Source organism: Bos indicus x Bos taurus, chromosome 15, assembly GCF_003369695.1.
Source record: "Bos indicus x Bos taurus breed Angus x Brahman F1 hybrid chromosome 15, Bos_hybrid_MaternalHap_v2.0, whole genome shotgun sequence".
Lineage (NCBI taxonomy): Eukaryota > Metazoa > Chordata > Mammalia > Artiodactyla > Bovidae > Bos > Bos indicus x Bos taurus.
The window spans coordinates 33,449,071-33,521,159 of record NC_040090.1 but is presented as its reverse complement, the minus strand read 5'-3'; the positions used below and the strand labels follow the sequence as shown (position 1 = coordinate 33,521,159).

The following is a 72,089-nucleotide window of genomic DNA, read 5'->3' as shown; positions in this document are numbered from 1 at the left end:
ACCAGGCTTCTCTGTCCATGGGATTTTCCAGGTAAGAGTAGTGGAGTGGGTTGCCATTTCATTTAATTAGTCTTGTGACAGTAAAACTCTAAATACTCTTAAATATTTCCTTGTATAACAAGTAAAAAAATTATACTCAAACCCAGTTATGCAAACTGTCATTTCCTTCAATTTTTTCTCCCTGAATAATCCATCCATAATGGGGTTTAGAGTAAAAATAAAGTTATATAAGAAATTGGAATTGATTTTTAAAATCCTTAATTTAGTCTGATACAATTCTAAGAACTTTGCTTTCTGCATAAGGGTGGTGTCATCTGCATATCTGAGGTTTTTGATATTTCTCCCACAATCTTTATTCCAACTTGTGCTTCATCCAGTCCAGAATTTTGCATGATGTACTCTGCATATAAGTTAAATAAGCAGGGTGACAATATACAGCCTTGAGGTACTGCCTTCCCAGTTTGGAACCAGTCTGTTGTTCCATGTTAAGTTCTAAGTCTTGCTTCTTGACCTGCATATAGATTTCACAAGAGGCAGGTCAAGTGGTCTGGTATTCCCATCTCTTTCAGAATTTTCCACAGTTTGTTGTGATCCACACAGTCAAAGGCTTTGGTATAGTCAGTAAAGCAGAAGTAGACGTTTTCCTGGAACTCTCTTGCTTTTTTGATGATCCAGAGGAGGTTGGCAATTTGATCTCTGGTTCCTCTGCCTTTTCTAAATCTAGCTTGAGTATCTGGAAGTTCTCTGTTCACAAACTGTTGAAGCCTGGCTTGGAGAATTATGAGCATTATGTTGCTAGCATGTGAGATGAGTGCAATTGTGCAGTCATTTCAACATTCTTTGGCATTGCCTTTCTTTGTGGTAAATAGATTTTATTTATTGTGTAAAATAAATATTTTCCACAAAAATATAAAAAAATATTTATCACAGCACTGTTTATAATAGCCAGGACATGGAAGCAACCTAGATGTCCATCAACAGATGAATGGATAAGAAAGCAGTGGTACATATACACAATGAAGTATTACTCAGCCATTAAAAAGAATACATTTGAATCAGTTCTAATGAGGTGGATGAAACTGGAGCCTATTATACAGAGTGAAGTAAGCCAGAAGGAAAAACACCAATACAGTATACTAACGCATATATATGGAATTTAGAAAGATGGTAACAATAGCCCTGTATACGAGACAGCAAAAGAGACACTGAGGTATAGAACAGTCTTTTGGACTCTGTGGGAGAAGGAGAGGGTGGGATGATTTCGGACAATGGCATTGAAATATGTATAATATCATATATGAAACGAGTCGCCAGTCCAGGTTCGATGCACAATACTGGATGCTTGGGGCTGGTGCACTGGGACGACCCAGAGGGATGGTATGGGGAGGGAGGAGGGTTCAGGATGGGGAATACATGTATACCTGTGGCGGATTCATTTCGATATTTGGCAAAACAAATACAATATTGTAAAGTTTAAAAATAAAATAAAATTTTAAAAAAAGAAAAATAATTCGTGAGACTAGATCACATCCTGGACATAAATCTAGCCTTGGTAAATTCAAAAAAACTGAAATCCTTTCAAGCATCTTTTCTGACCACAATGCAGTAAAATTACAGGAGAAAAACTATTAAAAATTCCAACATATGGAGGCTGAACAACACGCTGCTGAATAACCAACAAATCACAGAAGAAATCAAAAAAGAAATCAAAATTTGCATAGAAACGAATGAAAATGAAAACACAACAACCCAAAACCTGTGGGACACGGTAAAAGCAGTCCTAAGGCGAAAGTTCATAGCAATACAGGCACACCTCAAGAAACAAGAAAAAAGTCAAATAAATAACCTAACTCTACACCTAAAGCAACTAGAAAAGGAAGAAATGAAGAACCCCAGGGTTAGTAGAAGGAAAGAAATCTTAAAAATTAGGGCAGAAATAAATGCAAAAGACTAGGGGAGGAGCCAAGATGGTGGAGGAGTAGGACAGGGAGAACACTTTCTCCCCCACAAATCCATCAAAAGAGCATTTAAACGTCGAGTAAATCCCACAAAACAACTTCTGAATGCTGGCAGAGGACATCAGGCACCCAGAAAAGCAACCCAACTCTTTGAAAGGAGAGAGAAGAAACACAGCTCCACCCGCCAGAACACCGACACAAGCTTCCCTAACCAGGAAACCTTGACAAGCCACCTGTACAAACCCACACACAGCGAGGAAATGCCACAGTAAAGAGAACTCCACAAACTGCCAGAATACAGAAAGGACACCCCAAACTCAGCAATTTAAACAAGATGAAGAGACAGAGGAATACCCAGCAGATAAAGGAACATGATAAATACCCACCAAACCAAACCAAAGAGGAAGAGATAGGGAATCTACCTGATAAAGAATTCCGAATAATGATAGTGAAATTGATCCAAAATCTTGAAATTAAAATGGAATCACAGATAAATAGCCTGGAGACAAGGATTGAGAAGATGCAAGAAAGGTTTAACAAGGACCTAGAAGAAATAAAAAAGAGTCAATATATAATGAATAATGCAATAAGTGAAATTAAAAACACTCTGGAGGCAACAAATAGTAGAATAACAGAGGCAGAAGACAGGATTAGTGAATTAGAAGATAGAATGGTAGAAATAAGTGAATCAGAGAGGATAAAAGAAAAATGAATTAAAAGAAATGAGGACAATCTCAGAGACCTCCAGGACAATATTAAATGCTACAACATCCGAATCATAGGGGTTCCAGAAGAAGAAGACAAAAAGAAAGACCATGAGAAAATACTTGAGGAGATAATAGTTGAAAACTTCCCTAAAAGGGGGAAGGAAATAATCACCCAAGTCCAAGAAACCCAGAGAGTCCCAAACAGGATAAACCCAAGGCGAAACACCCCAAGACACATATTAATCAGATTAACAAAGATCAAACACAAAGAACAAATATTAAAAGCAGCAAGGGAAAAACAACAAATAACACACAAGGGAATTCCCATAAGGATAACAGCTGATCTTTCAATAGAAACTCTTCAAGCCAGGAGGGAATGGCAAGACATACTTAAAATGATGAAAGAAAATAACCTACAGCCCAGATTATTGTACCCAGCAAGGATCTCATTCAAGTATGAAGAAGAAATCAAAACCTTTTCAGACAAGCAAAAGCTGAGAGAATTCTGCACCACCAAACCAGCTCTCCAACAAATAATAAAGGATATTCTCTAGACAGGAAACACAAAAACGGTGTATAAATTCAAACCCAAAACAATAAAGTAAATGGCAACGAGATCATACTTATCAGTAATTACCTTAAACGTAAATGGGTTGTATGCCCCAACCAAAAGACAAAGACTGGCTGAATGGATACAAAAACAAGACCCCTACATATGTTGTCTACAAGAGACCCACCTCAAAACAGGGGACACACCCAGACTGAAAGTGAAGGGCTGGAAAAAGATTTTCCATGCAAATAGGGACCAAAAGAAAGCAAGAGTAGCAATATTCATATCAGATAAAATAGACTTTAAAACCAAGGCTGTGAAAAGAGACAAAGAAGGTCATTACACAATGATCAAAGGGTCAATCCAAGAAGAAGATATAACAATTATAAATATATATGCACCCAACACGGGAGCACCGCAATATGTAAGACAAATGCTAACAAGTATGAAAGGAGAAATTAACAATAACACAATAATAGTGGGAGACTTTAATACCCCACTCACACCTATGGATAGATCAACTAAACAGAAAATTAACAAGGAAACACAAACTTTAAACGATACAATAGACCAGTTAGACCTAATTGATATCTATAGGACATTTCATCCCAAAACAATGAATTTCACCTTTTTCTCAAGCGCACATGGAACCTTCTCCAGGATAGATCACATCCTGGGCCATAAAGCTAGCCTTGGTAAGTTCAAAAAAATAGAAATCATTCCAAGCATCTTTTCTGACCACAATGCAGTAAGGTTAGATCTCAATTACAGGAGAAAAACTATTAAAAATTCCAACATATGAAGGCTGAACAACACGCTGCTGAATAACCAACAAATCACAGAAGAAATCAAAAAAAATCAAAATTTGCATAGAAACGAATGAAAATGAAAACACAACAACCCAAAACCTGTGGGACACGGTAAAAGCAGTCCTAAGGGGAAAGTTCATAGCAATACAGGCACACCTCAAGAAACAAGAAAAAAGTCAAATAAATAACCTAACTCTACACCTAAAGCAACTAGAAAAGGAAGAAATGAAGAACCCCAGGGTTAGTAGAAGGAAAGAAATCTTAAAAATTAGAGCAGAAATAAATGCAAAAGAAACAAAAAAGACCATAGCAAAAATCAACAAAACCAAAAGCTGGTTCTTTGAAAGGATAAATAAAATTGACAAACCATTAGCCAGACTCATCAAGAAACAAAGGGAGAAAAATCAAATCAATAAAATTAGAAACGAAAATGGAGAGGTCACAACAGACAACACAGAAATACAAAGCATCATAAGAGACTACTATCAACAATTATATGCCAATAAAATGGACAACGTGGAAGAAATGGACAAATTCTTAGAAAAGTACAACTTTCCAAAACTGGACCAGGAAGAAATAGAAAATCTTAACAGACCCATCACAAGCACGGAAATTGAAACTGTAATCAAAAATCTTCCAGCAAACAAAAGCCCCGGTCCAGACGGCTTCACAGCTGAATTCTACCAAAAATTTAGAGAAGAGCTAACACCTATCCTGCTCAAGCTCTTCCAGAAAATTGCAGAGGAAGGTAAACTTCCAAACTCATTCTATGAGGCCGCCATCACCCTAATACCAAAACCTGACAAAGATCCCACAAAAAAAGAAAACTACAGGCCAATATCACGGATGAACATAGATGCAAAAATCCTTAACAAAATTCTAGCAATCAGAATCCAACAACACATTAAAAAGATCATACACCATGACCAAGTGGGCTTTATCCCAGGGATGCAAGGATTCTTCAATATCCGCAAATCAATCAATGTAATACACCACATTAACAAATTGAAAAATAAAAACCATATGATTATCTCAATAGATGCAGAGAAAGCCTTTGACAAAATTCAACACCCATTTATGATAAAAACTCTCCAGAAAGCAGGAATAGAAGGAACATACCTCAACATAATAAAAGCTATATATGACAAACCCACAGCAAACATTATCCTCAATGGCGAAAAATTGAAAGCATTTCCTCTAAAGTCAGGAACAAGACGAGGGTGCCCACTTTCACCATTACTATTCAACATAGTTTTGGAAGTTTTGGCCACAGCAATCAGAGAAGAAAAAGAAATAAAAGAAATCCAGATTGGAAAAGAAGAAGTAAAACTCTCACTGTTTGCAGATGACATGATCCTCTACATAGAAAACCCTAAAGACTCCACCAGAAAATTACTAGAACTAATCAATGACTATAGTAAAGTTGCAGGATATAAAATCAAGACACAGAAATCCCTTGCATTCCTATACACTAATAATGAGAAAACTGAAAGAGAAATTAAGGAAACAATTCCATTCACCATTGCAACGGAAAGAATAAAACACTTAGGAATATATCTACCTAAAGAAACTAAAGACCTATACATAGAAAACTATAATACACTGATGAAAGAAATCAAAGAGGACACTAATAGATGGAGAAATATACCATGTTCATGGATTGGAAGAATCAATATAGTGAAAATGAGTATACTACCCAAAGCAATTTATAGATTCAATGCAATCCCTATCAAGCTACCAATGATATTCTTCACAGAGCTAGAACAAATAATTTCACAATTTGTATGGAAATACAAAAAACCTTGAATAGCCAAAGCGATCTTGAGAAAGAAGAATGGAACTGGAGGAATCAACCTGCCTGACTTCAGGCTCAACTACAAAGCCACAGTTACCAAGACAGTATGGTACTGGCACAAAGACAGAAATATAGATCAATGGAACAAAATAGAAAGCCCAGAGATAAATCCACGCACACATGGACACCTTATCTTTGACAAAAGAGGCAAGAATATACAATGGATTAAAGACAATCTCTTTAACAAGTGGTGCTGGGAAATCTGGTCAACCACTTGTAAAAGAATGAAACTAGAACACTTTCTAATATCATACACAAAAATAAACTCAAAATGGATTAAAGATCTAAATGTAAGACCAGAAACTATAAAACTCCTAGAGGAGAACACAGGCAAAACACTCTCCGACATACATCACAGCAGGATCCTCTATGACCCACCTCCCAGAATATTGGAAATAAAAGCAAAAATAAACAAATGGGACCTAATTAACCTTAAAAGCTTCTGCACATCAAAGGAAACTATTAGCAAGGTGAAAAGACAGCCTTCAGAATGGGAGAAAATAATAGCAAATGAAGCAACGGACAAATAACTAATCTCAAAAATATACAAGCAATTCCTACAGCTCAACTCCAGAAAAATAAATGACCCAATCAAAAAATGGGCCAAAGAACTAAATAGACATTTCTCCAAAGAAGACATACAGATGGCTAACAAACACATGAAAAGATGCTCAACATCACTCATTATCAGAGAAATGCAAATCAAAACCACTATGAGGTACCATTTCACACCAGTCAGAATAGCTGCAATCCAGAAGTCTACAAATAATAAATGCTGGAGAGGGTGTGGAGAAAAGGGAACCCTCTTACACTGTTGGTGGGAATGCACACTAGTACAGCCACTATGGAGAACATTGTGGAGATTCCTTAAAAAACTGGAAATAGAACTGCCTTATGATCCAGCAATCCCACTGCTGGGCATACACACTGAGGAAACCAGAAGGGAAAGAGACACATGTACCCCAATGTTCATCGCAGCACTGTTTATAATAGCCAGGACATGGAAGCAACCTAGATGTCCATCAGCAGATGAATGGATAAGAAAGCAGTGGTACATATACACAATGGAGTATTACTCAGCCATTAAAAAGAATACATTTGAATCAGTTCTAATGAGGTGGATTAAACTGGAGTGAAGTAAGAGTGAAGTACAGAGTGAAGTAACCAGAAAGAAAAACATCAATACAGTATACTAATGCATATATATAGAATTTAGAAAGATGGTAACAATAACCCTGTGTACGAGACAGCAAAAGAGACACTGATGTATAGAACAGTCTTTTGGACTCTGTGGGAGAGGGTGGGATGATTTGGGAGAATGGCATTGAAATATGTATAATATCATATATGAAACGAGTCGCCAGTCCAGATTCGATGCACGATACTGGATGCTTGGGGCTGGTGCACTGGGACGACCCAAAGGGATGGTGTGGGGAGGGAGGAAGGAGGAGGGTTCAGGATGGGGAACACATGTATACCTGTGGCGGATTCATTTTGATATACGGCAAAACCAATACAATATTGTAAAGTTAAAAAAATAAAATTAAATTTAAAAAAATGAAAAACAATTTGTGGCAAATAAATTTTATTTCATGGCAAATAGATGGAGAAACAATGAATAGAGTGAGAAACTTTATTTTGGGGGGCTCCAAAATCACTGCAGATGGTGACTACAGCCATGAAATTAAAAGATGCTTACTCCTTTAAAGAAAAGCTATATGCACCTAGACAGCATATTGAAAAGCATAGACATTGGTTTGCCAACAAAGGTCCATCTAGTCAAAGCTATGTTTTTTTCCAAGAGTTATGTATGGATGTGAGAGTTGGACTATAAAGAAAGCTGAGTGCCGAAGAATTGATGCTTTTGGACTGTGGTGTTGGAGAATACTTTTGAGAGTCCCTTGGACTGCAAGGAGTTCCAACCAGTCCATCCTAAAGGAAATCAGTCCTGAATATTCATTGGAAGGACTGATGCTAAAGCTGAAACTCCAATACTTTGACCACCTGATGCAAAGAACTGACTCAGTTGAAAAGACCCTGATGCTGGGAAGATTGAAGGTGGGAGAAGGGGACGACAGAGGATGAGATGGTTGGATGGCATCACCGACATGATGGACATGACTTTGAGCAAGCTCCGGGAGTTGGTGATGGACAGGGAAGCCTGGCATCCTGCAGTCCATGGGGTCACAGAGTCAGACATGACTGAGCGACTGAACTGAATTTTAAGAACTCTCAGAAGTTTTATCAACTTACCTTACATTACATTTAAAACTTCAGTAGGGTATATGTGGGTTAGAAGACTACCACTATAGCAATCACATAGGAGAGGACTGTCTCCTGCTTCCTTGTTTCTTGGCTGTCCTCAATCCCAGATTCCTCTTGTGCTATAATTCTTATAAATCTTCACCTGGGGCCTGTTGTACCTGACCACCTCCTTCTAGAGTCTTTGCAATCTTAGTGGATCATCAGTACCAGTCACACCCCGACACAATCCTGGCAGGGTCTGTCCACTCTATCATGCTTATGCCTTTGTCTAGCTATAGAATCCTCAGCAAACTGGACAGAGTGGCTTACTGGCTTACTCTCTTTAAGCCAACATATTTATTCTGCTTGTGCCCCAGGAATGCTTAGAATCCACTTTCATACCACTTGGAGCCTTGAGAGTGAGAGGCATGGTTTCAACTAATGTTCTTCCTCTTGCCAGGCACAGAGGGTCTTTGTGCATAATCTCATCTGAGACCAGGAAGATAAACCTGTTCTGCCAGATCAGATACCCTTATTATCAATCTTTTGTCATCTTTTTGTCTCAAAGATTTTGAATTTTTAAAAACCAAGAGTTTTGTGTCCTGTTAAGGGGTAACATAGGAAGCCCTGGTTACTCCATATATCCTTCTGTGACTAGATTCTAGAATCAAGAATTCTAGAATTGAATTTGGGAAATGATTCTTTAGATTTCAAAAGAAAGGCCTAAGATCTGAGGGATCTATAGTTCTGGAAATACTGTCAGACCAATGCAAATCTTCTATTTTAGGGAATAGTATTGTTTATTTTATACTTCTGCCTTCAACAAGGAAAACTGACTATTGATTCAAATGGAAAAAACACCAGCAAAATATAAAATTTATGTTACAATTGAGAGTCAGATAAAAATCTTGGCAGGAGACTCCTCTTTTTTGAGGAATACTTTGTGGTTTAATCCTGATTTGTTAAAGAAAGTTGGATAGGTTTGAGAGTAATTGAGGTGAGACAGTCAAAGGTACAAAAGCCTCTATGTTATGTAGGCAGATTACTTGGACAGATTGTTGCTCAGCCCCTCAGTCGTGTCCTATTCTTTGAGACCCACTGGACTGAGGCACGCTAGGCTTCTCCATCCCTCACCATCTCCTGGAGTTTGCCCAGGTTCATGTTCATAGAATAGGAGATGCCATCCAGCCATCTCATCCTCTGTCGTCCACTTCTCCTCTTGCCTTCAATCTTTGCCAGCATCAGGGTCTTTTCCAATGAGTCAGCTCTTAACATCAGTTGGGCAAAGTATTGGAGTTTCAGCACCAGCCCTCCCAATGAATATTCAGGACTGATTTCCTTTAAGGTTGACTAGTTTGATCTCCTTGCTGTCGGAGGGACTCAAGAGTCTTCTCCAACACTACAGTTCAATAGCATCAGTTTTTCAGCTCTCAGCTATACTTATGGTCAAACTCTACATCCTTACATGGCTACAGGAAAAACCAAAGCTTGGATTATGAGGACCTTTGTTGGCAAAGTAATGTCTGCTTTCTAATATGCTGCCTACGTTTGTCATAGCTTCTCTTCCAAGAAGCAAGTATCTTTTAATTTCATGGCCGCAAGTCGCCATCTGCAGTGATTTTGGAGCCCAAGAAAATAACTCACTGTTTCCATTGTTTCCACATCTGTCTGCCAAGAGGTGATGGGACCTGCAATGGAACTAATGTCATGATGATGCCATGATCTTAGTTTTTTGAATGTTGAGTTTTAAGCCAGCTTTTTCACTCTCCTCTTTCATATTCATCAAGAGTCTCCAGTTCCTCCTCACTTTCTGCCATTAGGGTGGTGTCTTGATATTTCTCCTGGCAATTTTGATTCCAGCTTGTGCTTCATCCAGCCCAACATTTCACATGATGGATTCTGCATACAAGTTAAATAAGAAGGGTGACAAAATACAGCCTTGACATACTCCTTTCCCCATTTTGAACCAGTCCATTGTCCCACAATACAATGAGAAAGTCTAGAATTCACTTCAAGAAAATTAGAGATACCAAGGGAACTTTTCATGCAAAGACAGGCACAATAAAGAACAGAAATGGTAGAGACCTAACAGAAGCAGAAGATGTTAAGAAGAGGTGGCAAGAATACACAGAAGAACTGCACAAAAAAATCTCTTCATGACCCAGATAACCACGATGATGTGATCACTCACCTAGAACCATACATTCTGGAATGGAAAGTCAAGTGGACTTTAGGAAGCATCACTATGAACAAAGCTAGTGGAGGTGATGGAATTCCAGTTGAGCTATTTCAAATCCTAAAAGATGGTGCTGTGTAAGTGTTGCACTCAGTATTGAAAGTGTTGCACTCAGTTTTGAAAACTCAGCAGTGGCCAGAGGACTGACTGGAAAAGGTCAGTTTTCATTTCAATCCCAAAGAAAGGCAATGCCAAAGAATGCTCAAACTACCACACAATTGCACTCATCTCACACACTAGCAATATATACTCAAATTTCACTAAGCCAGGCTTCAGCAGTATGTGAACTGTGAACTTCCAGATATTCCAGCTGGATTTAGTAAAGCCAGAGGAACCAGAGATCAAATTTCCAACATCTGTTAGATCATCAAAAAAAGCAAGAGAGTTCCAGAAAAACATCTACTTCTGCTTTATTGACTATGGCAAAGCCTTTGACTGTGTGGATCATAACAAACTGTGGAAAATTCTTAAAGAGATGGGACCACCAGACCACCTCACCTGCCTCCTGAGAAATCTGTATGTAGGTCAAATAGGAACAGTTAGATCTGGACATGAACAACAGACTGGTTCCAAATTGGGAAAGGAGTATGTCAAGGCTGTATATTGTCACCCTGCTTATTTAACTTACATGCAGAGTATATCATGCGAAATGCCAGGCTGGATGAAGCACAAGCTGGAATCAAGATTGCTGGGAAAAATATCAAAAACCTCAGATATGCAGATGACACCACCCTTATGGCAGAAAGTGAAGAACAAAAAAGCCTCTTGCCAAAAGTAAAAGAGGAGAGTGAAAATTTTCGCTTAAAACTCAACATTCAAAAAACTAAGATCACGGCATCTGGCCCCATCACTTCATGGGAAATAGATGGGGAAACAGTGGGAACAGTGACAGACTATTTCCTTGGGCTCCAAAATCACTGCAGATGGTGACTGCAGCCATGAAATTTAAAGATGCTAGCTCCTTGGAAGAAAAGCTGTGCCCAACCTAGACAGCATATTAACAAGCAGAGAGATTACTTTGCCACCAAAGGTTCGTCTCATCAAAGCTATGGTTTTTCCAGTACTCGTGTGTCTATGTGAGAGTTTGACTATAAAGAAATATGAGTGCCAAAGAATTGATGCTTTTGAACTTTGGTGTTGGAGAAGACTCTTGAGAGTCCCTTGGACTGCAAGGAGTTCCAACCAGTCCATACTAAGGGCAGTCAGCCCTGAATATTCATTGGAAGGACTGATGCTGAAGCTGAAACTCCAATACTTTGGCCACCTGGTGCAAAGAACTGACTCAATTAAAAAGACCCTGATTCTGGGAAAGGTTGAAGGCTGGAGGAGAAGGGGACGACAGAGGATGAGATGGTTGGATGGCATCACCAGCTTGATGGGTATGAGTTTGAGTAAGCTCCGGGAGTTTGTGATGGACAGGGAAGCCTGGCATGCTCCAGTCCATGGGTCACAAAGAGTTGTACACAACTAAACTGAATCAAAAGACACAGACTGTCTAAAGAGACCCACTTCAGATCTAGGGACACATACAGACTGAAAGTGATGTGTAAGAAGGTATTCCATGCAAATGGATATCAAAAGAAAGATGGACTAGAATTCTTGTATCAGGTAAAATAGACTTTAAAATAAGGCTGTTTCAAGAGACAAAGTAGAACAGGACATAATGAGGAAGGGATAAGTAAGAAGAAAATATAACAATTATACATATGCATTGAACATAGGAGCACCTCAATATATAAGGCAGATACTAACAGCCACAAAGGAGAAATTGACAATAACACAATTGACAATAGTGTTTAAGACAGAAAAAAGTCAAAAAGAAAACATCCCCTAAATGACGTATTACACCATTGGACTTAATTGATCTTTATAGGGCATTCCATCCGAAAGCAGTGGACTACAATTTCTTCTCAAGTACACATGGGACATGCTTCAGGATAGGTCACATGGTCTGCCACAAAGTCAGCCTCAGGAAATTTAAGACATTTGAATTCAAGCATCTTTTCTCAGTACAACACTAAGATTAGAAATCAACAAGAAAAAAACACTATAAAAAATTAATACATTGTGGCTAAACAATGTTTCTAAATAACTAAGGAAATCAAAAGATACCTGGAGAGAAAGGAGAATGAAAACAATCCAAAATCTATGAGACACAGCAAAAGCAGTGTCTCACAGGGCATATACCTGAAGAAAACTATAATTCAGAATACACCCTAATGATCACTGCAGCACTATTTACAATAGCCAGGGCACAGAAGCAACCCAAATGTCCATCAACAACAGAATAAAGAAAATGTGGCACATATATACAATTGGATATTATTTAGCCATATAAAGGAATAAAACTACTATGCCATTTTCAGAGATGTGGATGGACCTGAAGACTGTCATATAGAGTGAAGTCAGAAGGAAAAATATCATATAGTATTGCTTATATGTGTAATCTAGGAAAATGATACAGAAGAATGTATTTGCAAAACAGAAATAGAGACACAGATGTGGAGAACAAACCCATGGATACCAGCGGAGGAAGGAGAAGTGTGAGGATTTGAGGGACTGGGATTGACATAAACACACTGCTGCTGCTGCTGCTGCTGCTAAGTCGCTTCAGTCGTGTCCGACTCTGTGAGACCACATAGACGGCAGCCCACCAGGCTCCTCCGTCCCTGGGATTCTCCAGGCAAGAACACTGGAGTGGGTTGCCATTTCCTTCTCCAGTGCATGAAAGTGAAAAGTGAAAGTGAAGTCACTCAGTCGTGTCCGTCTCTTAGCGATCCCATAGACTGCAGCCTACCAGGCTCCTCCATCCATGGGATTTTCCAGGCAAGACATAAACACACTACTATGTATCAAATAGATAACTAATGAGAACCTACCGTATAGTATAGGGAACTTTACTCACTGCTCTGTGGTGACCTAAATGGAAAGGCAGGCAAAAAATGAAGGGGTGTATGTATATGTATAGCTTATTCACTTTGCTGTACAGCAAAAACTAACAACATTGTAGAACTATACTCCAGTAAAAACATTCTATGTTGTACACCTGAAACTAATATACTGCTGTAAATCAACTATACTTGAAAAAAAACAGATAATTGTTGATGAGGATGTGGAGAAGTTGGAAACCCTTATACATTGTTAATGGGGATATAAAATGGCTTACTACTATGGATAACAGCATCTAAAATAATTAAAAATAGAATCACCACAGGACCCAGCAACTTCACCTCTGTATACATACCCAAAAGAACTGAAAGCAGACTCTCAAAGGGATGTTTGTACAGCCATGCCTTTTGTAACATTATACCTAATATGTAAAAGGTAGAAGCAACTCAAGTGTCCATGTATGGATAAAAGAACAAAATGTGGTATATACAAAAATATTTAACCTTAAAAAGAATGGATATTCTGACATGTACTGCAACATGGATGGACACTGAGGACATTATGCTAAAAGAAATAATCTAGTTACAAAAGAAACATACTTGATTCCACTTATATGAGGCATCTAAATTGTCAAATTCATAGACAGAGAATGGGGGTCTCCTGGGGCAGAAAGAAAGAGGAATAAGCATTTACTATTTAATGTATACTGAGTTTCAATTTTTCAAGATGAAAAGAACTCTGGAGATGAGTGTCAATGATTGCACAATATGAATGTATTTAATACTACTGCACTATGCACTTCAAAATGGTAAAGTGGAAGTGAAAATGTTAGTTGCTCAGCCGTGTCTGACTCTTTGCAACCCCATGGACTGTAAGGATTCTACAGGCAAGAATACTGGAGTGGGTTTGCCATTTCCTTCTCCAGGGGGTCTTCCAGACCCAGGGTTCAAACCTGGGTCTCTCATTGCAGGCAGATTCTTTACTGTTTGAGCCACCAGGGAAGTCTCAAATGATTAAGAAACTAAATTTTTGGTTATGTGTGTTTTTCCACAGTTTAAAAAAAAAAAGGAATTCTAACATATATCCTTATGAGAAGAGGAAATTTGGGCATGGGCACACTCAGAAGAACACACTGTGAAGGTAGAGCGAGAAAAATGCCAAGTAAAAGGTAAGAATAAAGCTCCAAGATACCAACCCTACCAGCACCTTAACTCGGCCTTTTAGCCTCCAGAATTGTGAAGCCACTGTTTCTCTTTTTTAACCCACTCAGTGTATGGTACTTTGTGCTTCCCAGATGCCGCTAGTGGTAAAGAACACATTTGCCAATGCAGGAGATGCAGGTTCAATCCTTGGGTAGGGAGCATTCTGTGGAGGAAGAAATGGCACCCTACTCTAGTATTTTTGCCTGGAAAATTCTAAGGACAGAGGACCCTGGTGGGCTATAGTCCATGAAGTCACAAAGAATTGGACAAAATTGAAGCGAATTAACATGCATACACTCACACGAACGGTATTTTATTATACCAGCCCAGCAAACTAGTACACCATCATACAATATCTTCCACAAAAGCATATTTGCACTTTTACCCTGTGATCCCATTGTTTCTTAAGAGAATATGCATGTGTGTGTGCTTAGTCATTCCGTCCTGCCTGACTCTTTGTGACCCCTTAGACTTTAGCCTGCTAGGCTCCTCTGTCCATGGAATTTTCTAACAAGAATACTGGGACAGGTTGTTATTTCCAACTCCAAGGGATTTTCTCCACCCAGGGATCCAACCCACATCTCCTGTGTCTCCTGTATTGCAGGTAGGTTCTTAGACTACCGTTTAGGAAATATACATATATGTCTATCTCTACAAATTTCTTCTTTTTTATCATTGACAAATAAAAAGTCCATGTCAGATGGAATCAGAAATGTTGGAAGGAGTAAAAAAAAGGGGATAGGGGTGTAGCAAGAACCCAGAGACCTACTTAATGCTTTTTTCTATCTTTGCTCTCAATTCTCCTTACCACCAGCCCTGACCCCCCTCCCCGCTGCCTCATACACACACACACACACACAAAGAAATAGTTCCCAGGGTCAAAACTTTTTTTTTTTTTTTTACCATAGTTGAGACAGATGGAAAGCTTAAAAATTACAGTAAATTCTAACAACACATCAACAAACAATGTGTGCATGCTAAATCACTTCAGCCATGTCTGACTCTTTGCAACTCTATGGACTGTAGCCCACCAGGCTCCCCTGTCCATGGGATTGTCCAGGCAAAAATACTAGAGTGGGTTGACATGCCCTCCTCCAGGGAATTGTGCTGACCCAGGGATCGGACCCACATCTCTTAAGTCTCCTGCATTAGGTGGGCTCTTTACTACTAGCTCCACCTGGAAAGCCCAAAAGACAAAGTAACATGCCTGAAAAGAAGCAGTTCCCAAAACAGAGGGCTGCTTATCCTCTTGAGGACTTACACAAGAAGTGTCACAGCCTGTAGGTCATATACATCACCAATGAAGAAGGAATGGCCTTGTTTCCAGGATAAGTCCAATATTACAAGGCTCCCAAAGTCAAGTAATACCTCTAACATCAGAGCAACTGTGATCAGTCACACATAGTAAAAGATAAATTACCTTCTGTATTAACTCATTTGAGTTTGGCATATGAACAAAGCATGAACAAGAAATGTGAGCAGCCTATAAGCAGATGACATTTTACCATCATACACAGAATATGAAATTAGGAAAAAGAAACCTGGTGCAGTGGTCTGGGCCTAGTGATAATATTTCTAGACAACTACAAATTAGGACTTGCCAGCATCCCAAACGAGTGTGCAGAGCTGTGTATCGTCAGTGAAGCAGCAAGAACAGTGCTTGAGTGTAGGACCTAGTGCTACTCAGTGATCCCAAGACTCCTTCCTTCCTGTTGCTTGAGTCAAAAGTCTCGGTGTTATCTTTAAAGCTCTTTTTTCTCAAACCTTCTAATCTTTTAAGAAATCCCATAGGCACTTTTGGAAATAATGTAAAATCTGATTGTTTCTCACCTCATGCAATGTTAGCACCTTGATGAGGAGACAATATAATCTCTGGATTATTGTCATACTCCTCCCTGCTTCTACCCTCACGTTCTTCCTCTGTTCTTATCATAGAAACAAGACACTATCTTTGAGAAATGTATATCATGTCAACTCTCTGCCCAGAACTCTGAATTTTATTCTGAAACAAATTAAGGAACTTTTGCCAAGTCCTTCAGTTCAGTTCAGTCACTCAATCATGTCTGACTCTTTGCAACCCCATGAATCGCAGCATGCCAGGCCTCCCTGTCCGTCACCAACTCCTGGAGTTCACCCAGACTCACGTCCATCGAGTCAGTGATGTCATCCAGCCATCTCATCCTCTGTCGTCCCCTTCTCCTCCTGCCCCCAATCCCTCCCAGCATCAGAGTCTTTTCCAATGAGTCAAATCTTCACATGAGGTGGCCAAAGTACTGGAGTTTCAGCTTTAGCATCATTCCTTCCAAAGAAATCCCAGGGCTGATCTCCTTCAGAATAGAGTGGTTGGATCTCCTTGCAGTCCAAGGGACTCTCAAGAGTCTTCTCCAACACTACAGTTCAAAGGCATCAATTCTTCAGCGCTCAGCTTTCTTCACAGTCCAACTCTCACATTCATACATGACCACTGGAAAAACCATAGCCTTGACTAGACGGACCTTTTTTGGCAAAGTAATGTCTCTGCTTTTCAATATGCTATCTAGGTTGGTCCTTACCTGGTCTAAATTTCTGTGTGATCAAAAAACTCAGCTAGCCAAATATAAGCAAATTAAAAACCAAAAAAGGAGGGAAATAATCCCCCCCCAAAAAAAGTATTGGAGTGAATGAAAGATACATTTGAATTCATTAAATTCATGGGACCAAAAGTAACACTCACTGTTCAAGTCAAGAAAAAGAGAAGGCAGAATAAAATTAAGTAATAGCTTTAAATAGATAAGAAAGTGACTTATCTAGAATTCTGTTCCCAGTGAAAATATCCTTGAGATTAAAGATGACTGAAAGAGTTTTATAAATAATTATTGATGGAATAATGTCAATAATGTCTAACGTGTCACTGCTAGGCCTACACTAAAAGCAAAATAAAAGTTCTTAAGGCAGAAGAAAAATGAATAACATAGCAGCACAGAATTGTGCAGAATGAAGAATATGAGAAAATTTAAACATGTGGATAAATGTGAGTTAATATTGATGCACAAAAGTCAGGAAGACACAAATAGAATACAAAATGGAATTGAGCTAAGATGATCTAGCAATCTCCAACAGTTATATAAGCCACAGTCCCTCCCCACTCATGTTTTTTCATCATTTTCCCCATACTATCAGGCTTTATCCCCTCAGAATGGAGTTAGGGGGAAACATAAGCTACTTTGTTCCCTCAAGCCCTGCCTGCTTTATCTGGCTTTGCCTGGATGTTCTGACCATGGGCTGTAGTCACTCATTTAAGCCTGTATCAACTCAGCCTTGCTGGCCATGTCCTAGATCTATTTCCTGTGAGCATGGTATTCCTAACTTAACAGTGTGTCCTCTGTTCCATCATAGATTTCTCTCAACACTGCTGCTGCTAAGTCACTTCAGTCATGTCCAACTCTGTGCGACCCCATAGATGGCAGCCCACTAGGCTCCTCTGTCCTTGGGATTCTCCCGGCAAGAATACTGGAATGGGTTGCCATTTCCTTCTCCAATGCATGAAAATGAAAAGTGAAAGTAAAGTCTCTCAGTCATGCCCAACTCTTAGTGACCCCATGGACTGCAGCCCACCAGGCTCCTCTGTCCATGGGATTTTCCAGGCAAGAGTACTGGTGTGGGTTTCCATTGCCTTCTCCATCTCTCAACACAAAGGCTTATTTTTCTGTCTTGCTTGCTTTGCTCCTTATGCCACCTTTTGGACTATCTATACTTGGTTAATTTAGACTCCGAATATAAAGGTATTATGTAGGAATTCCACTTTAACATCTCAGGATAACAGACATATCTTTGGAGCTGGAGGTTGTGGGGGTTTTGGGGTCACTGAATAAACTACCCTGAAGGCTAACAATGATGAGAGATAAGTTAGGTCCAGGATAGCTCTATAGGAAGAGGGTGGGTACATTGAGATATATAGCTCTAAGTTACTTTTTTAAAGTATTATGGGGAATTATGACAGGTAATGTTCATGGGGAATCCTGGTAAAAACAGGCTTCCAACTCAGGACTTTGCAAAATAGCAAATATCAAAGTCAGTTGTAGATAGAAAGATCAACCATTTTCAATAGATGTTGGTAATTACTTATTGATAATACTTACAATAGGACTTCTCAAATATATAATTATATCATCCAGGTAAATTAGGATAAATTGAGAATATGATCTCCATTTTAGATAAACAGAATAAGATCAGAGAAATTGCAATTCCAAATTTATAAGCTGAAAATCAATGCCAATATGTAACATATACGCAAAGCAAATACCCAAGAGATGATTTTGGCCTTGACCTGATTCAGCCAGAACTCCTATCAAGTAGGACTTAGTTGCAGTTTATATGTTCTAATGGAGCTCTCTTTCTTAGACATGGGTAAGGTAGGGTAGGGATAAGGGGAGGCATGTGGAAGACCAAGTGCTCTCAGCCTCTGGAGAGCAAGCAATGACCTTTGGGATGTGTGAATTGGCACCACTAAACATGGACAGGACATGGGCTATTGGAAACCCCAGGGATGGAGTAGAGCCCTGGGTCAGGGGAGCCCCATAGTGTCAACCCTCAGAGGAGAGATTAAGAGGCTTCAATAAACCCCTGAGGGCCTTTACCAAGTGCAGCAGTGTCTGCTTCCATATCCTTTCGGGAGAAGATCAGAGGTTTGTCAGGGTAAAGCCAGCTGCTCCTTTCTAAGCTCTCACCTTCTCAGATTTCTCCCACTGGGACTGCATGAAGTTAAAGGACAGAGCCAAGAATTCCACTTCAGACTAAGGGCTGTGGGCAGGGCTAGAACTGCAGAAAACAGGAAAGAGGGAACATAGGTGTGGTGAGTGGGGAAGGATGGGGGCACAGTCAGTTACTTCCCATACCCAGGCCCAATTAGGAGGCTTCTGCATGAATTAGGAGAGAGAAAATGTGGCCTGAACTAAAAAAGATACAGGTAGAAATAAGAAATACATTTCTAATAGGTTCTTCTCCCACAAGCCACATCCTTAAAGGACCTTAGGTGAGTGACTGTGTTCTTATCTCTGGGTCTTAATCTTAAAATCCATCAGTATGATATCTTTTTACAATATAGATATAGATTACAAAGTAGATGTGTAGGGGGAGTGTGTAATTTCCTCGGTTCTGTCTCATCACAACAAAAATTTGAAGCAACAGACCAGCGTTGCTGCTCTCAGACAGACCAGTGTTACAGCTCTGGGATGGACCACTGTTACAGCTCCGTGTTACAACTCAGTTTTATTTAGAAAATAAAGGAAAATATATCCTTGAAGTGTGAGGGCATGCCAACACAAAAGACTTGAAGAGAGAGAAAGAGAGCATCCCAGAGAGAGTGAGAGTGAGCCAGAGAGCCCCAGCCCTTTGGCTCCTCTTTTTATATGTTTTTTCCTCCTCCCCCTGGGCCTCTTATATGTAAACTGGGCTAGCCAGGAGTGCTGTTTGTTCTACCTAAGGTTCCTCACTCTGGTCCTTGAACCTTCCTTTGTTCTATTTTCATGGGCTTTTCCCTTCCTTGTCTTTTAGCCACCGCTATTCTGGACTCCTCTTTCCTATTCTAACTACCTAACAGATGCATGTGACAACTAGTACTTTCTGTTTATGAAAAACCATTTAAGTACTTTTGGGAAAACAAATAAGACAAGTTCTGTTGTCCAGTGACGACACTTTGGCTCTTGAAACTGTATACCCTGGAAAAAAAAACGTTAACTACAAGCAGGTTCCTGCATCCTGAGTATTAGGGAAAGAAGCTTGTCTCCACTCTTTCCCACTCAGATTCTGATTCTGGGAAGGGCATATTCTTGATGAGCTTCAGCAGAAATAAAATTCAGATACTGTTGTAAATCTGCGTTTGGATAAATAAATGGGATTTCTCAGGTGCATTTTTCTTTGAGAAAGGGTGAACAAGCCACAAAGTGATCAGTTATGTTCAGAAAGTGTACAGAATAAGCCAGGAAAATGTAGAGACTCAGATGTAAAGTCGATGTATTTGGTTTTGTGGGGAAATCTATATTTACTGAGTGTAAAGTTGCAATAGGTGCGAGATTGTTAACAATCATTTAGAGAGTGCTTGCTAGGTACGTGGTACTTTTATTGGCACTGAAGATAAACCTGTGAAGAACAAAAATTCCTGCTGTCATAATTTTGTCTCCTACAAAGCTAAGTGCTTGTTCCAGCAGACACGTGGGAATATTAAGATATGCAAAAATACTTTCCAATGAGAAGAGGATGTTATGCTGCTGCATCCAGCCAAGGCTAGTGAGGGGTTCCTTAGATATCTGTCATATGTGATAGAAGTTCTATTATAGAGATTTCAGTTCTTGGTTCTCCACTCTTTATGAATACTTAGTGCTTTGATGATCTCAGCTTCATAGATATTATCTATTTACAGTGATAAGTTTATATCAGCAGCCAAAATCTGTCTTGAACTCTAGACTCATATCTAAATATATCAACAGGTTTATTTAGATTTCTACTTACCTTCTAAAACATTTCTCAGCTTTTCTCCCCCTGCATAGCCTTCTCCATCTCAGTTGAGAGCAGCTTCTTTTTCCAGTTGTTCAAGCCAAATATCTTCATGTCATCTTTGACTCCTTTTTTCTCATGACATGTATTTAATCTATTTTTTTTAATCCCATTGCTTCTTAGCATATATGCTGTCACTTTTGTTTCTTAGCCAACATTCTCCTTCCCTGATTATAGACACCAGAGTCTTTTTTTCTTCTGTTATTACCCTTGCTCATTCATGCTATCCTTATTACAGAAGCTGCATAAAACTTTAAAAATATATTTTTTTTTAATACATCACTTCTCAAAAAAAGTGACAATGAGAGAAATAAGCATTTGCAAAGTTCTGCAAAGGTCTGCAGGGCCCTGTGTGATCTGGCTCTACATATGTGTCCTGTATGGATCTCTCTCACATTCACATCATCTAACCACACTGGCCTTCAGCTGATCCTTGGTCTTTAGCCATATTCTGCCTTAGGGCATTTGTTCTGACTGTTCCCTTCACTTAGAGTTCTTAGCACAAGTGTTAGTTCCCTATATTCTCCATCTTGTGATGCCTGTCCCACTTCCTCTCATCCAACTTTTTGTTTTAGCCATTGCTGGGGCAATTCCTTGACTGCAGGTATGGCCTGAGTGCACTTTACTCAGCTGCACCCTGCCCCTGGGTTTCTCTGGTCCACTGCATGGGGCACCTGAAGGACACTTCTCAAGCTATTCTTGAACCTGTGTGAACCTGGGAGTGTGAAGAAATCAACACCATTTGGGTCAACCCTTGACCTGGTGGTGGGGTGGAAACCAGACCTGGTGGTAGGGTGGAAGCCAGTGGATAAATATACTCATCTTTTGTGTCGGGTAGATGATCCAGAGGTGCCTTCTACATGATTTTTCATGTGGGGTTGGACACACTTGGTCACAGCATTATCCAGCTCAGTGCTGCATTTTTGGATATGCTTCTCAGCTTTTCAGTTTTACTCTTTTCTATTATTTTCTCTACATAAACCACCTTGATGGAATCCCAGTTTCTTTTAAAGAAGCCAGAAACCAATCTCATTTATCTCCTCACCTCAGTTTTTGCATAAATTCCCTTTCTGTTCTATTTAAAATTGCTTACCTCCCCTCTCCTCCAACTTCAGGATTTACTAACCTCATCACCCTGTTTCTTTCACAATAGTGATACCCTCAGTCACTCTGTGATTTGATTATTATGTTCTTTTATTATCCTACTCAAACCTTTAGAAAATTTGTCCTACCAATGGTTATCAGTCTGTTTTGTTCTTGGATTTATCTGTAACCTATTCAGTAAAAATATTGTTCTGGAAGTTTACTGAATATATTTACTGAATGTTCTATGAATATAAAATTGACCACAGTTCAATATTGAGCCCTTAAAGAATTTAATATTTAGAAGTAAGGCAGAAACAGGGGACTGAATGAGAAGCTAGGAAGGTAGGAAATGGTAGTATCATTGTACTCAAGAGAAGAGAGGATTTTAAAAAGGAGAAAGGTAATTCAGATAAAACTTGCTGAGAGGCTGAGTTGCATGAAAGCAAGTTAAGTTACAAGAGCACCATCTGCATAGTGGCCATTGGTGGTGAGTGGGAGCAGTTTCAGGGACAGAATGGGAATGAAATGGTTTATTACCAAATGCTATTTCAAACAGTTGAGACTGAAGCATTTCTAGATATTTCCTGTGATGAGAAGCAGAGATCTGAGTTTATAGGAGAATATAAAATCATGGAAGGGAGAATGTTAACAATTTTTTAACAGAAAACTGTAGTTCTATGGAGGAGGAAAGATAAATGGCAAATAAGATGCTGCAAACACTAAAGGATTTTATGTATAATCCCACCTACCCTCACAACAAGCTCTAGTGAGGTGGAGCATCGCAATTCCCCAGTTACAGAGAAGGAAAACAGATCTGCAGATAAGTGATCAGTGCAAGGCCACACAGCTAGTGTAAGTAGCAGTCATGATTTAATTCAATATCTTCAGATTCTAAATTTTTTCATACCACATGGAAAGAAACTAGCTTATTTTCAACTTGGATATGCTGAATTTTTTGCATCTAAGGTGTTTTAATGGAAGCACTAAAGTCTAGTTATTTAGGACATTGGAATTGGAGAAAGCTAGAACTCAGCTATCTAATACTACTATGGTATCTGAGAGATGAAGTTTCTAAAAATTTAATTTTCTAATATTAAAAGAGAGCAAGTTCTTTCAGTACTTACTTTGTCCAGTATTACGTTAATGTTTTAAATCTATTATCTTATTAATGCTCATAAACTTATTAACTGGACCTAGAAAAGAGTATCTGTGTTGAAACTGAGCCACTCCAATATTTAAGGATTTAAAAAAAAAAAAAGAGAGAGAGAGAGAAAGAAGGAAAGGTTAGATATTGTTAAGAATAAAGTGCTTTTATTTTTTTTAATGGAAATCAGATATCAGTCTTGAAGATAAGAATTCTCCTGTGATGAAAAAACATTAAAAAGAAAAAAGAAAGAATTCTCCTGTGATGAACAGAAGGAGCTGGAAAATGGGTAGAGGGAGAGCCACATGAATATGGAAGTTGATTTGATTTTAAGTGAAGGAGAACAGAAAGAGGTGGTTCATTTTTTTTTTTTTTTTCCAATAAGCTAGAGGCAGGGCTGTATTACAGAGATTTGTGCATATGGAAGGGACCTGGGAGATACATTCTACAGCAGTTGTTTCCAGGAGAATTTTCTGCAGTGATGGAAATATTCTGTATCTGAATGGTCCAATATGGTAACCACTAGTTATATATGCTGCTGCTGCTGCTGCTAAGTCGCTTCAGTCGTGTCTGACTTTCTGCGACCCCATAGATGGCAGCCCACCAGGCTCCACCGTCCCTGGGATTCTCCAGGCAAGAACACTGGAGTGGGTTGCCATTTCCTTCTCCAATGCATGAAAGTGAAAAGTGAAAGCGAAGTCGCTCAGTCGTGTCAGACTCTTCGAGACCCCATGGACCACAGCCTACCAGGCTTCTCCATCCATGGGATTCTCCAGGCAAGAATACTGGAGTGGGTTGCCATTGCCTTCTCCTACTGAGCAGTTAATACGTCAATCACATTAAAACACATTGAGTTTTCAGTTCAGTCACTCAGTCGTGTCCAACTCTTTGCGACCCATGAACTGCAGCACAGCGGGCTTCCCTGTCCATCACCAACTCTTGGAGCTTGCTCAAACTCCTGTCCATCGATTGAGTTTTAATTTTTACAAATTGAAATAGCCGTGTCTGGCTAGTGGCAACCACATCAGATGTAGCAGTACTAGAGAAAATATACAAGTTGTGTGATTAATAGGAGCATTGGAAATTGTATGCATTATTTTATTTACCCAGACACCTAAGTCTGAGATTTATGAACAGAAAATTGGCTTTTATGATTGTGAGTTTAGCTTAATTATGCAGAAAAGGTACCAAGGTTTATTTTAAAGAAAATGAATTGGCTTAAATGTATTTTTACTGCTTTTTATCAGGCTATTTGAGATCACCATGAACACAGAAAACACTAGCTTTTCTCTATTCTTTTATGAAAATGTCTTGTGATATCCATTTTAATGATGTGTAATGTTCTATCTACTAAATGAGATTGAGCTCCTTGAGGGTAGAAATGTGGGTTATACTTCTCCATGTCTATGAGGACTAATACCTGATTTTGTTCAAGGTCCAGCAATGGAAATAAGGGCTAATGCTCCCAGGAAGTTTTACATAGGAGAAGTTACCTTGTAAAAACTGATGAAGGAGAATTTCCAGGAACCATGGCAGCCTCTAATATTACCTCAACCCATCCAGCTGCCTTCTTGTTGGTAGGAATTCCAGGTTTGGAGCACCTGCATGTCTGGATCTCCATTCCCTTCTGTTTTGCCTATACTTTGGCTCTTCTAGGCAACTGCACCCTTCTCTTCATTATTCGAGGTGATGCAGCCCTCCATGAGCCCATGTACCTCTTTTTGGCCATGCTAGCGATCATTGATCTTGTCCTCTCTTCTACAACACTTCCCAAAATGCTGGCTATTTTTTGGTTTAGAGATCGAGAAATCAACTTCTATGCCTGTCTGGTCCAGATGTTCTTTCTCCACTCCTTCTCCATCATGGAGTCTGCAGTGCTGCTGGCCATGGCCTTTGACCGCTATGTGGCCATCTGCAAGCCACTGCACTACAGCACCATCCTCACCGGGCCACTTATCACCAAGATCGGCTTGGCTGCTGTGACTCGGGCTGTGACACTAATGACTCCACTCCCCTTTCTGCTCAGACGCTTCCACTACTGCCGAGGTCCAGTGATTGCCCACTGCTACTGTGAGCACATGGCCGTGGTAAGGCTGGCCTGCGGGGACACTCGCTTCAACAACATCTATGGCCTTGCTGTGGCCATGTTCATAGTAGTGTTGGACCTGCTCTTTGTTATTCTGTCTTACATCTTCATCCTCCAGGCGGTTCTACAGCTTGCCTCTCAGGAGGCCCGCTACAAGGCCTTTGGGACCTGTGTGTCCCACATAGGTGCTATCTTGTCCACCTACACACCTGTTGTCATCTCCTCAGTGATGCACCGTGTGGCTCGGCGGGCTGCCCCGCATGTCCACATACTGCTTGCTATCTTTTATCTTCTTTTCCCACCCATGGTCAACCCCATCATCTACGGTGTCAAGACCAAGCAGATTCGTGATCATGTGCTGAGTCTATTCTGGAGAAAGAATGTATAGATATAAACTTTTTTTTCTTAAGCACTAGTCCTGAACCCATCAGTCCAGTGGATACTGAACTGAGATGGAGAGGAAAAACCTCAATAGGAAAATTTGAGTTTGGCAGTCCTCCAGTGTAAGTCCCATTCCTCACAAATCCAGTCAGATCAAACCAGATATGTTCCTATAGTTTCATAGCAGAGGTCTGATCTATTCTTGTAGGCTCATCACATGCGTAAGGACAACATAAAGACCCTTCCAAAGCATTTCTGTCATCTAGGTGAAAGACAGTAGAAATACTGGCTGAGATTGGTACAAGAAGCTGAGATTTTGGTCAGTTCTTCATCTAGACTGAGGAATTGAAGCACAAATTTTAAGACCCATATGCCAATACCACAACTAGTACTACTGAAATTGCCTCCAAATCCTTTCTGATAAGTGGACTTTAGCCTCTACCACTCTTTAGCCAACTACCACTCAATGTTATTAGCTCTACAGTTGAACAGCTCATGTCTAATGAGTCTTATTCCTCCCATTGAGTCAGTTTCTGAATTCCTTTCAGACTCATACTAATGGCCAACTTTTTACTGAACACTTATCAGGTGTTTTCTCCTGACATCCATTTATACAAACATATCATCCTGTAACTAACTCTTCACATGTATATGTCTTTTGTCTCCAAAACCACTAATTGTAATATTTATTGAATGAATGAAGAGTTGAATACCATATTTAGGCTATGAAATGTAGAAACAGTAATTAACATCATTCCATCATGAAGTTAAGACTTCTGAAGCTAGAGAAACAAGTTACAGTATGTAATTGTGGTAGGTTGAATTATTGTTCAGATATTTATTCTCTTGTCCCTCTACCATGGGAGGGGATTTTTCTCACTCCAGAATGTTAAATCTTTGATATGGCCTGTGGAATTTAGTGGTCTTGAAATGTGCCACAATAATAAAAGATGTTAAAATGTGTCTGTAGCTTGGCTCAGTCATTCTCACTTTTCTCCTCTGCTTATAAGAATGATCATGCTCCCAGAGCTTTTTTTTTCACCCTAGACCAAGATGGAAAATATATATGAAGCAGATGTGAATCTGACTCACAGACTGGAATACAGCCACAGCTGACCCATAGTGTTCCTATAACATGAGCAAAGATGATTTTATTGTTTTGTTTGTTTGTTTTTTAGTAAACCACTTAGATTTGGGAGTTGTTTCATCACATAACCCAGGGAAAACTGACTGATGGAGTTGTGAGCTCTTGTTGCATTCCACCTCATAACAGTTCAAGACCAAATATTTAAAGAAAAGAAAATGCATTATTTTTTCTTCTATTATATCCTAAAATTGATACCACTTCTATTTATCTTTCTGCTTTGGTTTCTTATATTTGAACACTCCTTCAGTCAGTTCTTTGTAAAAGAATCTCATACCCAGTTTTCATGAAGGTCTCTTATACAACCATGTTCTTTTTTATTGTGATCTTTTTCTTCAGTAATAAGTTTCTTCAATTCTAAAAGCCAAGAAACCTGATAGTCTCTGAAAAAGCATTTCCAGGCCCATGTCATGTCGCAGCTTGCATCATAGGCACACATGAAAAATGATGGTCTCAAGGATTTGAGTCAGCTACCCTGTCACAGTTTGATTACACTAGACTGTTTCCATCATGCAAGTGGGGAGCCAGTGTTTTGTTATTGAATAGACAGTCAGGATATGGTTTTTCCTTCTCTGTATGCAATGCTTCTTCCAAACTTGTGTGAAAGTTGCTCATTCATGTTCGACTCTTTGCGACCCCATGGACTGCAGCCTGCCAAGGTCCTCTCTCCATGGAATTCTTCAGGCCAGAATACTAGAGTGGGTAGCCATTCCCTTCTCCAGGGGATCTTCCCAACCTAGGGATCAAACCCAGGTCTCTGGCATTGCAGGCAGATTCTTTAGCAGCTGAGCTATCAGAGAAGCCCTCTTCTGAACTTATCTACGGATTTATAGAATGCCTTATCCACCATTATGATATTGCATTGCTTCTGGTAAGAATTCAGTTCATAGATGACATTAATGGTCCCATGTTCATGGAATTCACTAATGTTAATCATGTTTCCCTTCTCCCTGAAGCAGCTAAATTTATAGGACAGTGGCATGGCCTTTTGAAGATAGATACAGTACCAACTAGGTAGCAATACCTTGCAGGGCTTCAGAAGGTTCTCCAAAAGGCTCCATATGCTCTGAGTCAGCATCTGATATATAGTATTAATACTACTTTTTTCCCCATAGTCAGGATTCACAGGTCTAGGAATCAAGGGGCAAAGTGGTACTATTTCCCCTAGTGAACTATGAGCAAAATGTTTGCTCTTTCCATAGTCTTGGCCTTGACCTAGAAGTCTTAGGAAATGATGCTTCTACTAGGACACACAATGATTCCATTGAACTGAAAGTTAAGACCACTACCTGGTCACTTTGAGCCCACATCTGAATCAGAAGGCAAAGTAGGGAATTACTGTGTGAACTGGGGTGATTGATCATTACTATCAAGGTGTAAATGGTCTATTACTCTACAATGCAAGTAAGGAAGAATTTATTCTGGATATGCAGGAGATTCCTTAGGGTATCTCTTGGTATTACCATGCCCTGTGATTAAGGTCAAGGGAAAACTTGCCAAATAGCTTCAGTCATGTCCAACTCTTTGCAACCCATGGACGGTAGGCACCCAGGCTCCTCTGTCCATGGAATTCTCCAGGCAAGAATACTGGAGTGTGTAGCCATGCCCTCCCCTCCAGGGGAATCTTCCCAACCCAGGGATCAAACCCATGTCTCCTGAGGCTCCTGCATTACAGGCAGATTCTTTATCACTGAACCACTGGGGAAGCCCCCCAGTAGAAAACAGTAATAACTCAATTCAGGCAGGACTACTAATGGACCATATTCTACAGTAATAAAGTTTGATTATTCTACTAAGTAAAGAACCATGAAAAGCTGAGGTGCATGCTGAAGGCAGTTAATATGGAATGAATAGTGGAAGAAGGTAGTTGGAAATACCAGCTAAAAGCACCCCATGATGCTAATCAATTTAGGGGAAGGGCCAAAGAATCAATGCTTTTGAATTGTGGTGCTAGAAAAGACTCTTGAGAGTCCCTTGGATTGCAAGGAGATCCTACCATGAATCCTTAAGGAAATCAACCCTGAATATTCATTGGAAGGACTGGTGCTGAAGCTCCAATACTTTGGCCACCTGATGCAAAGAATAAACTTATTGGAAAAGACCCTGATGCTGAGAAAGATTGAAGGCAGGAGGAGAAGGGGGTGGCAGAGGATGAGGTGCACCACCAGCTCAATGGACATGAATTAGAGCAAACTCCAGAAGATAGTGGAGGACAGAGGAGTCTGGCATGCTACAATCAATCCATGGGATCACAAAGAGTAGGATGCAACTAAGTGATTGAACAACAACGGAACAAAGGAACTACTGAAACAGAGGTATAGTGTCAAAGAACTGTTACTTTGTGGATCAGTACCAGCTTACTGGAGAATCTTTACTAAAATGCATTGTGAGAATAACCAGTTTGGGGTATGTGTCTTTGGATATGAGTGCTACAGAGTGGAAGCACATGTTTGTGTTGATAACATGCACGCTAAGTCATTTCATTCGTGTCTGACTCTGAGAGACCCTATGGACTGCAGCCCACCAGGTTCCTCTGTCCGTGGGATTTCTTCAGGCAAGAATACTGGAGTGGGTTGCCATACTCTCCCTCCAGGCAATTTTCCTGACCCAGAAATCGAACCCGCATCTCCTGCTTCCCTTGCATTGCAGGTGGATTCTTCAATGCTGAGCTACCAGGGAAGTCCCTTGTGTAACTTTACTACTACAAAATTAATGGTTTGAGAAACCTTATCAGGTTTGTTCTCTCAGCTCCCCTGTATGGGTTTTGATTGATACCAAAACATTAAAGTAATTTAGAAAATGGGGAAAAACAAAAGAGAGTGTCAAGGAACTCTTACAGAGTGACAGTTTACATGGTTGAGAAACAGAATAAAGTGGGCAATGATGGAGTTAAAACAAAGGTGTTATAAAAGTAATTAGCCTCCAATTAAAATAAATAAATTTAAATTAAAAAAATAAATAAAACAAAATACACACACACACAAAAAAACACAAAGGTGCTGATGCAGCACTATCAGAAATTGGAGTAGACCAATGGAATCCTCTCCTCTATTTTTCCCCTAACATTAAAGGGCCCCAAGCAAATTTACCCCAGTTTGAAAAATTTAAATTGTTGGAAGGCAAAGAGTATAATGAAATGACCAGGAAATGCAAGGGACAATGATTACTCAGATTAATCAAGGCACAAATTTGAAGTCAACCAGGACCTTGTGGGGACTTTCCACATACAAGCTTGTCTGTGTTCCCTGCTTGTTTTTATTTAAAAAAAAAAAAAAAACACTTTAGTCTGTGTGTTAGTCGCTCAGTTGTATTCAACTCTTTTGCAACCCTATGGATGGTAGCCTGCTAGGCTCCTCTGTCCATGGGATTCTCCAGGCAAGGATACTGGAGCAGGTTGCCATGCAACCTGGAGGTTGCCTCTTACAGGGATCTTCCCCACCCAGGGATTGAACCCTCATCTCTTAAATCTTCTGCATTGGCAGGCAGATTCTGTACCATTAGCACCATCTGAGAAGCCCAATTAGTCTCCTAGACCCTCTGAATTCCAAAGAGCAAACCTGACTAGTTATTAGAGAAGTGAGGAAATACAAAAATAAAGCACAGTCAAGCAAGAAAAGTAATAGTTTGAATAACACTTCAACCATAAAACAGTCACGAGACTCCTAGTTTCTCCCCAAAGGATATAGCTAACAATCTGGTACATATATCTGAGTCCTGGAGAAGGAAATGGCAACCCGCTCAAGTATTCCTGCCTGGCTAATTCCATGGACAGAGGAGCCTGGTGGGCTACAGTCCATGGAGTGGCAAAGAGCCAGACACAACTGTGCAATTAACACATACACATACTTGAGTCATTTTTTACAGAAACCAGGACCCCACCAAATAGTAACTGCTGACCAGGGTCACAGAGACCCAGTCAATCTGGAGCAAGAAGAGTGATGACCAAAATACCATGAATATTTTTTGCTTATGATCCAACTAATCAGAAGAACCCATAAGCTGATCATGAACTTAAGACCCTTTACCTTTACTTTCAGTCTTTAAAACCCCTTTCCTGAAAGCCATCGGAAAGATTGGGGTCTTTGAGCATTAGCTGGTTATTCTCCTTGCTCAGTGCTCTACAAATAAGCACTGTGATTTTCTTCATCACAACCCTGCGTCAGTAGATTAGCTTTGCTGTGTGTCAGGTGAGTGAAACTGGTTTGGCAACCATTTTGGTGATGACAAAGGCACTACCATCCTGAGTGGGCATTTGCCCATGGCACATTGGCACTGACTAGTGGCGGCTCTCAGGTTCTGTACAGAAGATGCGTAAGGACCTTTGTCTCATGAACAATCCCAAGTGCTTGGGGCCATTGACATCATTGGCTGATGCTGCTTTTGACCTTGTGATCAAGGAAATTAGCCACTTGCTTGTTCAGATGCATCTGGTAAGTATCAGAGCTCATATGCACTTGCTCTGCATGTGATATTTTTTCTCTTAGTCATTTAGCTCTGTCTGTGATGGGGTATTGATTTGGGTGGGATTATTCCCTACTGCACTATGGAATCTAACCCTGAGAGACCTCCTTGTAATTGCTGACTTACTATTTGACAGCACCAGCTGTGAACAGCTAACACTGGGTAACTCAGAGCTCTGTCCCATTTTGTAGCTGTCTAGGGTCCATCTAGTCAAGGCTATGGTTTTTCCAGTGGTCATGTATGGATGCGAGAGTTGGACTGTGAAGAAAGCTGAGTGCCAAAGAATTGATGCTTTTGAACTGTGGTGTTGGAGAAGACTCTTGAGAGTCCCTTGGACTGCAAGGATATCCAACCAGTCCATTCTGAAGGAAATCAGCCCTGGGATTTCTTTGGAAGGAATGATGCTAAAGCTGAAACTCCAGTACTTTGGCCACCTCATGCAAAGAGATGACTCATTGGAAAAGACTCTGATGCTGGGAGGGATTGGGGGCAGGAGGAGAAGGGGACAACAGAGGATGAGATGGCTGGATGGCATCACTGACTCAATGGACGTGAGTCTGAGTTAACTCCGGGAGTTGGTGATGGACAGGGAGGCCTGGCGTGCTGAGATTCATGGGGTTGCAAAGAGTCGGACACGACTGAGAAACAACTGAACTGAACTGAGCGTGTATTTTTGGAGAAGGCAATGGCACCCCACTCCAGTACTCCTGCCTGGAAAATCCCATGGACAGAGGAGCCTGGAAAACTGCAGTCCATGGGGTCGCTGAGGGTCAGACACAACTGAGCGACTTCGCTTTCACTTTTCACTTTCATGCATTGGAGAAGGAAATGGCAACCCACTCCAGTGTTATTGCCTGGAGAATCCCAGGGATGGGGGAGCCTGGTGGGCTGCCATCTATGGGGTCGCACAGAGTCGGACACGACTGAAGCAACATAGCAGCAGCAGGGTGTATTTTGAAGAGTTGGGAATTTTAGTTATGTACCCATGAAAAGAAATAAACTAATGTTCTCTTCAAACATTGCTTTTCCTCAGTGCTCCTTAGGATCTGGAGAACAATGGCCCCCTAATGTCTAACTTGTAATACCTTCTACTAGAACTGTTTTGTTTTGTGAAAGGGGATAAAAATGGAGTGAAGTTCCTTATGTATAAACTTTTATGATGTATCAAAGGGAGACCTCAGAAAATGTAACATGCCCAGAATTATGATACAAAAGAAATTCCCTCCAATAAGCAAATATTAAAGTTGTATCCAATTTTCAGGAATTTAAGTGATGAACCAATTGAACAAAAGATGTTCCTACAGCACTGCCATGGCTTCCCAGGTGGCTCAGTGGTAAAGAATCCACCTGCAATGCAAGAGATGTGGGTTCAATCCCTGGGTGGGAAAGATCCCCTGGAAAAGGAAATGGCAACCCACTCCAGTATTTCTTGCCTAGAAAATCCAATGGACAGAGGAGCCTGGTGGGCTATAGTCTATTGTGTCGTAGAAGAGCTGGACAAGACTTAGCAAACATGGAGGGCAGAATGGGAAAAAGCAGGGCCTGGGGAACTTGATAGCAACTGAGACACCCCCACCAGCTTTGGTGGGAGCTGGAGGAGGAGGAAACCACTTGTGGGAAAAAAGGACAGTCTTTCCCTCCTGTACCTGACAGGGTACCCACTGGCCAGGGAGCCACTCTTGTTCAGACAGAACAGTTCCTGCTGAGACAGATTGCCACCGTAAGAATAAATGCCCAAGATCAGGCAGCAAGATTTGTGTGGATATGCTTTATTACCAACACCCTCACCCCCAACACTTTGTTTTTACTCTCGTTTTTCACATCAGACTTGTTCAACTAGAAAAATATGCCAAGTTATTGAATGACCTTAAAGTATAGAAAACTTCTTCTCCATCTCTGCGACCCACAACTCAAGTTGGGCTGATGTTCAAAGTGTACTAACTACCCTGTTGACCAAAGAAGAGAGGAGGATGGTGCTAGAAAAAGCCTAGAAGAGGCAGATACACTGCATGTTGCTGCCTGGGAATGAAATTCCCACCACAGATCCAGTGTAAGACATAAATGACCTAGATTCTATGTCCTAGAAGAGAAAGCTTTAACTAAGAATTAAAGAGAGGGAATCTTGGTGGGGCTCTGAAAAGAAGTGCCAAAGAAGTTTTCATAAGGTGGAAGGAGTGTGTCCAAAGCCACCAGAAAATCCCTCAGATTTGAGAGAATATTGCAGGACTTCCCAGGTGGCACAGCAGTTAAGAATTCACTTGCCAATGCAGGAGATGCAAGAAACATGGGTTTGATCCCTGAGTGGGGAAGATCCCCTGGAGGAGGAAATGGCAGCTCACTCCAGTACTCCTGCCTGGACAATCCCATGAACAGAGGAGCCTGGGGGCGGTGAGGCAGGGGGTTGGCTACAGTCCATGGGGTTGCAAAGAGTCAGATATGACTGAGGACACACAAGGCATACTGCAATATGCAGGTCTAGGTCAAGATAATCTGAGAAATTTCAAATTAGTTCACCAGATCCTTTGTGGCTCAGAGGAACTCCAGACATACAGGAAAAGTTGAAGAGACAAGTTGTTTTTGATTTCCAAATCTTTTTTTAAAAGACAACCCACAGAATGGGAGAAATTTGCAAACAATGCAACTAACAAAGGATTAGTCTCCAAAATTTACAAACAGCTCATGAAGTTTAATATCAATAAAACAACCCAATCAGAAAATGAGAAGATGATCTAAATAGATATTTCTCTAAAGAAAACATACAGACAGCCAACCAGAACATGGAAAGGTATTTAACATCGCTAATCATTAGAGAAATGCAAATCAAAACTACAGTGAATAAACAACAGCACTGCTAATGTTGCAAGGAGGGAAATGCAGGGGCTAGGGAACTTGCTAGCAACTGACCCACCCCTACCAACTCAGGTGGGAGCTGAAGGAGGAAAAACCACTGGAGCAAAAAAAGAACGGTCTCTTCCTCTGTACCTGACAGGGAACCCACTTTGGCCAGGGAGCCACTCTTATGCAAGCAGAACAATTTCCACTGATGCAGATTCCCACACCAGTTAGAATGGTCCTCATTAAGAATGGTCCTCATTAAAAAGTCTACAAACAATCCTGGAGAGGGTGTGAAGAAAAGGGAACCCTCCTACACTGTTGATGGGAATATAACTTTGTACAGTCACTATGGAGAACAGTATGGAGGTGCCTTTAAAAAAAAATAGAGCTACCATATGATCCAGAAATCACACTCCCAAGGCATATATCCAGAGAAAAACACAGTTCAAAAGGATACATATACCACAATGTTCATTGCAGCACTGTTTACCATAGCCAACCCATGGAAGCATCTTAATTGTCCATCGACAGAGGAATGGATATTGATGTGATACGTGTACAAAATGGGTTATTACTCAGCCATTAAAAAGAATGAAATAATTTCATTTGCAGCAACATGGATGGACCTGGAGATTACTGTATTAAGTGAAATCAGAAAGATAAAATATTATATTGCCTATATATGGAATCTGAAAAAGTGATACAAACGAATTTACAGGGTAGGACTCACATACTTAGAGAATGAACTTATGGTTACCAGGGGAGAAACACTGGGGGGGAAGGAATAGATTGAAAGTTTGAGATTGATATGTATATACTACTGTATTTAAAGTAGATTACAAATAAAGACCTACTGTGTAGCACAGGGAATGCTCCTCAATATTCTTTAATGTCCTAAAGTGCAAGAGAATCTGAAAAATATATATACATATAACTGAATCACTTTGCTGTACATCTGAAACTAACAGTTAATCAACTAGGTTCCAATATAAAATACAAATTAAAAAAGATATTTAGTGACTAACAATGTTTTCCTTTGTTTTGTAGAGTCCAGTCTGCTATTAGTATCTCATCCTTGGCCCACAATGCCCTGTCCTAGACAGTGTGAGAATGAGCACAGATAATGTTTGCTTCCAAAGCTGATTACAAATCTGATTTAATATATTTAAGATATAGACTATGGAGAAAGTTAATCTCTAATGCTCTTCTGCACCTCTTCATCATTTGAGAAAGATTGTCTTGAGTTGGTCTATAAAATCTATTATAGGGAGAAACCTTACTTTAAGCTTTAATATGACTTAATTCAAATGCATTGGCTTAGTGAATAGTTATTTCTAAACACCATGTGGAAATCATGTACAACATAGTTCACCTATTTTTTTTTCAATTCACAAATTACTTGGTTTATTATACACAATTAGCACACAACAAATTAGTTAAAGTGGAGAAAATAGAAAAGGAGGGCAAAGAACCACTCCCAGGAGAAGTCCAGGAAGGAGGCATCTTAGCATGAACATTGTCTCTGGCCCAACAAGAGGTCTCCCAACAGGTGTGAGTGGGCATTGCCTTCTGCTCCCATACAGCACTCAGCAGTGTGGGATCAGGTTCCCCAGCAAAGAGCCTTCAAGTCATAGATCACCTATTAAACTCCAAAGGCAGGGCTCAACTGGACAGGGGATTCCTGAACCAAAGTTTCAAAAGCTAGATATGAACCTGTATGGAATGAAATTTCTCCCTTTACTGGGTTGAGTGTATAACCTGTGCACAGGTTTGGAAGACATACTATATATCAAAGCAACTACAAACATTTTTATATTGAAAGTCAAGTTTAAGGAGAAGGTGAGGAGCAAGTTTCTAGAAGTCTCTAGCTTTTCCTCAGGTTCCAGAGAAGTAGAATCCTCTAAAGAGTGAAAATTAGGTTCTTTCTGTGTTGATTCTACTTGAATGCCCCTGCCATCATCATATTGGCTCCCAATCTAAAGGAGGCAGTTAAGGATGTCTCTCCCAGGTTTAAACCTCCCAGGGTAAAACAAAAAGAAACAGTGATGGTAAAAACAATGCTATTTAAGTACCTGGTGTAATTGTTTCCTTACTAGCCCCTTTATATACAGTATCTCAATTATAACAATTGATACTTTATAGTACTACCAGTTCAGTTCAGTTCAGTCACTCAGTTGTGTCTGACTCTTTGCGACCCCATGAATCTCAGCACGCCAGGCCTCCCTGTCCATCACCAACTCCCGGAGTTCACTCAGACTCACGTCCATCGAGTCAGTGATGCCATCCAGCCATCTCATCCTCTGTCATCCCCTTCTCCTCCTGCCCCCAGTCCCTCCAGCATCAGTCTTTTCCAATGAGTCATCTCTTTGCATGAGGTGGCCAAAGTACTGGAGTTTCAGCTTTAGCATCATTCCTTCCAAAGAAATCCCAGGGCTGATCTCCTTCAGAATGGACTGGTTGGATCTCCTTGCAGTCCAAGGGACTCTCAAGTGTCTTCTCCAACACCACAGTTCAAAAGCATCAATTCTTCAGCACTCAGCTTTCTTTGCAGGCCAACTCTCATAGGTATTATTCCCACTTTAGGCTCAAGGAAGTGAAGCAACATGTTCAAGTTTATACAGTGGGTATGTCACCAAGCTGGCTTGCAAATTCAAACCACTGGAGCTTCAAAGGCCAGATTTTGTAACATGTCATAAAGCATGATACCCCACAACCTATGAGAAGCCCATGAGGACAAAGCAAGAGATAAGCCAAACTGAGAAATCATGTTTTCTTCTTCCTAAGAAACAGGATTTTAGGTTGGGAAGTCTAGGTTCAGAAAGATGTAAAGGCCATGCACGGCTCCATTCAAGCCCCCGGGGTCCTTCCCTCATACTGTAAAAAGAGTGAGGGGTGAAGGCTGCAGTACCTCATCTGTAGGTAATAGCCATTTGTCTGTCTTGAGGTTAATTCAGGACTCTACCACCACTTCAAGGGCTGGAAGGATGCCAAACTTCCTTAGAGAGTGACAGGCAGACTGAGTTCTAATCCCAAGAAGATTCTTATCCCTCCTCCAGAAAGGCTTTTCTGATTTCTAAGTGGTGTCCTTAGACGAGCTGTGGATTCCAGGGAGGCCCTACAAGTGCTACCACAAGTAGCACTTGAACCCGAGAGATCATGACTCAATTCAGAAGTCTGTCCTCCATAGGCTTAAGATCTCTCTGGACCCCTGATATGTGGTGTAGATAGCTCTGTGTCTAAATATAGAAATCTGTCTATCCTTCTGGGACAAAGCCTGCTATTTTCCTTCTCCACTGACACAGTGGGAAGGTTACAAGTGGAATTCCCTTGACCCCTGATCAGAATGCTTGTAAGTGCCAGGCCTCAGAGGCACTTGCAGAGCCCCAGGCTCTTGCTGACACTACCTATCCCAGGTAAGATCCAAGGAAAATCTAGGAAAGGAGTAAAAAGGATCAGTAAGCATTCCCAGCCTTTAAGGAAGAACAGGCTTGGGAGCCTTGGGCATCCAACTTTAGATCATGCTCCTGTATAAGTCTCCAAGACCCAGAGAGAAGGAATTCTCATGAAAGGGGACTTAGAAAGGATAGAGTCCACAGAGTTATGTGCACAGAGACTGAAGAGGACTCTAGTTTACTAGCCAGTACAAGACCCTGCAAAGTACCTCCAGCTGCTTTAAAAAGGCACAATATATTTTATTCTCCTTTAACATAGCCAGGCACTATGCTAGTGTAAGGATTACAACAGAGAATGAGAATAGACATGCTCCCTTCTCTCACAGAACTGATATTCTGTCCAGGGAAACAGGCAAGTAAGCAGGCAATCTGGAATACTGTGTGTGCAGCACAAAGACAGGCCTCTTAGGCTGATACCTAAGTGTGCTGTGTATAAGTATTAGCCAGGAGATGAAGATGAGTATGCTATTCTAAAACCAGGACAGAACAATCAGTAATTATTAGAAGTGAAAGAACATGACACATTTGGAGATAGAAAAATTCAGCCATGTAGAAAGGTAGTGAGCAGGATGAGAATGCTAAGTGTTGTGGTTTGTGTTCACAGTATTTGGATGTAGCTCAGGTGGGAGCTGTCCAGCTGTGATCTCTTATACTCACAGCCCCACTAAACGGGAGCTGCAGTAGCCATCTGTGGTATTTAAGGACTAAGGGCTGCCCTTCAGACTAAAGAAACATAAGTGGAGTGTTAGGGTCTTAGGGTCAGGATAAAGATCAGCAAAGTTAACCCCAAGGCTCAGCCCATCTCCATCCAGCAGGTGAAACATATCCCACCCCTGCCCTTGCCCAGGCACCAGTACCCTTTTCAGTTTCATGGTATTTCTGGAGATTAATAGGAGAAGAAAGAGATGAAATGGAGGTGGAACCTCTGTCAGGAAAACAGCTCTATGTTGTCAGGTATGAGGAAGGAAAGAGATAAATCAAATCCAGGGCTTGAGTCCAATTCATAGGACTAAGGATATTTGGCTTGATCTAAGGAGGTCTGGGATATAGAAGAGCCCTGCCTACTTTTGAGAGAAAACAAGTTCTTATGCCCATAATTCACTGTATAGATTTAGTCTCTTATGTAATTTGATCTGTGAGATCCTCCTACAACACTTCTTTTCTGCCCAAACCTACAAAGGAACAGTGGTGTGACTCCCAGGGTGTGACTCAGTAGTGATAGGACTCATAATATCAGAAGTGGGAGACAGACTCTGAGATAGCTTCCCCACTAACAGAGGAGGAAGTTAATCACCGTAAGGAAGACAAACGTCAGAACAGAAGACAAGTTTACTTGGTGAGTATCACTCATTTTTCCATTTAAAGACTCTCCCTTTTCTAGAAGGAAGCAATATTTCTTAACATGATTATACTTTATTTGCAACATGCAGTTATGAAAGCCAGTAAATTAGGAGGTATGGGTGAAGGAGACAAGTCTACTTTATTGTAAATCTAGAAATCGTGGTCAAGATAACTTAGCCCTTGACGACCATGAGATTATAGCTCTTTTGCCTTTGGAGCTAGTTCCGTGAAGCTGTCCAATTTCAGACATGTCCTAATGAGGAAGCAGGCAGCTTTGAGATGACCCTGGTGAAGACTGTACACTACTGGGGTCTGGTCTGATATATCCAAAAAACAAGAGGCACAGTCAAGGGAGCAAGTGAAGAGACCATCTACAGAGGCCTGAAAAGGGATAAGAGGACTGACAAGGGATGGTGGAGACCCAAGACTAACCACAGGGAGCAGCATCACTCCACTTAGGCCAACCAGGTTAAGGTAAGATGCAGTTGTCAGAACACAAGTACGGGGGAAGGGGTCACTTTTCAGGAGCTGTGGCCTTTGGTAGAAAGTCACAGCACTGTCAAACGTGCCTGGCAGGAAGGGAGATGGGGAGTAAGTTCTTATCTCTAGTCTCATCTTATCTCCTGCCTCACATTGGTGGAGACCACTTAGAAACCAGAGTAGAAAACCACTTAGAGTAGAAACGACTTAGAAAAGCAGTAGTGCATAAATGTCAGCTTCTGGGAACACAGAACAGAATCTGAGGGGACAGATGGAGAACAATCAGCACAATGAAGAAGAAACCAAGACAGGTTCCCTCCAGCCTGGCTTCTAGCCTCGCCCTACCTCCTCACCTCAGTCACAGGCTGGTTCCTGTACACTCTTTTCCTTCCCAGCCCCACTGACCCAGCCTTTTCATCTTTTTCCTTCTACTCTCAACATTTTCTCTATCCTCATTCATAGTCATATCTAGGAGAACCTTGAGATGAGAGAAAGCCCAGCTCACGCAGAGGAATTCTGTGGGATAAAGTCACTACAACCGGCTTACATGAGTTGTCACCTTCCCAGCACTTCGGCTACCTAGGGAGAGAAATTCCAATGTTCTTTGAAGTTTATTGAATGCATCTTTGGTTTTACATATTAGTCATAACTGTCCAATAGTTTAGTCTTACTATACCTCAAACACTGCCTTCTCCTTTAATCTTTATGACTTCTCTAGGACATACTACTTAAATTTCCTGTAGAATGAGGTCAACTATATTTAATGAATGGGATAAAGAAATTTACTTCCAGTTCCTATTGCCAAGATCTGAAGTCAGGTGTGGAAAATTCCAAAGCCCAGACTGTTGACTGCTCTGCTATATTCATCCCAACAAGGGTCAAGATACAGAAGACAAACTTTGTTATGTGCTTCTTCCCTTGGCATTCCTCTAGTATACATAGGAACATTCTGGTATGACACATTAGACCCTGAAAGTATATAAAACTATTTTCATGTCTTCTTTCTAAATATATATCTCCCCCTTGGCCCATTATTATGGACTCTGAGTAAGGGCATTTCTTTGGCCCAGTGTTCATATAGGTTTCATGCTACCCTGCCCTGAATGCTATCTTTCTCTTTCCTGGGGAGAACCCTCTCCATTTCTGGAATCTTCTCCTAATTCAGCCTCCAAGAAAGTCATAGAGTCCTTGCAGGGATCTACCTTTGGGCAGACACACAAACTGAGGTCCACTCAGCTCTCATCTATGAGAAATCACTCTGTTCCACCCTTTGGAAAGTCTTCACCTTCCCACATCTACCTTGATTTGGCCTGCAGATTAAATACTTCAGCTCATTCAATAGCCAACACTGGCCCCAAGATTAAATTTTGATTTAGAATAGACTCTAGAGAGTCCCAGGGGGCTGTCACTTTATCTTTCATCATCAATATATCTCTTATCAGTGGAGCCTTCACTCTTAATCTTGCCAATACAATTTTGAGAAATACTTCAGAGAAGACCTACAGAGTTACATAACTAAACAGTCACCTGTCTGCCTTAATTTTTATTGATGCCAGAACAGTACTCCTTGAGTCATACTGCATAAATATACTCTTACATTCCATTTAAATATGTATTTTGTCTTGTGTTTGGTAAACTCATGGACATAACACAGTAATAACCTGCTGTGACATTATTCTGCAACTTCAAAGAAATTTTATAGAATCTTTTATGGTCAGTGAGCCTATTCATTATTATAGGACCTAAGAATATTCTTTCCTTATTTCTGGGGGAAAAAAGCTCTATCATATTTTGGGACAAAAGTGAGAAAGTGCATTTGTAACTAGCCATGCTCACTTTTCATAATGTCTGCTTAGCACCCAGTTCCTTCCAGCTGACTGGAATTCCAGGACTGGAGTCCCTGCATATCTGGCTCTCCATCCCCTTCAGCTCCATGTACCTGGTAGCTGTGGTGGGGAATGCCACCATTCTGGCTGTGGTAAGGGTGGAGCATAGCCTGCACCAGCCCATGTACTTCTTTCTGTGCATGTTGGCTATCATTGACCTGGTTCTGTCTACTTCCACTATGCCCAAACTGCTGGGGATATTCTGGTTTGGGGCTGGTGATATTGGGTTGGATGCCTGCTTGGCTCAGATGTTCCTCATTCACTGCTTTGCCACAGTGGAGTCAGGCATCTTCCTTGCCATGGCTTTTGACCGCTATGTAGCCATCTGCAACCCACTCCATCATACCACAGTGCTCACTCATACCATGGTGGGACGTTTGGGGATGGCTGCCCTCTGCCGGGGTGTCCTCTACATTGGACCCCTGCCTCTGATGATCCGTCTACGGCTGCCTCTTTACAAAACCCGTGTTATCTCCCACTCCTATTGTGAGCACATGGCTGTGGTCACCTTGACATGTGGTGACAGCAGGATCAACAATATCTATGGATTGAGCATTGGCTTTCTGGTCCTGATCCTGGACTCAATGGCCATTACTGCCTCCTATGTGATGATTTTCAGAACCGTGATAGGGCTGTCTACTCCTGAGGCCAGGCTGAAAACCCTGGGGACGTGTGGTTCCCACATCTGTGCTATCCTGATCTTTTATGTTCCCATTGCTGTTTCCTCCCTCATTCACCAATTTGGTCACCAGGTGCCCCCTCCAATCCACACCTTGCTGGCCAACTTCTACCTCCTTATTCCTCCAATCCTCAATCCTATTGTCTATGCAGTCCGCACCAAGCAGATCCGGGAAAGACTTCTCCAAATTCTCAAGACAGAAACTAAGATCAAATGACTGATACTGCTCTTAAATAGGCTCATGGAGAAAGCACTTAAATATGGTGGGCAGTTTCCCATTTGGAAACTCCAGAAAGTCTGAGATGTTGGGTCCTGTGTTCTCTGGGTTTTGTAATTCCAAAGGATTGCTAAAAAAAGAAAGTATAGACTTGTGGTTGCCAAGGGGGAAAGCATGGGAGAGGAATGGAGTAGGAGTTTGGGATTAGTACATGCAAATTATTATGTATAGAAAGATGAACAAGGTCCTACTGCATAGCTTAGGGAACCATATTCAATATTCTCTGATAAACCATAAGGAAAAGTATAAGAATGTGTATACATATGTATAGCTGAATCACTTTTGTACAGAATTTAACACTGTAAATCAAGTATATGTCAATAAATTTTTAAAAGATTGTATAGCTCTCAATTCTCAAGTATAGGTGTTTTTTCTAGTTATGAAAGGATATTTAAGCTAGAGAGATGGAAAAACAATGACATCAGTAACATGAGTAGCAGTTAGTGTTTATTCAGCACTTAATTCTTACAAATACCCAGATATTTTATGAAGTAGGTTGTATTGTTCACATTTTAAACACAGAGCAGACTACTTGCTTTATGAACTATACAGAGCTTGACCTGCCTAGATCAAAATGTCCTGTTTGGAGTTTATAATATATTGTGGTGTTACACAATATTACTTACTGGCTTTAACACTTAAATCCTAAAAACTGGGTCATTTTATCAAAGTGGGCTTAGCTGCAATGAAAGCATTTTCTGATCTAAGCCTTTAACAAATGAGATGCTGTTAAAAGTTGTATTAAAAACAAGAAGCATTCTACAAAAAGACTGACTTGTAGGTCTGTTAGGTATGAGGAATACCACTCATAAAAGAATGGCCTAGAAAAGAAAAATCAGCTCAGAGCAGGGCAATGAGTCTAGAAGATCATGTCTCAGCATTGCCTTCATATCTTCCCCAAGGCTGCTCACCGTGGGGCCTGAAGCATGTGAGGACTCCATGGAAAGGAAATCCTTGCCCTTACCACAGAAACTCTCATTAACCCTGATCCATCTGTAGGATCCCTGATCAAAATATGCTGTTTAGACAGATCACAAAATAAAGGGATGTGTGCTAGCATGTCTAGAAGCAGGCAGAAATTACTATACTTTGCAGGTGAGGAAACTGATGCTCCCAGAAGTGACATAAACCAAGTGAACTTGGGGAGTTTTGAGAAGTCAAAAAAAAAAAAAAATCAGGAATTGAGATGTTTGTTTCTAATGTTAAAGCTTTTTGATCCTCCTTTACTTCATTTGGGAAAGAGCTGAAGACCACCTTCCAGCATCAGATGTACCTGTGCTCAGTCACTCAGTTATGTCTGACTCTGTGACTCCATGGACTATAGCCTGCCAGGCTCCTCTGTCCCTGGGATTCTCCAGGTGAGAATACTGGAGTGAGTTGTCATTTTCTTCTCTGGAGGATCTTCCCAACCCAGGGCCTGTGTCTCTTGGGCTTCCTGCATCGGCAAGCAGATTTTTTACCACATGCTTCAATGGTTTTCCAAGGTCATATGATTGTGCATTTAACATTCCCAACACAACAGCCATTAGCTACAACCATTATTCTCAGAAACTAGAGAACACAGATCACCAAAGCAGTCTCCTCTCAGAGCAACAGAGGGTAGAAGTGGATTCTATCAATATCCAATAACAAACTCCACAATTCCATAAAAGAGGCAAGAAGATGTTGAATATACTAAGCTTCATGTATACAAACTGTCACTGGGCCTGATGGGCCCTGGGTTGGGAAGATCCTCCAGAGAAGAAAATGACAACTCACTCCAGTATTCTCACCTGGAGAATCCCATGGACAGAGGAGCCTGGCAGGCTATAGTCCATGGAGTCACAGAGTCAGACATAACTGAGTGACTGAGCACATTTACATCTGATGCTGGAAGGTGGTCTTCAGCTCTTTCCCAAATGAAGTAAAGGAGGATCAAAAAGGCTAAAAGCTTTAACATTAGAAACAAGGCAATGACACCCCACTCCAGTACTCTTGCCTGGAAAATCCCATGGACGGAGGAGCCTGGTGGGCTGCAGTCCATGGGGTCGCTAAGAGTCGGACACAACTGAGCAACTTCACTTTCACTTTTCACTTTCATGCATTGGAGGAGGAAATAGCAACCCACTCCAGTGTTCTTGCCTGGAGAATCCCAGGGACAGCAGGGCCTGGTGGGCTGCCGTCTATGGGGTCACACAGAGTCAGACACGACTGAAGCGAATTAGCAGCAGCAACAGTCAAATGCAAAGAAAAGATCACTTCATGACAATCAGAAAACATGACTTTCAGTTTTCCTTTGGCTTTCCCAATTAATTGGAAAAATTCCACTTAATTTGAATAACTGGAGTATTAGCTATCTATTGAGATATCTAGAATGCATTCTAATTTAGAGTTTGAATTACATTCATATTTCCTCTAGTATCTCTAACTTCCATCCCATCACTCCATCATGGCATTTATTGTTCCTGAGTCTTATGTCTAAGTTTGGAGTCAAATGCTCTTAACTATAAATGAAGCAACCATAAGCAAAGTTCCATTTTACTCATTCCCACCATGGTTGGGGGCCAGGGGAAAATGTTTATGGGGCCAAGTATATGCTCACAGGCTCTCAGGACATTTCTGTGGAACACAAGAAAGGGCAAGACTCAGAACCCAGAACCACCTCAAAGACTAGTTTTAATATATCATCATACCACCAAGTTAACCCCAGGAGAAAAGTTAGAAACATTCTCCTTCAGTACAGAACATTTTATGAGAGTATCCTCAAGGGAGTTAGACAATTTGAACCCAACTTATGTCATTCTTCTGGAATTCAGGCTAGGAAGCGTGTTGGTGGCCATTGATGATGATACATAATTATTCTGGGTGTGGATTTGCCTTTCTTGCCAGCAGAGCCTTGGCCAGCACTTCTATTTGAGGACTTCCTGAGTGCGATTCACAGGCAGGACATCCCCCACGACATAGTACTCAAAGAATAGACACTTCAGACAAGCAGGATAGGGCTCATGACCATGGGACCTACTGGTAGTATCACATTTCCTCACCAGCCAGAAGCAGCTGGCCTCACAGAATACCAGAGCCATCTTCTTAAAAAACACAGCTAAAAAGCAGTTCAACAGGCAGCACTTCACAGGGCACTTTGCAGAAATAGAGTCCCAACCTTTAGGACACAGCCTATGAACTGAACCAGACCTCTAATGGTGCTAGCTCCCCAATAGGAAGAATACAGGAGTCTAGTAACAAAGGAGTAGATGCAGAAGTATTCCATGTATCACTCCCAGTGATCCACTAGCAGAGTTTTTCTTCCTTTCCCTGCAAATCTTGGTCCTACAGGATTGGAAGTCCTGGTCCTCAAAAGGTGGTAGACTCTTGCCAAGGGACACAGCAAGGGTTCTACTGAGCTACAAGTTACAGCTTACCATCAGGCTCCACTGGACCCCTATGTCCAGGAAAAAACAGCTGAGAAGGTGAACTAACGTACTGGCAGGAGTAACTGAACTGACGAGAGAGGACTGCTTATATAATGTGTGCCAGGAAAAATTTGTATGTGCAGAAGTCAGGTCATCCCCTGGGGCATTTTGTCATGCTCTCTCACTTAATTGTAACCATGAGTGTACATATGCAATAATCCCCAAATAAGAACCTGAATAAGGTTTCAGCCCCCTCAGGAATGAAGGTTTGGATCACTCTACAAGCAAGCCTTCAAGATTCATAATGTTGACAGCTAAGGGTGAAGGGAATTCCAAATAGGAGATAATGAGTTAACAGTTGTGGCTCTGAGCAGAATTTTAGAAATTGGGGCTACAGAGTTCATCCGTAGCAAGAAAGGCCTATGGAAACTATGGTGAAACTTCTCCTAAAATCTGAAGTAGATCTGTGCATTGTAAGAATGCATTGCAATGGCCGTAAAACAAATGCATTTCAGATTTGACTGCAAGGAGCATATCTGATTGACAACCTCAGTCATTGTGCTCTGGAGTTTATGGCATTGGCTAAGCTCTGGTTATGAGCTGCTTCCAACCATTGAATGAGCACAGCGCTACTAAGGAACAGGTCTATTGTAGTGTGATACTGGATTCCTCATGAGCTCTGTTGGCTCACAATGCAGCTTTGCCAAAGTGGTCTTAGAAATGATAGCTTATGGTGAACGATGTCAGATTCATGATCTCTGAAGAAGATTTAGCTTCGGGACCAGAGACCAGGCTTGATCACTCAGGTCTCTTGTATGGCAAAAGTTATTACAGTGAAAAGAGACAGAGAAAGCTTCTGATATAGACATCAGGAGGTCAACGGAGAGTGCCCCTTGGCATTGGCAGGTTGGTATAAACCCCTGACAAGTCTCCCCTTTCTGGGGCTGCCTTCAGTCATTACAAATCACCATGAAACTGCAGAGCAGGGCTCATCACTTGCCTCACACAGAGCATCAAGAATACCAAAGAGTTAATAAAGTAGAAAACATATACTGAAAAAGCAGAGAGGCTAGAGCTCCGAGTGTTCTTACCATGTCCTGAATATCCTGGACGAGCCCCCAAGATGATAGCTTATGGTGAATGGTATCAGATTGATGATATCTGAAGATTATCTTCGGGACCAGGGACCAGGCTTGATCACTTAAGAGCTTTTGTGGAGCAGAGTTTTATTAAAGTGAAAAGGGACAGAAAGCTTCTGACATAGACATCAGAAGGGGGATGGAGAGTGCCCCCCTCCCTAGTCTTAGCAAGGGAATTATATAGTTATTACAATAAATCAAAAGAATGTCTCAAGGTTGTAGAGATCTTACCAGACCCACTCTCACAATTTACATTTTACCATATCAGAATTAGTCAGAAGGCTTTCAAGAAGGAGAAACTGTCCTCAAGCAGGATACATTGTTTTTATATAATCCTTAGGAATGAATGTAGGAAAAAAAAAAAAGTTTGTCCTTTCCTCCTCCTTGAGAATTCCAGACCCCTATCTCCTTGTGAGCCCTAGACCCCTTTCTCCTTCAGGGACCCCAGACTTAACCTGCCTAGGAATTGACTCTCTCATTAATACACTCAAGTCTAAGACTTTTCTTCTCTTCTTTCCTCCTTTCCTCTCATATCATAACTGCATTGTGGTTTTATGGTTCCTCCAGCCTCTGGATTCCTCTATCTTACTTTATGGGCATTTAGATGTGTCTACTTCTGACACTAATTTAATGTACCATCAGAGTGCAAATTCTAATGCAAGTATGGTAACTCCAACTGAAAAATCAACTTGTATTCATAGGTCAGTCCTGTGGGGAAAGCTAATACCTCTGACTATACACCTGATGGAGAAAATATTTACATATTGAGGTACAGGGAACTTATACATGGTTCAGCTTGAATATGGTGTGAACTCAAACCACCTCATTCATGACCTATGAAACACACAGCACATGGCCTTTAACCATCAAGAGAAAGAATGTCCATTTCAAAGCAAAGGATGACTCCCTTCCTGCGGTTTTCATGATAACTCTCCTTCAAGGTAGTTTCCTTCCTAGACACAAAGGCTCTGCTGTCTCCCTGTATACATACTGTCTCTTTTGAAACTTTGAATATTTGCATGTCACACTTATACCTTATCAGATCAGAAAAAGGAACATGAAACTATGTGGAAACACACACAAACTGAGCAGTTTCTTGTATGGATATAAGAGGCTATCTCCTAGGCTACAGTCCTCAGTTTGGCTCAAGAAACTTTCCTGTTTTAGGTTGTTTATTACATCCATCAATAAGTTCCTGATGAGATTCTTCCCAAAGACTGCTCTCAGACCTTGGAAAATGAAAGCTGTGTAACTGTCACAATCCTCAATACATAGATTACCAATGCTTTTTCTCCTTACCCTGAAACAGAAAACATGAGGGATGTTCTAGTGCAGATAAATCTGAAGGATTTTGTTTCAAAAGTGTCCTCAATGTCCTCAAACATTCAAGTTCAATATATAACTGAAGCAGAGCAGCTACCTTGAACTTAACAGGCATTTTCACCATTCACCTGGTGACTCAGCTGGTAAAGACTCTGCCTGCAATGCAGAAGACCTGGGTTCAACCCCTGGGTTGGGAAGATCCCCTGGAGAAGGAACCCCATTCCAGTATTTTGGCTGGAGAATTTCATGGAGTCACAAAGAGTCGGACACCACTGAACGACTTTCACTATTCACAATGCCTTAACTTATAACAGGGGTCCCCAACCTCTGGGATCTAATGCCTCATGATCTGAGGTGAAGCTGATGTAATAAAGTGCGCAATAGATGTAATGCTCTTGAATAATCCCAAAACCATCCCCCACCCTGTCCATAGAAAAATTGTCTTCCAGGAAACTGGTCAATGGTGCCCAAAAGTTGGGGATCGCCACCTTATTAGAAGGGAGGCAGTTACAAGAATAGCTTGAGACTGCCCTAGACAGATTGAGGAAACTGAGCTGAGACAATGTCAGTTTTCCCCATAACAGCTAATTTTTAAGTGTCTGGTTACTACCATTGAGTTACCACTTTGAGTTTTCATTCATAAATTGCTCCTCCCTCTCACTCCCAACTGTTGTACGCAGAACATATGGGAAGAGAGTATAAAGAATATATTTCTAACTGCTTGGCCCTTGTCAGGACTAGACTTCTGAACTCTGGGTTTTTAGATGAAGCAGACTAAAATACTGCTGGAGGTACCTCAGCAAGTTGTGTGGATGACCCATGTGAGTTGTTTGGACTTTCTTCTGAAATGGAGGCCTCTTTCTCCATCTGATCCCAGAGGTTTGCCCTGTCTTCATCTCTACTGAGCCTACTCTGAAAGTGCCTGTTACTTATTTAATAGCTAATACCTAAAGGAACACTCAGCCCCAAACTTAAACTTTGATATTAGAACATTTATAACTCATAGGATGATCTTCACCCACTTTGGTTCACAACCACAAGTATTAGTGCCCCCAGCCTTCTTATACTCTTAGGACTGACAAGTTACACAAGGACATTTCTACCCACAAGTCCGCTTTCTATTAGGCGTAGATTTTTTTATTTTGTTTTGTGGGGAAAGGGAAGATTCACTGTCTGTTTTTGGTGCCTCAGACTCTTCATCCTAGCTTGACAGCTGCAGTTTTAGAATTCTCAGCCTCTATAATTGCATAAACCAGTTCCTTGTGATAGCTGTCATATGCTTACTCTACTGAACCTGTTCCCTGGGGAACTGAGTGATCCACACCATGGTAACTATAATAATTTAAATTGCATGCCCACACAGAGCCCTTTCTATTTTCCATCTGTTCTTGGACTTCTCTCAATCCAGATAAGTCCCTATGACCCCAAATACCCTATTCTCGTCTTTTAGGATGAGAAACTTTTGATTCCCCTTGTTCCTCTCTTGATTGAGGACCAGTTTGGTGGAGAGGAAACTAGGAGGAAGACTCCCAATTTTCTGAGACTCAAGTTTAGTTGTTTGTTTTCATTAAAAGTGTAGGAATTTTAAGTTTATACTTTTAACACACTGTGTATGTTAACTGGATTTGTTCTTTGGTTTCTAGACCTCTCTTCCTTTGACCTTGCAAGTTCAGACTTAAGGAAGTCACCCATTGACTTCAAGCACCAGTCAAAGGATGGAGTCTATTAATCTCTGGTCAGGGTTTTCATTCAACACAGGTTTCACAATGAGGACACTGAGTTCAACTTGAGATCTCAATGAGGACATTGAGATCAACTTAAGCCCAACAAGATTACCCAGCTGTTGAGACAGATGTCTACATGGTAGAAAGTTATTTTCCTTTTTTAAAAAAAAATTTATAACTTTTTACTTTGTATTGAGGTGTAGCTGATTAACAAACAATGTCATGATAGTTGCAGGTGAACAGCGAAGGGACTCAGTCATACATATACATGTATCCCTTCTCCCCCAAACTCCCCTCCCATCCAGCCTGGTACATAACATTGAGCAGAGTTCCAGGTGCCATATAGTAGGTCCTTATTGGTTATCCATTTTAAATACAACAGTGTGTATATGCTCATCCCAAACTCCCTAACTACCCCCTCCCCATATACTTTCCCCTGGAAACCATTAGCTCTTTCTTGAAATCTGTGAGTCTGTTTGTTTTGTAAGTTCATTTGTATCATATTTCTTTTTAGGTTTCACATATAAGGGATGTCAGGTAATATTTCTCCTTCTCAGACTGATGTTTCTGAGTCTCCGCATTTATAGTGAGGCAGTGGTTTCAGAAACAGCTCATTTCATGAACTTAATTGAAAAAAATTGGAATCCCTTATTGCTGAATGAGGATTCATGATCAGGTGTGAAGGCTGAGCAGAATGGCAATTGGGTACATAACTAGATTGCTTAACCATGTCATTCCCCAAACACAGTCCATCTTATGAGTCTGTCAACCAAATTCCATGAGCTGGTTCAATTTTCCTGCTAACTGGCAGAGTAACTACCACATTGTCAGTGTTAATTTGGCATTGCTTCCTGGGGTAGAAGGATTCTTGGACATATAGGCTTTTTCTAAACCTCCACTGTATCAAGAAACTCCAGACTCAAAACTAAAACCTTCCTGCACCTGAATACCAGCTCAAACTCAGTGCTGCCCATGCTTTCACCTGGAACATGGTTATTTTTATCCTTGACTTGCAACCCACTCTATTCAGGTGATCCCACATTCTCTACTCTTTCCATGAGTGTTCTGTGGCTCAACACATTGAAGTATGTTCTGCTTCTAGAATGTTTTAGCTATTGTTCATACAAAGGTTAACATGTTCAGTATAACTAACAGTCTAGCAGGAGAAAGGACCACAAAGACATCCATTCAAGCATGATTCCACTAAGATGAAGTTGAGATGATAGTTAAGTGATAAAGGACATAACTGCACCACTCAAAGAGAAGTCTAAGTTGAAAAAACTGGAAATGTAAAGATATTGAGAGAGAGAGAGAAGAGTTTGGTGTTATCCAGGAAAGAAGGGTGGTGTAGATGATCTGTAGGAGTTAAGGAAAAAAAAAAAAAAAAAAGAATTGTGGTTTCTAAGCTCTAGTTACATTCCTTTCTCCTATAGGTATTAAATAAGGCCTTCAGTTCAGTTCAGTTCAGTCGCTCAGTCGTGTCCGACTCTTCATGACCCCATGAATCGCAGCACGCCAGGCCTCCCTGTCCATTACAAACTCCCGGAGTTCACTCAAACTCAGTCCATCGAGTCAGTGATGCCATCCAGCCATCTTATCCTCTGTCATCCCCTTCTCCTCCTGCCCCCAATCCCTCCCAGCATCAGAGTCTTTTCCAATGAGTCAACTCTCCGCATGAGGTGGCCAAAGTACTGGACTTTCAGCTTTAGCATGAGTTATTTCTCCATTGATCTCCAGTAACATGTTGGAGCTAAGTAAATATTTTAGTGCCAGACATCCATTTAACACTTCTAAGCTCTTTAGATTTGTTTGCTTCCTTAGTTTTCATAACCGCCTTACAACATAAGTACTACTACCCTTATTTAGGGGCTTCCCAAGTGGCAGGAATGGTAAAGAATCCCCCTGCTTATGCAAGAGATACAGGTTCGATCCCTGGGTGGGGAAGATCCCCTGGAGAAGGAAATGCCAACCCAGTCAAGTATTCTTGCCTGGAAAATCCCATGGCCAGAGGAGCCTGGTGGGCTCAAGTCCATGGGATCACAAAGAGTCAAACAACCAAGCCCTCACACACACACCTTCATTTTACAGGCAAGAAAATACTGAGGAATACAGAGGTTAAGTATGGATAGATTCAGAGGACACACAGGTGGTAAGTGGTAGAGCCATGTGTTAAACACAGTCTGACAGAATCTGTGCTTTCAGTACTGTTTATTTCATCACCGCAGAAATTTAAATATTGGTTTGGTTGATTAAACTGAATTGGAATATAGGACCAAGATTTAAAACCATTACTTGCTCCCTTCTCAATCCAAAGTGATATTCTGATAGACTGAGTAGACACTCGGTACAGCCAGCACAGCAGGTAGGGATCAAAAGTGGTCAACACAGTTTGGGAAAAAGAAACTAGAGACAGAATTAAAGTTTTAAAGATGGGACTTGGGGACGCAAGACCTCTTGGACCAACAGCCCTGTTCCTTGGAGCCACTTCACTTTTATTTAGTGTCCTGGCACTCAGAAAGTATCTGTTGTGCTATGATAAAATCAGCCTCCTCTGTCCTCAGTCATGTCTCTCATTTTATTGATTACTTTGAACTGTTATTTTCTTGTACAAGGAGTATCACCCAGCTGTAGGTCGTAGGCCCACATATATCTTGGGAAAACATATTGGTGTGTGCACAAGCAGCATTCTGAACTTGCACTGACCCGTCGTTTCAAGGTCCACAAAATGTTTTTCCTTAGCTTAGCAGGGCATGATGACCCCAACTAATAACCCGATGTACTTTTGCTTAGGTTATACTGTATTGCTATATTTTGCTTTTATTCTTTTCCCATGGTGTTTTTCTCATGGCTTAGCCAGAGCAACAGGCGGCTGGCTGATCATTAAGCCCTGCAGACACTAACCACCTTTATGAAGAAAAATCCATTTTTTTTACCTGCAGGCTATAGAAAGCCACAGGATTAGTGACAACTACTTAGTAAAAAGCATGGGAAAGCAGTATTTGCTGTTCCTAATCTCCATTAAACAGATGGATCATTATGCCTCCCTTGAGAAGGGACTATTAAGATTTGGAGAGAGGAGTCAGAAGTGTTTCTTTTAGTTCTTCCCCATTCAGGGGAGTAGCTAAGTCCCTGAATGAAAACAGGGAGGTTAAGCTGCTCCCTTCACACTGATCAAGCAGTAGAAACCAGCAGAAAGGGATGCTACAACATCAGAAGTGTTGGTCAGGAACCAAAATGCAAGATTTTAAAGCTATCTGGGTAAGTTGGAAAATGGCTTTGAGGGCAAGGATAAAAAACCTTTTTCAATGTTAGGCAGTCATTAGTGGGGAAGGTGACTGCTTCCAAAAGGTACTTTGTCAGAGTGATGGATGTTTATGGCTTGTTATTTGACAGCCAAGTTGAAGAATGATTCTCTACAAACATGTATTAGTTGGTGGTCATTGACAAAGAGAAATATGACTGCTGACCAAGAGATAGAGAGTTAAGTAACAGCAGCTAGAAGGGGAAAACACATGTACTGACTTTGAATTAACCGCTCAAACATCCCCATTTTTTGGCTATTGATGCCACCACCTCTATAAAGAACATGGAGTAAGGCAGCCAAGAAGAAGTCTGCTTATAGGAAAAAGGAAGGTAATAGCTTGTACCCTATTACATGCATCCTTAACTCATGTACAGTGAATCCAGACTTAACTGTTCACAAGAAGGATTGTTTCCTACCTAGATCTACCCCAGAGAATTCTTGATAACATAGGACAGGCAAGTCCAGGAGAAGCCCCACATGAGGGCTTGGACTCCTGGGTGACAGAACACAGTAATGTAAAGAAACAGAAGATGCAGTTACCCTGTCATGTGCTTTTCCAAGGAATAACAAGTATCCCTGCTCTGACCTGGACAGCTTCCACAAGACCAGACAGCCTAAGGGTAAGACTGCTTAAAATCATTTCACGTTGAACCCAGCTCCAGAGCTGTCCTGTAACCATAAACAAGTTCCCAGGTGATCCAAGTAGCCTTCAGTTAGAACAATTAGGCTCACAAATCATGTGAACAGCTGTGAACCGTCAACCTTTAGTTCCTTTAGGACAAAAGTCCTAAAACAAGCCCAAAGAAATACTGCTAGTGAAGCGGATATATGAAGCTCTCCACTAGGATTTAATGTTGTGTCTAGACACCAGATTCTGAAAAGTAGTAACTTCTGACTTGGGGCTGAGCTCAACACGTTAGGTTGAGCAGCAACTCCTGTTCCCATAGGATTACTGCAAACACCTGAGTCACTCTGGGGCTTCCCAGTGGTAAAGAACCTGCCTGCTAACTCAGGGGATACAAGAGACACAGGCTTGATCCCTGGGTCAGGAAGATCCCCTGGAAGAGGGCATGGCAACACACTTCAGTACTCTTGCCTGGAGGACCCCATGGACAGAGGAGCCTGGTGAGCTGCAGTCCATAGGGTCGCCGTACAGAGTCAGACACGACTTAAGTGACTTAGCACACATACACGTCACAATTGCAAGGAGCACTTCTCCCAAATCAAGCAGTTCTCATTAGATGTCCCTCCTCTCATCTTCCCTGGTGCAAACTTCCTTCCTCATACTTTTATCCAGGCTTTGACCAGTTACCCCCCTCCTATATGACAGCTGCCATTTTTACACCAATTGGCATTGTTATTGGGTTGTTTACCTACCCTGTGACATCCTTAAGAATTCTGAAAGGGACAATAGGAAACAGCATCCTAAGATTCTCCTTCATGTTGTGATGGACCAAGGTAGGGATAAGGGTCTTCATTTGTGTACACAAGTGAAAAGAATGACTCTAGAGGAAGCCAGCCACAGGTGAGGCTCTTTAATCCTTCGGCACTGTCTTGTTCATAAGCAATGAACAGCATCTGTGAGATTCTGAATCAAGCACATAGCTTAGCCCTCAGTCAGAAGTTACTACTCATGCACTAAGGAAAACTTAAATTTAAGCAATAGACAAATTGAAATAGCAGGGCCCTGTGGTCTTCCCCCTGCCCCACATGTTATCTGCCTGCCTTTTGACTGTGGAAAAAACATTAACCAAAAAATAAATTTTAATCAGAGTGAGAAAATGAAGAAACAAAGGAAAACAGTCAAAGAAAACCCAATAATAGCTTAGTCACTAAGCAAAGTTAAGATATAATATTCCAAGCCATGTCCTGTGAGCTGTCTTATAGACACTGAAAAACCCACCAGGTAGAAGTTAACTACATGACCCAACTGTGGCCACGACAAGCTGTCATAATTCAGAGAACTGGCCTCAAGGAGATAGGGACAAACCGACACTGGAACTGAAGATTAATTGTACTTAAAATAAGGATGATGCTGGTCAGAACACATGACCAATTTCTAGATGACTGTCTGAGCTGACTGTGCTGTTTCTGCATATAGCCCCCTCCCTTGGTCTATGAAAGCTATTTCCCCCTGACTGTAGAGGAGGGTGTCAGTCTTTGGACAGCAGTTTCCCTAACCCCAGTTGCTAGCATCCAAAATAAAGCAAACTGTCCTTTCCACCATTCTGGCCTCTTTATTGGCTTCTTAATGGCGAGCATCTGGACTCAACTTTCAATTACAAAGTTCAGTGCTTTAGGAAGTGCACTTTGATATCAAAAGGTTCTCAGTTAATTTCAGGCACTGGAATGAGTTTTAGTTTGTTGGATTAACAATCTGAGTTGTTCAAACTTTTTGATGTGAAGGTCCCTTTCTTCATCTGTTCCCTGAAGTTTGGCTTATCCTCATCTCTGAGCCCACTCTTAGAAAGTCTGTAACACATTTAATAGTTATTGTCTAAAGGAACTGTCAGTCCTTAACTACAGCTTTGGTATTAGAACATAGCTCATAGCTAGTGTCTTTGCCCATTTTGATGACAAAGTTTAATTTATATCTCATAGATGGTATGAAATAGTTTCCTGCTTGGACTAAGCTTCTATCCCTGGTGTGCTCCTCATTTGTGTTAAGACTTTGGGATGTTAGGATAGCCAATGGGAATTTGCTGAATGACTCAGGGAACTCAAAGCAGGGCTTTGTAACAACCTAGAGGGGTGGGATTGAGGCTCAAGAGGGAGGGGATATACCTATGGTTAATTCATGCTGATGTTTGGCAGAAACCAACACAATACCTAAGGCTAATTCATGTTGATGTTTGGCAGAAATCAATAATGTAAAGCAAGTATCTTTTAATAAAAAGATTTTAGGATGTTAAGAGGTATATGGAGACATCTAGCAATTGGAAAGTATTTTTCTAAGTTTTTCTGTAATGCAGTACCTCCCACATGGAGAAGTCATAAGTGGGCTTAGTAAAATCACAAGTGTAAACAAAAAAATCTTTCAAGACTGGGCCCTGAGCATCTTTCACGACTCCTTTCTGGGTATTAAATTCATCTTGTTCATGTCAAGTTTAAACTAATGAACTAATAACCAGCTGGCCCCCTTTCCTAATGATCAAGCCCAAAGATTCCCACATAGGGGAAACTCTAAAATGAATTAAGACTCTGGGAGAAGTTGGGCTGGAAGCAGTGGCTTTGGCCTGAGAGAAGACATCCAAACACTGCGATGGGAATGATACAATAGAAAATAAATGTGGAGTTTGGGTCTTGTTGCTCCCCGGCATTGCCTTGGAACAAACAGTGTCTACTTAACATTTGTGCTGACTCTGGTATACTCAAGTCACTGATAACCAAGCAGCTCTGTGCTCATGAGAACAGGTAAGATACAGCTACAATGGCAGTTCATGTCCCTAACTCCTCTTACACTCTCAGAACTGACATATTATGCAAGGACATTTCTACTCCCCAAGTCTGCTTCTCCCTAGTGGACATAGGTTTTTATTTTGTTTTCCAGTGAGGGAGAAGGATTTACTGTCTGTATTTGGTGCTATAGGCTCTTCATCCAAGGGACTCCTACTTTCTTTGATACAGAGGATTGTGCTGTACATGCTCTTTGTCCTATAGTAGTTAATATCTTCAGGAGATGTTAACACAGGACAGAACAAAATTGAGAACCTAAAAAGACCCCAGTGAATGAGATTATCAGAAGGGGAATTACTAGAACAGATGGATTGCTAAAAGCAGGTCACATATTTGGATTAGTATGCTCATAAGACGCAATAGGCTTTAACTTGGCATAAAGTTGACTTAGCTTTGTAGAAGTAAACAGGACAGGAAATAGAACAGTCCTCCATCCTCAATCTGATTGGGGAGGTCCTGAACTATGCAGCCTCTTGGATCCCTCATCCCTGCAGAAATGAAGATGAGAGGGGATGAGGCTAACATGAGTTATACTCCACCTTACAGAAGCTCCTGTGTTGATATCCTATTGGGATCCTGCCTTTTCAATTATATATGTCCAAGACCAGTGCCACAGACCCCTGGGTCCAGGTGCAGTCTCACAGACAAGAAGATGCTATCAGAAGTTAACATGATTTCATTGGCTTGATGAAAACAATGTGCATTTTGAATTTAACTCAGCTTTTTTAAATAGTGGATTCTTGAAACCCACTTAAAATTTGACTTGAGGATCCTTAACTGTGGGGTTTTGTGGATAATTCACTTTTCTTAATATTAGTAGCTCAAAAGCTCTCATTTTAGAGAAAGTTTTAAAATGAGGAGATGAACTGACTTTACCCAAACTGAGGGCTGACTTTTTCTCTGGTTTCTTGGAAAGTGATCTCTAAGATTTTGGAATGTCATGGATAATAAGAGCCTCTGTTTACCTGGGGGCTTTGGATCACAATAAATAGTCCAGCAGTGTTGTGGTCACATGGTATTCACTTGACATCTGGAAGAGCTGGAGACTAGTTAGCCATGTGAGCAGTCAACCAGGTCTGAGATGCCCAAGCCCATCAAGTGTCCATCTCTGGACACAAGATGAGTATCCCTGGAAGAAGATATCCCATGGATGGTCTCACACTGCTGCCAGGTGACAGGTGCTGCTTGTGACTCCACTGGGAGAAGATAACTGGAAGCTCTGTGCATTGTATCTTTCAGCATTTCTGCCCATGCTGATTTTACTCTGCATGCTTTCACTGTAATACAGTGTGGACATGAGTATAACAGCTATTAGTGAGTTCAGAGTCCTTCAAAGAATTACCTAATTTGAGGGTGCTATTAAGAGATCTCTTCAGAGAAAGGATGGTTTTGTGGACTCCAAACTCTAGTTAGGACCAGAAGTAGAGTGGTCTTTGGGCTGTTCTTCTTCTTCAGTTCAGTTCAGTTCAGTCGCTCATTTGTGTCTGACTCTTTGCGACCCCATGAATCGCAGCACACCAGGCCTCCCTGTCCATCACCAACTCCCGGAGTTCACTCAGACTCACGTCCATTGAGTCAGTGATGCCATCCAGCCATCTCATCCTCTGTCATTCCCTTCTCCTCCGGCCTCCAATCCCTCCCAGCATCAGAGTCTTTTCCAATGAGTCAACTCTTCGCATGAGGTGGCCAAAGTACTGGAGTTTCAGCTTTAGCATCATTCCTTCCAAAGAAATCCCAGGGCTGATCTTCATCTTCACAGAAATTCAATTCCTTCCATCAGAGATGTTTAAGTTCCAAATTAGCACTTTAGTTTAACTTAACCCAATATCCAGGTTCTTTCATTGGGAAATCTTGATTTGAGTGATTTCCTTCAACTTTTCATGAGGTCATAGACACCTCAGTGAGAGCCTCACAGTAAGAAGAATATAAAGTCTCACATTCTTCCATCTCTAAGTTCTAATGTGTCTCAAAACTAAAATAGAGCTACCCTCTCAAGTTTGTGATATGATGCACATTTCTATTTTGGTGCTTTAGGTACTTGTTTTTCTCTGTAAGTTAGCTTTCAGTTAGGAAAATCCAGTGCAAAAACTTTGAAATAGCTTTCCTTTGCTTTCAGTTAGGAAAATCAAGTCCACTGACATAAATGTGCTAAGAAGGAAACGCATCTCTTCATTTCTTCCAATTGGCATTAGTGGCTTTGAGATTTGAGCCTATATACTTTCACAATCCCTAAGCAAGATGCTGAGGTGTGGAGAAATTTGACTCTAATTGGTGTCATTTTCTACCCTGTGCTCTATACCCATAGGAAGTAGGATTGTGGTTTAAAAGTTGAGATGTCTAATTTGGTGGGGTTTGGGGTTAGATAAAGACATTTGCTATTGACATTACTTTGAAAGCATAGAGATAAAAATATATGATCTATTTCACTTTTAAAAATAATCATGGTTCAGGTGTCATCTGCTTTAAAAGTTAGATCTTAACACCTCCCACATGTTTAAGTCTGGAAAGCCTAGACATCTGGTGGTCATCATACTTCATGTCATGTTAAGCACCTGTCACAAGAAAATTGAAAAGGTTTTCAGTTCCTAAAGAGAAGTACTAATTGCTTCTTAAAAAGCAAATTTTTCATCATCACATCATTGAAACCATGATACCCAGTGTTACACTATTCTAAGTCACCTACCAAATTGCTTTCTTTAGAAGTCTAAATATTGACATTTCAGCCATCTGATCTGTTTGTTCTGAAATCAAACTAGACTTACTAACAAGGGGACAATCTTTCTCTTTAATGAAGGTTAGAAACTGATCAAGACTAGGGATAGAAAGTTTAAGAATATAGTCAGAGAGGGAAAAAAAAGGAGTCAGTTCTGATCAAGGACTTGGCAGAAGACTGTATCTTTGTTTTCTTCATAGGTAAACAAGAGTATATGTGCAGGACAGTAGGTGAAGTTGTGGTCAGCAAGTGGTTGGCAGAAGTTAAGGAGCCAATAGTCTGAGTCTAAAACACTGTACTATAGCCAAGTTGAGGAAGAATGCTATAGTACATACTTTTCAGACTGCTTGTTGCTCTTGGAAAAGAATTTCATCTCCATGGGAAAGAAGCATGTAAATTTCCCATGTCCTCTTCATGATGATTCCCAACGGGACCAGAAATGAAACTATGCAGCACTAGAAGCCAGTGATGGGGCTGTTCCAAGATGCATATGACAACGTATAATACCTTCAAGTCTGAAGATGCCCAGTGAGAAACATATGCCTAGGTTTGACAACAAGTTTGTGTCCTTTTTCTTAGGAAGAAAGTATTTAGAGATACAGTTTCCAGAATATAGTCTTTAAGTTAGCTGTTTACTGCTTCTCCCAAAGAGAAGGGGTTCCAGATGAATGAGTTGATAACTAATGGAAATATCCCAGTGTTAAAAAAAAAAAAATGGAATAGCAAGGAAGATTTCCACTGAGAACACTAGTTCCCAAAGAGTTTTCCTAAACTTTAGTCTATGCCGCTGAAATATACATGTCAGTAGTGAGAATCTTGTAACTTATAAAAATGCACTTCTATTTCTTCCATGGGAAAGGCAACTCTGAATTTGAAGAGGGTGCAGTTGGGTATGGGAGAGAATAAGTCATTTCCCTGCCACAGAAAGGATTTCAGCTATAGCCTGAATATCGTTTCCCAGATGGCACTAATATTAAAGAATCTTCCTGCCAATGCAGGAGACATGAGAGGGAGGTTTGATTCCTGGGTCAGGAAGATCCCCCTAGAGGCGGCCATGGCAACCCACTCCAGTATTCTTGCCTAGAGAATCCCATTGACAGAGGAGCCTGGTGGGCTACAGCCTATAGGGTCACAAAGAGTTGGGAAATGACTGAGGCGACTTAGTATGCATCCTTCACTGGAGCCATTATAGGCAGAAAGAACCATCTTTCATACTTCTAATATCCATCTAAGCAATGTTTTCCCTATTTAGACCCAGAAACAAGGTATGAGATAAAAAAAATCACCCAGGAGATTAACCCAAATGCTCGACCTGAGGGTTATTTTTAAAACTAACCCCTGAAGCAGAGGCTTGCTTCCATTTTATAAAACCTGATCAAACTGGCTTAGGTTTACCTGGATAATAGAAAGTCATTAATAGGCATGCATCAGTTTATGGAATCTTTAGGTTGGCTAAATATTAATACAATGGCATGGAAGCAAGTTCTCAAGGAATGGTAGTAGATTGCCCGAGGAGATTAAGGGATAGGTACATGAATTTCTGCTCCAGTAATATCATGTAGTAATGTTACCAAGTGGACATGAAGTGAGGCCTCATGTCAGAGAAGGACTAAAAGGAGCAGCGGGAGAGAAGTCAGGTGAGGGGAGATGACTGTCTTCTGAAAGTGACATGCGGAGTCCTCACTACTCTCACCTACGCTTGTCCATGGCCCTTCTACCAGCAACTGTCCTGAAATGCCATCTGTCTGTGGCCATTCCCTACCTCTCTTCAGCTGATTTCTGAGGAGGTGGGAGAGGAGGGGCAGGAGAAGGCAGGGTAGGGAGGAATTCTTTTATAGATAAAGGACTTTCCACAGGCCAAGGAGTCTATTATATCAGGAGTAGTGAATCTGGCAAAACCCATACTTAGGCCCCTGAGGAACCTTACTGGTCCCCATATCAAAAAAATAGACAAAGCCAATGGCTTGTCTAAACTGAGTTTTACTACTTTTCTTGACCCATAAAGAATATCACGGATATTTTATATCCCTTCCCAATCATACATACAAGCACTGACATATTTGAGTTAGGATGGTCTTTGAAAAATCATTAGACCTTAAAATTATTCATGAAGTCACATGTCTAGAATTCTGAACAGACTGAATTCAAGGAGCCTAAGACATTTGAGGTTTAAGGTCTAAGATGGGAGGTTTGCAGGTCTCCCTCGGTCGAGTGTAGCGGACACTGATCAGCCACCCTGATTTGCTTTAGTGAAGCACTTAAGCCCCAGCTGCTGCTACCAAGCAGCCTTTATCTGTTGGCCTCCGCAGGAATTGTCTCAGCCTCAGAAACTTCAATGCCACATGTCTTCCAGAGCAGCCCAATGCTGTGGTTATTGTGACCCAACTAAGGAGAAAGCTGAAAGGCCATTCTAGAAAGAGTTCTTGAAGTAGCCAAGGCTACATTGTATCTGTACCATAGTTCAATTGCTCTCTGCCTTCTTTCCTTATATGGGCATACAGGGAGTTTTTTTTTTTTTTTTTTTTTTTTAATTTGGGGTTTTATTTGGCCATGCAGCAAAGCACATGGGATCTTGGTTCCCTGACCAGGGATCAAACCCATGCCCCCTGCAGTGGAAATGCAGAGTCTTGACCACTGCAACCCCATGAATTGCAGCATGCCAGGCCTCCCTGTCCATCACCAGATCCCCGAGTTCATTCAAATTCACGTCCATCGAGTCAGTGATGCCATCCAGCCATCTCATCCTCTGTCGTCCCCTTCTCCTCCTGTTCCCAATCCCTCCCAGCATCAGAGTCTTTTCCAATGAGTCAACTCTTCGCACAAACTCAACTCTTTGGAGGTGGCCAAAGTACTGGAGCTTAAGCTTTAGCATCATTTCTTCCAAAGAACACCCAGGGCTGATCTCCTTTAGAATGGACTGGTTGGATCTCCTTGCAGTCCAAGGGACTCTCAAGAGTCTCCTCCAATACCACAGTTCAAAAGCATCAATTCTTCAGTGCTCAGCCTTCTTCACAGTCCAACTCTCATATCCATATATGACCACTAGAAAAATAATAGCCTTGACTAGATGGACCTTTGTTGGCAAAGTAATGTCTCTGCTTTTCAATATACTATCTAGGTTGGTCATAACTTTTCTTCCAAGGAGTAAGCGTCTTTTAATTTCATGGCTTCAGTCACCATCTGCAGTGATTTTTTGGAGTCCAAAAAAATAAAGTCTGACACTGTTTCCACTGTTTCCCCATCTATTTCCCATGAAGTGATGGGACAGGATGCCATGATCTTAATTTTCTGAATGTTGAGCTTTAAGCCAACTTTTTCATTTTCCACTTTCACTTTCATCAAGAGGCTTTTTAGTTCCTCTTCACTTTCTGCCATAAGGGTGGTGTCATCTGCATATCTGAGGTTACTGATATTTCTCCCAGCAATGTTGATTCCAGCTTATGCTTCTTCCAGCCCAGAGTTTCTCATGATGTACTCTGCATAGAAGTTAAATAAGCAGGGTGACAATATACAGCCTTGACATACTCCTTTTCCTATTTGGAACCAGTCTGTTGTTCCATGTCCAGTTCTAACTGTTGCTTCCTGACCTGCATATAGGTTTCTCAAGAGGCGGGACAGGTGGTCAGGTTGGGCAGGACAGGTTCCCATCTTTTTCAGAATTTTTCACAGAGTATTGTGATCCACACAGTCAAAGGCTTTGGCATAGTCAATAAAGCAGAAATAGATGTTTTTCTGGAACTCTCTTGCTTTTTCCATGATCCAGCAGATGTTGGCAATTTGATCTCTGGTTCCTCTGCCTTTTCTAAAACCAGCTTGAACATCAGGAAGTTCATGGTTCACGTATTGCTGAAGCCTGGCTTGGATAATTTTGAGTATTACCTTACTAGCGTGTGAGATGAGTGCAATTGTGTGGTAGTTTGAGCATTCTTTGGCAGTGCCTTTCTTTGAGATTGGAATGAAAACGGACCTTTTCCAGTCCTGTGGCCACTGCTGAGTTTTCCAAATTTGCTGGCCTATTGAGTGCAGCACTTTCACAGCATCATCTTTCAGGATTTGAAATAGCTCAACTGGAATTCCATCACCTCCACTAGCTTTGTTCGTAGTGATGCTTTCTAAGGCCCACTTGACTTCACATTCCAGGATGTCTGGCTCTACATGAGTGATCACACCATCATGATTATCTGGGTCATGAACATTTTTTTTGTGCAGTTCTTCTGTGTATTCTTGCCACCTCTTCTTAATATCTTCTGCTTCTGTTAGGTCCATACCATTTCTGTCCTTTATTGAGCCCATCTTTGCATGAAATGTCCCCTTGGTATCTCTAATTTTCTTGAAGAGATCTCTAGTCTTTCCCATTCTGTTGTTTTCCTCTATTTCTTTGCATTGATCGCTGAGGAAGGCTTTCTTATCTCTCCTTGCTATTCTTTGGAACTCTGCATTCCAGTGGGTATATCTTTCCTTTTCTCCTTTGCCTTTTGCTTCTCTTCTTTTCACAGCTATTTGTAAGGCCTCCCCAGACAGCCATTTTGCTTGTTTGCATTACTTTTCCATGGGGATGGTCTTGATCCCTGTCTCCTGTACAATGTCACAAACCTCAGTCCATAGTTCATCATGCACTCTGGCTATCATATCTAGTCCCTTAAATCTATTTCTCACTTCCACTGTATAATCATAAGGGGCTTGATTTAGATCATAGCTGAATGGTCTAGTGGTTTTCCCTACTTTCTTCAATTTAAGTCTGAATAGGTAGAGATACATATAATTTCTAAACAGTCTGGGGAAACAAAGGAGTCACAAGATAAATGTAGAAAATGCATATGTGAAAGATTGTAAATAAGGGCTTGTGTGACCACACAAATGCTAGTTGTCAGGATTAATACTTGATAATTCTATAGTATGTAAATTTGTATTGGATAGAGGAAAAGAGAGGGAAAAAAGAAAGCATAGGTCAATATCCCCATTTTCTATGGAAACATGAGAAATGACCCCAGGTTAAATGTGTTTAAAATTGTCTTTAGGGTTTTCTTCATTACACATAAGTCACCTTAATAAAAATTTTTATGAAACACTTTTAAAAAACATTTCCATTTCCCATATGCTTGCTTACCTATTTATTACTTGATACTGGGCCTTGTGATGGGGAGTTCATAGAACATAACATATTGCACTTGATATTTCCTTCTTTGTCTCAGGACATAGACATAAGTCTAGCATCCCTACCTTAACAATCTATATACAGTCCCTAGCATAGATTTAGCACTCAATAATATTTTGTGAATTGACTAGTAAATAAAAGAGGAATTCACATTCTTTGTAAAAACATAAAATACATCTGTGTGCAAATAAAGAGTTGCATGATACATAGACAAATGGCAGAAAGACTTGTCTTACTGAAAGTATTTAATGGGAGGGATTGTTCGTGGGGACATAGAGGCCAAAAGAAATCAAACAATAAGCCAACTTATTTGAAGAAATAAATCTTAACATGTAAGTCTGTCTATATTGGAGCCTATAGCCCTGGAAGATCATGAGCTCCCAAGACTGGTAATATTTAGGCAAAGATGGGGCACAAATTGTCAGACTAAAGGGACATTCCTGCCTCAGATGAAATGTTGGTCCTTACCCAGATCTTGACTGGATAATTTACCAAATCCACTTCATAAATAAATGCAAAAGCATCTTTGTGTTCTTAGTGATGTTGCCAACAGAAGAGTGGGTCTAACCTTTGCCTCTGATAGAAGAATGGGCTTTCTGAGGAGACAACAAAGTCAGCGATTTGAGTCAAGAGGTTACCAGACTACACAGAACCTTGAGCACAGATCAGACTGGTGACTCTGAGTTGCAGGATACAAGTTAGCTTTTTCGGTGTACCAGGAAAGAACTAAGGGCTTCCCAGGTGGTGCTAGTGGTGCCAATGCAGGAGACATAAGAGACAAGGAGTTTGATCCCTGGGTTGAGAAGATCCCCTGGAGAAGGGAATGGCAACCCACTCTAGTATTCTTACCTGGAGAATCCCATGGTCAGAGGAACCTGGTAGGCTATAGTCCATAGTGTCACAAAGAGTTGGACATGACTGAAGTGACTTAGCATACTCGCAAGAAAGAACTGAGCATGGAGACTTTGGCAGCCCCCTACCGCCTATCATTCCCTCACCCCCACTTCAGCATTCTACCAGTCCCACTCTATCTCCGCCTGCTCCTCAACTTCTATGCCTGTCTGATCCAGACATCATTTATACATCCTTTCTCAGGAACAGTCTCAAGTCTTGTTCACGAATCTGCTTGGTCTTGACCCCATAGATGATGGGATTCACCATGGGTGGGAAGAGCAGATGGAAATTGGCAAGAAGGATGTGCGCATGTGGAGCAGTCCGGCTAGCTACCCGGTGCATGACTGAGGAGATGACGGGAGGTGTGTTGAAGGTTAAAACGGCACCTATGTGGGACACACATGTCCCAAAAGCTTTGTAGCGAGCCTCCTGAGAGACAAACTATAGAACTGCCTGGAAGATGAAGATATAAGACAGGATAACAAAAAGCAGATTGAATGCCCCTATAAACATGGCCACAGCAAGGCCATAGATGTTGTTGAAGCGAGTGTCCCCACAGGCCAGCCTTACCACGGCCATGTGCTCACAGTAGCAGTGGGCAATCACTGGACCCTGGCAGTAGTGGAAGCGTCTGTGCAGAAAGGGAAGTGGAGTCATTAGTGTCACAGCCCAAGTCACAGCAGCCAAGCTGATCTTGGTGATAAGTGGCCCAGTGAGGACGGTGCTGTAGTGCAGTGGCTTGCAGATGGCCACATAGTGGTCAAAGGCCATGGCCAGCAGCACTGCCGACTCCATGATGGAGAAGGAGTGGAGAAAGAACATCTGGATCAGACAAGCATAGAAGTTTATCTCTCAATCCCTGAACCAGAAGATGGCCAGCATTTTAGGTACAGTTGAGTAGGAAAGGCCTGAATCAATGGCTGCCAACATGGCCAGGAAGAGGTACATGGGCACATGCAGGCCTGTATCAGCCTGAATGATGAAGAAGAGGGTGCAGTTGCCAAGCAGGGCCAGTGTATAGGCTGAGCAGAAAGGAATAGAGATCCAGACATGTAGGTGCTACAGGCCTGGGATCCCCACCAACAGAAAGACTGCTAGATGAGTTGAGGTGATACTGGAGGCTGACAGGGCCAACAGAAATTTCTCTCTCAACAGAAATTCCCTTCCACAGGGCCCTTCTGGACAGTGCACAGTGTCAGCAGGATTACAGTGTTCAAGTTCAAACTCTGATCATTTACATGGAAGGCTTAGCCCTTGATCTTCTGGACCTTAAAAGAAATTAGAAAATAATCCTAATATGAATTGTGGAACATTGTATCTCACCTTTGCCCTTAAGATGCTCATAAAACTATTGAGTGGTCAGGACATTAAACAACAATAGAGCTAGTAAGGCATCCTTCATAAAGGAATTCAGTGGATGAAGAGTTTTTGTGGTCTTTGCGTAGTCAAGTACAGTGCTATGAATGACACAGATACCCATTTGATTCAAAACTTACCCAGAAACATTCACTGTCTTCCTTTGCCTCCCAACTCAACCTATACTCCTAATTACAAAGGGGCGTTTCTCTTCTGAAATGTAAACCTTGAATACATAACAAACAATTAAGCCTGATTATTCACTTCCTATGATAATTCACTCCCCTCCAAGTTCTAAATATTTTCTCTAAGAAAGGTTCTTAGAGAACGTCAATATGCCAGCAAATTTGGAAAACTCAGCAGTGGCCACAGGACTGGAAAAGGTCCGTTTTCATTCCAATCCCAAAGAAGGCAAAGCCAAAGAATGCTCAAACTACTGCACAATTGCACTCAAATCACATGCTAGTAAAGTAATGCTCAAAATTCCCCAAGCCAGGCTTCAGCAATACGTGAACCGTGAACTTCCTGATGTTCAAGCTGGTTTTAGAAAAGGCAGAGGAACCAGAGATCAAATTGCCACCATCCGCTGGATCATGGAAAAAGCAAGAGAGTTCCGAAAAACATCTATTTCTGCTTTATTGACTATGCCAAAGCCTTTGACTGTGTGGGTCACAATCAACTGTGGAAAATTCTGAAAAAGATGGGAATACCAGACCACCTGATCTACCTCTTGAGAAATCTGTATGCAGGTCAGGAAAAAACAGTTAGAACTGGACATGGAACAACAGACTGGTTCCAAATAGGAAAAGGAGTACATCAAGGCTGTATATTGTCACCCTGCTTATTTAACTTATATGCAGAGTACATCATGTGAAACGCTGGGCTGGAAGAAACACAAGCTGGAATCAAGATTGCTGGGAGAAATATTAATAACCTCAGATATGCAGATGACACCACCCTTATGGCAGAAAGTGAAGAAGAAATAAAGAGCCTCTTGATGAAAGTGAAAGAGGAGAGTGAAAAAGTTGGCTTAAAGCTTAACATTCAGAAAACTAAGATCATGGCATCCAGTCCCATCACTTCATGGGAAATAGATGGGAAAACAGTGGAAACAGTGTCAGACTTTATCTTTTTGGGCTCCAAAATCACTGCAGATGGTGATTGCAGCGATGAAATTAAAAGACGCTTACTCCTTGAAAGGAAAGTTATGACCAACCTAGATAGCATATTGAAAAGCAGAGACATTACTTTGCCAACAAAGGTCCGTCTAGTCAAGGCTATGGTTTTTCCTGTGGTCATGTATGGATGTGAGAGTTGGACTGTGAAGAAGGCTGAGCGCCGGAGAATTGATGCTTTTGAACTGTGGTGTTGGAGAAGACTCTTGAGAGTCCCTTGGACTGCAAGGAGATCCAACCAGTCCATTCTGAAGGAGATCAGCCCTGGGATTTCTTTGGAGGGAATGATGCTAAAGCTGAAACTCCAGTACTTTGGCCACCTCATGCGAAGAGTTGACTCATTGGAAAAGACTCTGATGCTGGGAGGGATTGGGAACAGGAGGAGAAGGGGACGACAGAGGATGAGATGGCTGGATGGCATCACTGACTCGATGGATGTAAGTCTGAATGAACTCTGGGAGTTTGTGATGGACAGGGAGGCCTGGCGTGCTGCAATTCATGGGGTCGCAGAGTCGGACACGACTGAGTGACTGAACTGAACTGAACTTGCCTAAGACCTTCTTGGAATTACTAAGATCACCATATTAATGATGGAATCCACATTCCTCACCCTGGTTTACAGGTTCCTGCAGGGTCTAGTCCCTGCTCATTTTTCAGCCTCATCCCTTTCTACATCTCCCTTCTCCGTTATGCTTCAGTCATACAGCTTCTGTCAGATCTTTCTCAATAACGTGCCCCAGGACCCTTCCCCTGAATTCTTTCATGCTGCTTGTCTCCTCTTTCTGCCCTTTTTGTCTTTCTGAAGTCACATCATCAATTGCTTGTGCCACTAGAAAGCTCTCCCTATAGTTTTCCACTACCAATCCGTCTATCTACCATGGTGTGACAGACCTCCTGAAAACCACTGGAGATCTCATGACTACAAGAAAAATTTAAAACTACTCAACATGGATACAAACTTGGTCTTGCCCATATTATTAGCCTCACTTCTTACCATTCCTTTATATATTCATCCTAGGTTCAGCCACACTGGAGAATCTGCCACTACCTGAAACAGTCATGCTTGCAGCTAGAACTATTTATCTGGAATACTTTCCCCTGCCTATTTCCACACCTGGCCAAGATTCTGGCACCTTCTTGGTGAAGCCTTTGCAGACTCCTCCAGGTAGATTTTCTCAGTGTTTTAAAGAAAGACTTATTAATGGGCTGAATTAAATAACATGGGGAGAGTGTGATGTGTATTGCTAATGCACCCATTTGTCCATTCACTGGACTGTGAGTGCTTTTAGTAAAAGGACTGTGCTTTCTTCATTTCTGTATCCATGAACTCTATTGAACCTGTTTGGTGCTCAGTAGGTGTTTTTTAAATAAATGCATGAAGGACTCCATTCCTGGAGAATCTTCCTCCTTTCTGCTGCTGGATAATATAACTCTGAGGCAAAGTGAGGCTTACTGGCTATCTCTTAAGTGCCTCCACAAATGGAAATTCTCTAAAACCTTCCATCAGCTTTGGCCAACTAGGTCAGAATAAGAAATGTTTTTGTTTGTTGTTTGTTTGTTTGTTTGTTTTTAATTAGAAACATCTCCACATCTAATGTATATCTACATTTTCTCTAAGACAGCATTGGGACCAACAGCATGGGAAGCCCCATGACACTGGGGCTGCGTTTTTACATTTAATGTCAGTATATCCATGGTAGAGAAACGTGCTAATAATTCTTGAATGAATGAAAGAATATCCTCTTCTCCATGGTGTCACCCTTATCCTAAGTGAATGTGCTTCTCCAGTTCCAAACAGGTCTCTCTTCCTCCCTGAGGGCCCACTTCCTAGGAGCTCCATCACAGGCCCTCCAGTTTCTTTGCCCACACAACCTCAGTCTTACTGCTTGACTAGTCTTGTTGAAAATGCCTAATAATCCACCATCTTCCCCCTTTCCGGATTCAACAAAAATATACCTCTAATGTCATTCACAATCCAACTCTGCTTATTTGGTTTCTTCTCTTTCCTACCACCCTTCCACACACCTGGCAGGCATGTTCTGTCAAGTCCTTACCTGTCATTGTCTTATTTCTTGCCTCCACAGCCAAAAGGTGACCAAATGACTAAAGAAAGCCTGTGTCATTTATTTCAATGTCTCCCCCAAAATTGTATGTGGCTCCATATCTAGAGAGCATTCAGTCAGTGTAGTAAACTGTTAGGTAGGCTACCTTTTTAATCTGAGAGCATCTCAGGATGACGTATTTGGGAAGCAAAGTCCCCAAGTGATCATCCTGGAGGAAATAAGGGGCAAATGAAGGAATCAATTTCACATCTTCTAACTTTAATGCCAAGATTCAATCTATAGGACCACACTGAATATATAGTGTTCATTGATGCTGAACCTTTAATAAGCAAGTGTAACTGATCTGTCCCTTCCATCTCCTTATTTTTGATTTCTCCTTTTTTCTCTAGACTATTTCAGCAGCTGTGACTGAGGCAGGGCCAGACCGAGGCAGGAGGATAGCAAGTAGCACTCACAGGAGGGAGGTAATAACCTGGTCTGGGTTACATAGATAAGATCTGCATGAGGTGGTCCCTAACATACAGCACAGAGCACAGGCCTTGGAGGCAGCAGAGGGTTTCTTCTAATAATAATGGCAGGATCTGAGGCTTGTAGAAGACCAAGTATTGGGGGGCGGGGGGCAGTGAAAGAAGTTCTCCTCTTAGACAAGGATATACAAGGATGAGAATGACAGAAGATGAGAAGTCATGACCTCAAGTCAGGAGATGAGGTCATGCCACAGAGAAGGTATATTTTCTATCTGGGTATGAGAGTCCATGAGAGATGGATCTGCCCTGTGGTCCCTAGGCTCATGTCCCTGACCTAACCTGTTCTCCTCAAACATGAAGCACTCTTCTATTGGCTCTTTACTCAAACTTTGTATCATCCCTCTAGTGATTACTATATAGTCAGGTTTCTGCTGTTATACCGGTCATTATGGTCATTCTGCCAGCTCCAACTCACTTGGCCTCTTTCTTAGATCTGTGTCCCCAGGCCTCTGCCCCAGCCCTACAGGAGCCAGCTGATCCCAGCAGAAGTCCCCCTCCCAGGTATGCATGCCTCTCATCCTGGTTGTGCAGCTCCTTACCGTGCTCTGTGTCCTCATGCCCACCATCCACCACAGGTCATGTGTTCTCACCCCTCAGCATGAGGCTTGGTTCATTTTTTTGGAAGCTTCAGGAAAAATGGTACCATTTTCCTCTGTTAGTGAGGGAAGGGTGGGAAAGATGGTTATAAAGAGGTCTGACTAATCTTCATGATCAATTATTCTACTTCCAAAAGAAAAAGGAAATAACAGGCCCTGTCCCTGAGGTACAGCCAAAGATGACCCAAGATGGACCTGGTGTCTTCTCTGGGGTGACTCTGGGGACATTCTGTTCCTATCTCCAGTCCTCTGGGGTCCCTCCCCTGGCTCCCCTCACATCCTATTACATCAGGCATGTTTCCCTGGAGGCAGAGCATCCTCTGGTCTCAGTGACCACTGTGCCTCTCTCTACCCTCACCCTCCTTCCTGCAGGGCCTGCCAAGGACACAGCTTCCCCTGAATATGCAAATGGATGCCTGACATGTGTGCTTTCTGAGTGCAACTTATTTAAGTAGGAATCAGCCACAACTGGGTCAAGGTTTGCTATTCATTTTGTGTTTGACTTAATCTGGAGTTTTGATTTTATGCTGTATTGTGGACAGAACTGTGAGCTAAGATTATGAGTGAGAAATTAGGTTTGAGTCCCAGTCTATGGCTTTGATGAGGCTATTAACCTCTCTGCTCCTTGGATTGTCTCCTTATTTATCATGCGGAGACCTTCATCCCAGTCCTGCCTACCTCTCATGATTTAGGGAAGATCCATTGTGATCACTGGAGAATAACTATCAATGTCATTATTATTGCTTAATTAACCACTAATAACAACACTAAAGGGGACACTATCCTACTGTGACTGTTCTCAGCACCCGCTGTTCTGCCATGGTCCTAGAGGGGAAACTTGTTTTCCAAATGGCAAGCTCTGTCTTTTAACCTGAACTCATTCTATGAACCATCCCGACAGCTCCTACTATATCCTGCAGGCCACCCCTCTCTTCCCACAAAGACATCAGGATCCTGCTCAGATGTCCTAATGTTTGTCCCTAAGGGAAAAGGACTCACCTCTCTCTCCTGGAGCCTTCAGAACACACTGGGGTGAGGCAGA

At 41.3% G+C, this 72,089-nt stretch overlaps 2 protein-coding genes and 1 pseudogene across 2 annotated transcripts; 2 read left to right on the top strand and 1 right to left on the bottom strand.

Moving 5' to 3' along the window:
- Window positions 1-24,740: 24,740 nt before the first annotated feature.
- Window positions 24,741-25,685, top strand: LOC113904739 (olfactory receptor 52K1). Its single transcript, XM_027561831.1, has one exon. The coding sequence runs from the start codon at window positions 24,741-24,743 to the stop codon at window positions 25,683-25,685; it is 945 nt and encodes a 314-aa protein (XP_027417632.1).
- Window positions 25,686-41,219: 15,534 nt separating this feature from the next.
- LOC113905124 (olfactory receptor 52M1) lies at window positions 41,220-42,173 on the top strand. The gene has a single exon (XM_027562120.1). It carries the CDS (start codon window positions 41,220-41,222, stop codon window positions 42,171-42,173), a length of 954 nt encoding a protein of 317 aa, XP_027417921.1.
- Window positions 42,174-65,513: 23,340 nt separating this feature from the next.
- Window positions 65,514-69,922, bottom strand: LOC113904906 (annotated as a pseudogene).
- Window positions 69,923-72,089: the final 2,167 nt, after the last annotated feature.

Coding starts and splice junctions, on each gene's coding strand:
- LOC113904739 (XM_027561831.1), top strand. CDS start 24,741: ATGGCAGCCTCTAATATTACCTCAACCCATCCAGCTGCCTTCTTGTTG.
- LOC113905124 (XM_027562120.1), top strand. CDS start 41,220: ATGCTCACTTTTCATAATGTCTGCTTAGCACCCAGTTCCTTCCAGCTG.